The sequence below is a fragment of the Lissotriton vulgaris genome, chromosome 6, assembly GCF_964263255.1.
Source record: "Lissotriton vulgaris chromosome 6, aLisVul1.2, whole genome shotgun sequence".
Lineage (NCBI taxonomy): Eukaryota > Metazoa > Chordata > Amphibia > Caudata > Salamandridae > Lissotriton > Lissotriton vulgaris.
Genome location: NC_141694.1, coordinates 1,009,411,183 through 1,009,483,271, shown reverse-complemented (window position 1 = coordinate 1,009,483,271; position 72,089 = coordinate 1,009,411,183). Strand labels below are relative to the sequence as shown.

Here is a 72,089-nt window from a genome sequence, read left to right as displayed (position 1 = left end):
CATTTGTGTTTGTAATAGAATTAATGTTACTGAGAATTGTTAGGCTATGTGTTAGCTAATTCCTGTGATACTCTCAAGAGAATTCATTTCTTGAACCCTTTCCAACTACACAGCATGGGCCTACGGCCAACTGCTGGAGATATAGGTCGGCTTCAGCTACCTTTTTAAATGTGCCTTGGGAATGCCCTCTCATAGCAAAATATTGGACAGACATATTTAACAATTATAGGGTAAGTCCTGGATGTACCAACAATACCTTCTCCGCTGAGCGGTTTCCTGGGGTATGTGAAGGAAACACCTTCAAATTCTCTGAAACTACATGCTATGTTATTGCTATTTTCCAAATGCTGGGTATTATTATTATTATTATTGAATTTTGTACCGCGCACAGTTACCATGGGGCATCCCAGCGCTTATAGAGACCAAGAGCAGGCTACTAATAGAAAACAGAGAAGCTACAGTTATTCTGGGAACAGATACGTTTTCAGATGTTTCCGGAATCTGAGAAGGTTTGGTTCGGACCGCAGCGAGAATGGGAGGGAGTTCCAGACGAGCGCTGTATGGATAGAAAAACTCCTGCCCCCTGAGCGGGCTCTCCTGATTCTCTTAGTCTGAAGGAAATGTTTATTGTCAGAGCGTAAGGCTCTTGTAGACTTATAGGGGCGAATCATGTCCTTCAGAATAGCTGGTCCTTTCCCCTGTATGCTCTTGTGGGCGATGCACAGGGCCTTAAAGGTAACTCTCTCTTTAACAGGGAGCCAATGGAGTGCTTTTAAAGCAGGCCTGGCTGACTGCCTGGCCGGAACATTCCGCAGCAGCCTTGCTGCTGCGTTCTGCACTTGTTGCAGGATCTTAAACGTTGACTCTGGTGCTCCAAGAAAGAGCGCGTTACTGTAGTCCAGGCGTGAGATGATTAATCCTTGGACTAACAGCTTCCGGGAGAGTTCTGGTAACAGGGGGAGAACCTTACGGGCCGACCGGAGCATTCCATAACAAACGCCCGCGATCTTCTTGGCGTGTGTCCTAAAGGACAAGTCCGGCTCCAGCCAGACCCCCAGGCTCTTGATCTCTTTTTTTGGGTCAGGCGGGGTGCCCATGCAGTTGGGCCAGCTGCTTGGCGAGAGGGCAAAACTTGAATGGCCCAAGATCATCAGCTCAGTTTTTGAGCCATTCAGTTTGAGCGATGACCTGGACATCCAATCAAACACATCTCTCAAGCAAGCATGGAGTGTCTCAGGCTGTTTCTCCAGCTGTGTAAGACTCACCACTAGCTGGGTGTCATCCGCGTAGCTTATGGTCTTAAAGCCAAACGGAGACACCACACCCTCCAGGGGTGCCATATACACGTTAAATAACGTGGGGCTAAGGGATGAGCCCTGTGGCACCCCGCAGTGGAGTGGGAGGGGAGGGGATTTTGCATTTCCTTCCCAAACCTCGAAGGTACGCCCCTCCAAAAAGGAGGCCAACCATTCCAGGGCCACTCCTGTGACACCCGACTCAGCTAGACGTTGTATCAGCACCCCATGGTTGACGGTATCGAAGGCCGCACTGAGGTCCAGGAGGATCACTGCCACTGATCCCCCTGTATCCAAAGTGTTTCTGGCCTCCTCTACCACTACTAGCAGAGCCGTGTCCGTACCATGGCCTGGTCGAAATCCCGTCTGGGAGTCCCTCAACCGGCCATTCTCCTCAAGAAAGTTTGATAACCGATGGTTCGCCAGCCTCTCGGCAATCTTACTCACTCCTGGTAGTAAGGAGATGGGCCTGAAATTGGCCAAGTTCAGCGGGTCCAAGCCCGGCTTCTTCAGAAGCGCTTTGACAACCGCACTTTTCCAGTCAGGCGGCACTGTCCCCTGAGTGAACGAGAGATTGATCAGATCGGTCAGGGGCTCTCCTATCGCCAGGGCGGCCTGCTTAAGGTACCGCATCGGGACAGGGTCCCGAGGTGAGCCACTTTTCATGCTCCCGAGGACCTTCAGTACTTTACCTGTAGATACAGGGCCAAATGACGTCAGTCGATTTTCCGACATGCTGAAGTCCTCAGAAGGGGGCGATGTTCCCAAGACCGAGGGGAGAGAACTAATAATAATGTCGATTTTGTTTTTGAAGTAGGTGGCTAATTCCAGACATTTTTCCTGTGGTCTATCATAGACAGGAGTTGGCTCAGGTGGTTTAAGAAGCTCCTTCATCACTAGGAAAGGTTCCCTGGATGAGGACACAGCATGGTTTACTCTCTCCCCATAGAAGGAGGCCTTAGCAGTACGTATAGCACGTTTGTATATTCTAAGTTCGATGCGATATTTTTCCATGCCATCTATCTCCGGGCACCTTCTCCATAATCTCTCCGCGCGTTTGCAGTTCTGTAGCCGTACACTGGAAGAGATCAAGTGCCCTATCTGCTAAAGCATGGATCCAGGACATTACATATTGTCAAACTCAACTTTTGTTATTCTGGGAACTCATGCCTACAGCGTCTAGACCTAAAGACATCTGAAACCCTATCTTAGAGTGGTTGCGTACAAATCCATGCCACCATATGCTCGAAGTATCACCTGCTGCAGAAGCTATTTATGTAAACCCCCAACTGTATCAAGAAATTGCTGAGATATGAAGCTGCAATAAACAGAATTAGATATGTGGTTAGCTATATTTTGGGTATTGTTGATACGAAGGCTAAGTAGACACTGCTTATAAAATTTAAACATTGTCCCTACCAAATATAATGCTGGACTGTCCTAAGGTTTTGTAACGGTTGAGTTTTGTACAAGCAATTGAATGTTAGGACTACTAAGCCTGAAAGTGTAATCCTGTAACTGCTACGTTTTTGGAAAATGCAAAGAGACAAAATATTTAATTTAAAAAAACCATACACAAAGCAAAAAATCTCCTACGTATCAGTGGCAATTCTTTTGTGTAACCCAACAATTTGACTACTGGCGATATTGGAATGTTACATCCGGTCATCTTGGTCAGTGCATCTAGCACTTCCCTCAGTATTTCTGTTTTGCAGCACAGTGCCACCCTAGATGTAGGAACCCCTCTCCCTCATTCCTGCATCTATCGCATCAGTCATTATCTTGCCATTTATAACTATGTAGTTGTGTGGGGTATAATAAGCCTGGTGTATGAATTTAAAGTGTATAATCCATAAGCGGCTGCTCTCCGTGATAGCCCCTGTCTGCTTACAGCAATATTCCCATTGCTTATCTGTGAGTGTTGTTTCTAGTTCCAGTTCCCAACATTTTCTCGCCTCCTGCTGTTTGTTTGGGCAGTCTAGTGAAGCTGTGTGGTACAGTCTGGACACCACAAGTGCTGCCCCAGTCATTTGAAGGAGAGTGGGCAATGTGTCACATCTAGAGGGTTCATGTGGGAACGCAGGGGTATTTGACGTCATCTCATGTTGCAGTCTAATGTACAGGAAGGTTTCTAATGTTCATGCCATCTTCCCCTCCTAGGAGTGATTGTCTATCCTTGAATAGGCCATCCTGATATACCTCACCAAGGGTACCCATGTTACGTTCTCTAAGCATCTTCCTGCACCAATTTCCTGGGTAACTGGGGCTATTCAATTCAATTCAATATTTTATTAAAGACTAGCAGCCCGTCCCGACGTTGTCCGGGTATGAATTGCTGCCAGCCAGTAGTATATTGTTTTGTAGGATTTCGTTTTGATAGCATTTCTTATCTGTGACAGGCCTGTGAATTGCTCCGATTCACAGTGCACTGCTGATGCACTTAAGAGTGCGCGTTCAGTAGTGTGTGAACTCGAGTTTCCCTACTTTAATTTTCCTTGCAATATTATATAGCGCGAACTCGACAACATGGCATGAGCACAATTTACATTATAGAAGAACACATTCATTTGTGGTAGGCACGCAGAGACAAAGCGATTTGCCTGGAATCACAGGATGTTGAGCTGATGCCGGGATTCGAACTAGGTCCCCAGCTCTAAAGTTCGCAATTCTAGAACTTGTGGCGGGAGGTGTGTCTAAAAAGTGGATGTCGGTGCTGGCCATCAATGAGAGAGACCTGTGCATTTTTCAAATGGGTGGTGAAAAAATATGAGTATGTTGCTGAAGATGTGGGCCGCCGTGCCACCAATGTACTTACCGGGGGAGGGTAAACACCCATTATTCCGCAACTTTCTTTCCGCATACCATCACTCCGCATACTTTCATTACGAAAGTACCATGACTCCGCAATGCCATTATAACGCATGGCATTACATTTTATATGCTTTTACCACGTATACATTTACAACGAAATTCGTTGTAAATGCATGAATGGTAAAAGCATGTTTTTTTAAAAGTTTGGATAAGGTAAGTATGGGTATAGGGGTATATGTTTTGGGGTACTGAGGTATATGTTTTGGGGTGTTTGGGTGTTTTAAGGGTTCAGATATAGTTTTGGGTTATGGGGTACAGGGGTATTTTTAGGGTTAAGGGATAGGTATGGGTTTTGGGGTACAGGGGTATTTTTAGGGTTCAGGGCTAGGTTTGGGTTTTGGGGTGCAGGGGTATTTTAAGGGTTCAGGGCTAGGTTTGGGTTTTGGGGTACGGGGGTATTAAGGTTCAGGGCTAGGTTTGGGTTTTATGGTACAGGGGTATTTTAGGGTTCAGGGGTAGGTTTGGGTTTTGGGGTACAGGGGTATTTTAAGGGTTCAGGGCTTGGTTTAGGTTTTGGGGTACAGGGGTATTTTTAGGGTTCAGGGCTAGGTTTGGGTTTTGGGGTACAGGGGTATTTTAGGGTTCAGGGGTTGGTTCGGGTTTTGGAGTACAAGGTTATTCTTATGGTTCAGGGCTAGGTTTGGGTTTTGGGGTAAGGGGTATTTTTAGGGTTATAGGGTAGGTTTGGGTTTTGGGGTATAGGGGTATTTTAAGGGTTTAGGGCTAGGTTTGGGTTTTGGGGTACAGGGGTATTTTAGGGTTCAGGGGTAGGTTTGGGTTTTGGGGTACAGGGGTATTTTTAGGGTTCAGGGGTAGGTTTGGGTTTTGGGGTACAGGGGTATTTTTAGGGTTCAGGGGTAGGTTTGGGTTTTGAGGTACAGGGGTATTTATAGGGTACCAGGGTATTTTTAGGGTTTAGGGATAGGTTTGGGTTTTGGGGAACAGGGTATACTTATAGGGTTAAGATGGGTTAGTGTTTAAGGGTGTTGGGCTATTTTAAGGAGTAAGGGTGGGTTATGATTATGGGGTCCAGGGGTATTTAAAGGGAGCAGGGTGGACATCCGGAGATGGAATGTACAGAACCTGGGAAGAAAAAACAATGAAATATTGGGCACAACGCTCGCTTTTTTTTCCGTAATCCCCCGCCCACGCCCCCAGCACACGCCCACAGCACACGATATGAGACATGGCATGAAGGGCGGAACGTACCACACGCCCCCAGCGTTTGTCACGCCCACAGCACACGCCCACAGCACAACGCAGAAACGCCCACAAGGGACTACTTTGGTGGCAAGCTTCTTTTACCTTTTAAATGTATATGGTGGGCGTCTGAATAACCTATGTCCCTCTGCTGCAACTGCCCTTTCCAACGCTGTATTGGGTTTTGTGATTGGTGCTGTGGTTCCTGAGATTACCCGCCTCAAAGGTTTGGGCTCCCTCTTTATTATATTAGTATAGATATAGATATAGATTTGGAACTCCTATGAGGTCCACATAAAAATATGTACATATTATTACATAAAAATATTAAAACATAACCAAACTCATTTGATGGACCATCATAAATTATCAAAGGCCTGCTTATCAGGTCTAGAATTCCTTTGGATAACATTAGTCAATATTGTCAATTATCTTAATTGGCAAAATAACTAAGATTTTCAACAATAGTACCATTTAGCCCACAACACGAGAGGCCCAAAGACCTCTACCATAGAAGGTGGCGTATGTTTAGGAACGTATTAAACAATAACAGCTTCATTTAAATATAAAATAATATGCATCACCTTAGTGCTTAAAATTTTATTTTTCAAACATTTGGGCAGCAGCACATAGCCACTTCGGTGGAAAATAACATTTGGGATTAGCAGCAGAAGGATTGACAAAGGATATCCTAGAATGTGTTAAGGGCAGTAAATAGCAGCCAGTTAATATACAAAATAGAGTCCAAAATTCAGCTTCGGCAGAAAGTTCAATTTGGAATTAGCAGCAAGAAAAAAGAAATAACAGGGCACATCCTAACCTGTACAGAAAGCAATTCAGCAGCAAGTTCATGTGTAAAATACAATCCAAAATCCCACTTTGATTGAGTTTTGAAGTTAACAACAAAAGCAAAAGTGGGAGACGACAACAACATATCCCTATTGTGCAAAGAGCAGTAAATAGCAGCCAGTCAATGTGCAAAATACAATCTGACAAAGGAGAAAATATTAATACTGCGTAAGAAGATAACAGACAGTGGGGTTGACAGCCCATTTAAAAGAATATATAAAAGATTTAAAATATATACATAAACTTCTTAAAATAATTGAAAAGTTTTACACACACTGCTTCATTTTTTAGGGCAAAAGAAAAAATCACGGGCTGAAGCTACATTTTTAATACAGTTTCAAATGCTTTATTCGGTATATAAAAAATAACCATATAGCAGACAGAAAAAATAAGTTATACATTATAAAGCTTTGAGAATAGAGTTACCATGCTAAACAAGGGCATGAACTATGCCTCCACAAATAGGGTGAATGTAAACATATTTCGAGTGGGCAAATTTGCAGTATTTCAGTCATGACATCTTGCGGATAATTAAATACATTAGTTTCATAAGACGTTAAAATAATGTCGGAATACACAAGCCCAATTTTAGAGTGTAAAATTAAAATGACACCTATAAATGGTAATAGTACAAATTTCATATTAGATATATAGTTTCTAGTTCTGAAAATGCTGTTAAAATAATAATATATAATGGTTATACAGATTTCATCTTAAAAATACAATATTAAAACCTGTACAGACAACAGTATACAAATTTGTTAAAATTACAGAGAGATCGTATTATTCTGAATCATATGATGATCGATTTCCTACTGGAAATACATTTTAAAATGTAGGTAGCTACTTAGAAACATATATCCGTACTATTCAGTTCGAACATTAACCGCAGGGCATCTGTAGTAGTTCTTTTGTTATATTTTAAAAACATGGGCTTTAAATATAATTTCCTTAAGAAAACATAACATTTGCAGAAGAGCATAAAGTGGCAGCAACTCTGTTTAGATGTCCCATCGCATGGGCAGGGCAAAACACTGTTCCTTCCAGTATGGGGAAAAGATACAAGATGGTGCACAGTGAGGAGGAGCCTAGCGACGAACGAAGATGGCCGCATAAGCTCTCGGCTCCGTCGACCTCCGCCTGTTGCTTGAAGATCCTGACATATATCCTGCTTTCGCGCCTCACCCCGTGCGGGGTAATCTTTGCTGACACTGGCGGTGTGGTCCCGAGAACTTTCCCACCCGGATTGGCGGAGTTGTGCCGTGTGAAAGATCTTGTCCCAGAGTTGCCTGTAAGCCGGGACCTCGATTACTGACCCAGCCGGGTTACTGAGCAGCAGCGGCGGTTGGGTGCCCCAGACGTGGTCCGGTTGATTAACCTGGAGGGTTTCCCATCCCTATATTGGTGAGGTGCCTGCGGTCCTGTACACACTGCGGAGGTGTGCGTATCCTGAAGGTGGCTGAGAGGTCGGGGGTCCCCTTCCCGGCGGCTGGGCCCCTTGCCGGGCTGGTGCCCCCGCCCGAGAGGCCCCGTCACAGTTTGGAAGTGAGCCTCCAATCCCCGCCTGCCCGACCCGCACTTCGGTCCCCGGGGTAATCGGGTGCCCCGAAGTGCAGTCAAATGTCTGGAGTTGACCGTGTGGAGGCGGTGCGAGGTAATGAAGAGCCGTCTTTGAGGACCGTGATGGCCGCCTTTAGGGAGCTGCGATCCTTCATGGCCTCTACCCTCCAGAAGACGATCGCGGATGTCACCGAAACTGCCCGATCGTGCGAGGACCCTGACCTGCCTGGTGCCCTTGAGCTGGCTGTTATGTCTACGCTATTCCCGGTACTTACCAAACGAGACTCCCTTCATGTCGAAACCTCGCAATTATCGCCTGGAACACTATGTACTAGTGGACCTGTTGTCTCAGAGAGACGCCCGCCATTATTGGCGCATCCGTCCACTGACGTGTTTGTAGTCTTCTCTTCTCCTGAGCCTACGGCTAATACGACCCGGTGGATGCTGCAAACATCACTCGATTGTTTTGACTTTGCCCTGAGTTTGAGATCGACATGGTCGTACTTTGGCTGGAAGACGGCAAGTGTCATGGCGGCGGCGGATCATGACAGACTGAGGTGCTTGATCGGACTCCTTATGCAGGTCCACAGACTGGTGGGAACTTTGATTTTTCCTGGATATGTTCTGGTGCAGTTGGCTGTACTCATTGTGAACATTCGGAGGGGTCAAGGGTGAGACTGCTGTAGATCTCGACTTTGGGGGTGTGTGAAGTTCGGGGGATCCGCCATTTTGTTGCTTACGGGCGGTGGGGCGGTGTCGGATGCCTTCCCTGGGTTTTATTTTCAATAACCTGCTTATATATTGCTAGACTTAGGACTGGGACTGTGCGCCGCAGGGGGGTAAGGGGACCGAGGGCAAATGTGATTTTTCTCCTCCTCCGTCTTTTTTCCTTCTCTTATTTCTTCCTTTTTCTATCTTTATATATTTCCCTTTTCTCGCTATATTTCGGGTTTTTGGATGCTGGGCGATAGGCACGCTGCTAGGGGGGTAGACCGTAGCCACTTGCAGGGGTGCAGGGTGGGGGGGGGGATGGGGTATTATTGTTTTTCCTTTTCTTGTTTCTATGGCTTTTTTTTTTCTTCATTAGTTTAACTGGACTCTCTGTTCTTTTTCCTTCTTTCTGGGTTCTGGGATCAGTGCAGTGCATTACCTGATTTTGAATTCTCGACGTTGACCGCGGGTTTCGCCCATAAATGTTTTTCATTAAGCCTCTCCATGTACGGGCGATGGCCGGGTGTGCTTAGTGTTTGATTGCACGCGTATATTGATGGCCCCCCCCTTAAAGATACCGATAGATGTATGATCTAGATTCCGTGACTGATCCCACCTTCCTTTCTCGTTCTCTGCTCTTTTTGTTATTATATTGTAATTTATTCCTTCTAACGGTAAATATCCTTTTGTAAAATTTAAAATTAACCTCACTCATCCTGTGCAACATTGTGTGTGCTGCAACAGTTCTGGTCTCTAATCCTGCTGCCGTGCCTCCGGGATGTTCGGCTGAATAGCTTTGTGCACCTTGTTTACAAATAAAGGTTTTCAAAAATTTAAAAAAAAAAAAAAGATGGTGCACAGTGCCTAATCTCAGCCGTGTCAATACGAAACGATGGGAACTTCTGGTGACAGTTATAAGGTATTGTTGGAGGCCTTCTTTGGCGTTATATTCTTTATAAAATGCATATGTGCATTGGCTTGCATATCTGGAGGCCCTAGCCTTCTCTGCATTTTCCAGAAACACATCTTTTACCTCTTTTTTTGGAAAAGGGACACCTAGTTCAGGATTAAGAAAAGGGTCAAAGTCAAAAACTGACTTGAACCAAAACCGGATGTGCCTAAACCAGGGGATACGCATGCAGTGTTCCAGTTTTAAGCAATCTTTAATTACAGTTTGGGTGAATTCTGTTTCGGCTTTGGACCATATAGACCTCCATAGGGAAAGTGGACGTAAGGCGGATAAATCTCCAATATAGGGTAAGCCCACTTCCCTATGTATGATCTCAATGGAAGCATTTTAACACAATTTTGTAAAAACATCGGCTGAAGCCAGCAACGACAACTCGAAACCAAGGCTGGACAGGCAAACAAGTTCAAGTTCAAGTTTATTTTATTTGCATAGTTTGTTAAAACCATTGCAACACAGAAATATTTCATTACAGTCCATTTTATGTATATAAAAGCTCCTTAGTTATAAAGGGATAAAAAGTTTCTGTTAGATAACTGTACAATAAAATTCAAATGTTAAAAATCACTTATTCAGGCACATTGTAACCAGGAGTGCATGTCCCGTTATTTCCCCCACAATAATTCATGGGTATGGTACTTTGTTTGTAATTGCACTGATAAATTTAAAAAATTTAAAAGTTAGATTACAGCCAATGATTTGATTTCCGGTAATTTCTTTTGGCATGCTGTCAGAAATTTTACCAAAGCACAGTTTAGTTGAGGGTCACTTGGGGCAAGGCAAGCCAGAACTGCCTGCCTCCTAGTCCTAATTCCACGCTGATTGAATTTTGCTTTCAATATTTGGAGCCGTTCTTGTGAAAGTTGTTTGCAGGAGCATAATAGATGCAGTAGATCTTCCGATGCTGTCCCGCAAAGGCGGCACCTAGGGTCCACCTTCTCCTTCAGCCAGGGTGGAGAGTGCTGAGAGCCTGGTAACAAGCCCAATCTGAACCTCATAAAGCTAATTTTTGTGTGCTTGACATAACCCATGTTGAAATACTTGTGGGCCGTTTGCTGACAGTATGTGTTCAAAGTCATCCAGCCGTGAGACCTTTCGGCGAGTGAAGCTTTGTCCTCCAGCCATGATAGATATTTGACTGATTTCCAGACTAGTTTCTTAACTACGCCAGAGCTGGTGGGAGTTTCCCACAGTTGGTTCAGTCCCAATTCATGTAATCCTTCTTTAAGGTTTCTCGCTGCAGGTGATGAAGTATGTCTGCTTATCTCTTTCCATAACTGTGCGTTAAGCGTCCCTGGAGCAGCTTTACGTATTTTATCCCACGTTATGATGTAAGCCCCATGTCTAGCAAGAGACTGCTTCTGGATGCCAAACTCAAGCCTTATTTGCGAAGGGGAAGTATATTTGGGTAACCCAAATATAATCCTAAAGGTGCTTGTAACTGTGGAGTCCAGTAGTTTGGCATCTCTTCCTCTCTGGGCTTCGCTACCATAAGTTATTGTTGGCAGTAACTTGGCACGAATCACCTCGACAATGGGAAGAATCGACGGGCCGGTTAATTTGGAATTCAAAGATTTTAGGGAGATTGCCAGAGCGATTCCTTTATGCCTAATGCTGTTTCTTTGTGCAAGGAATTGACCTCTTTTGTCGATTTTTACACCCAGGTATTTATATTCCGCTGTGCTCTCTATTCGGGTGTTGCCCCAAAACCATACTGAGGGTTTTTCCCTTTTTTTGCTCACGGTGATGGTTTTTGTTTTGTCAAGATTTATCGTTAGACCGTTTTCTTTTGAGAAGTCTTGTGTGGCATTCAAAAGATGTTGGAGGCCTACTCTTGTTTTACTGATCAAGACTGTATCGTCTGCATATAGGAGACATGGCACTAAGATGTCTCCCAATTTTGGGGCATGCGAGTTGCAGGTGTTTAATATTGGTACAAGGTCAGCTACAAACTGGTTGAAGAGTGTGGGAGCCAGTACGCAGCCTTGTTTAAGCCCTTTGTCCGTTGGAATGCGTCGCGACAAGTGTGTTCCGTCACCCAGCTTGATCTGTACCCAGGTGTTAGTATGCAGGTTTATCAGGAGGTTTAGGAGGGGTTGGGGGAGTCCCCAGTTATGTAATTTGGTCCATAGTCTGTTTCGTTTTACATGATCGAAAGCTGCTTTATAATCTATAAAGCACAAATGCAAGGAGCTCCCAGTCGTTTCCACCTTGTCGAAGAGCGTTGACATCGTTATTATATTTGTGGTCGTCCCCACGTTCTTTGCAAAGCCAGTCTGGTTCAACGGGATGATAGATTTTGCTTCTGCCCAGGTCTGGAGCTCTTCCAGGAGCATTCCGGCAAAAATTTTTGCCTCATTGTCCAGTAATGCGACTAGCCGATAGTTCTGAGGCTCTGACCTATCCCCTGACTTATGAATTGGCGCAATGATGGATCCTCTCCATGATTCCGGCAGGATATTTGTCATCCTGATTTCCCAAAACAGTGGTTCTAGTGCTTCAGCCCAGAATGATGTTTCTTGCTTGTATAGCGCAGGTGGTATGCCTTTTGGGCCTGGGGCCCCTTCCCTCCTTCCCTTACCTATTCGCCTTTTTATGATCGTAATTCGACTGGTTGGTGAGTCAACAGATAAAGTGTCATTTTCAATTTTGCCTTGTATGGTCTGGTTGGTCCCTGCATATGCGGCACTGATTTTAAAACCTTCCGAAGCGCCAGGGTGGTTTTCCCCAATCATTGTGGACTCTGTGTCTTCTTGGAAATGAGACCCTAGATATTTTGTCCAGACTGCCTCCGAGATATTGGAGTTGATTCCCTCATTATTAGGATGAACAAATGTATTTATGGTTCTCCAGAAGTTAGCGCTGTTGTTTTGCTTAATGTCAGCGTGTAATTTGGCCCACAAGGAGTTCTCTTTGTCCCTTTTTGCATCCTTTTTTTGTTTTTTCAACAGAGCCTTTTGCTTTCGCAGTGAATTTAGTGATGTTGTGTCTTGAGAGTTCCACCGTAGCTCTCTCAGAGTGCGATAGATGGCTCTCTTGGTGGCCTTGATTTCTTTCAGTGCCGATTGTGATATCGATTCCGGACCTCTGATTCGTTGTTGGATATTTGGTTTAATTTTCGATGTGTAGGCTGCCATTGTATCTGATCCGGCTCTCAATTCGAAGTGATCCTTTGCAATTCCCGCCATTCTGCAATGTATGGCTGGCCCAAACTTGATCCTCTTGAGATTAATAGTGTCACATGCTCCCTGTGCAGTCCGGCTTTCCTCGAACATGTGGACTGTTGTTCTAAGCTCAAATTCTTGTGGCCGGTGGTCGCTGTCTCCTTTGTCCCCTAAACGAAATAAGATGACTTTATGGAACAACTCAAGGGAGACAAAGGTATAGTCTAGTATAGTGTTTGTTCTATATGAGTAATATGTTGCCACAGGGGGATTATCTCCTCTTGTTCTGCCGTTTAATGCTCTTAAGTGCAAGTGTTCCAATTTCTCCAAATCCAAACGTCCCGCTTTTGTTTGTTTGCTCGAGAGTGGCTCCCCTTGCGCTGGGATATTCCAGATTGTGTTTTGTATGAGCGTGTCGGCATCAGCGGAGGACCCCATTAGATTTAGGTTTAGATCTCCCGTGAGAATGAGCTCCACTGATGGTCCTTCTGAAACGTAAGTTTCTACCAGCTTGCACAATTCTTTTATTAATTTGCCTTTCCGTTTGGGTTGGATATAGGCGTTGATTATTGTGATGTTAAAATCCGTTGCTCGTGTTACGCCTGGAGAGCTTAAATTTACGGCAAGGACTGCAGGTGAAGGAGAGCCTAGGTCTCGGACAATAAAGTTGAGTCCACATGCGACATATATGGACAGGCCACCCTGTAGATGGCCGTGCTTTGCCTCACCTAGTGCTCTTGTGTAGAAGCGCAAAAATCCTTGCAATTGTGGAGGTTCGCTCAACCAAGTCTCTTGTAGAGCCACTATGTCAAAGGCCCTGATGTAATTGATGAAGTCCGCATCCAACAGTTTACTTGCCAGGCCATTCACGTTCCATGAGCATATCCGTAGAGACCCCCTTATATTTGGTCTATTTTTTGTCCCTCTAAGTCGTCAGGCAAACAAGACATGATCCAGGGTCTGAATGCTCAGCTTACAAAAATTGCAAGTTTTTCGATTTTTTAAATTCTGGGACCAGTTTGCTGTTAGGTCATTTAAAGGTAAAAGATTCATACAACATAAAGTGAGCAAACGTCAAGTTCCATGTTCTAAATTCCAGAATAAATATTTTTGTGAAATTCTCGGTGAGTTTGTCCTTGTTATTAGCTTAGATCTCTCTTTAGAAATACAACATTGAATATCTATATCAAGCTAATCTTGCCACTTAAGGTTTTTAAAAGAGATGTAAATTCTAATGGTGGGAAGGTAATCACTAATTCTTCTTGTACACAATTTTTTTTTGTGCCAATGAGAAATCACGATAGAAGGAGAAATGACCTGCCTTAACACCAAAGATTTCATGATACATGAAACCTTTTAATGAATCAGACTCTCTATTTTTTAACTGATATCTCCAGCGTAAAACCATGTATAAACCTTGGATATAGGAGCTTGTCAAGCCAAATTCCAGTCTAATAGCAGCCGCTGGAACTAGCGTGTCAAAATTACATAATTTACATAATATCTGACCTTCGATCCTATCTAAAAAACTCCAGTCTTTAACAGGGATTGATTCAATGGCATAAAGCTGGGTTGGAGAAACGTTTGCTATAAACCATCAAAAGATGTAAAAAATGCCTTCTGCCTTCTGCCAATAGCACTGTAGAAAATATGCAAAGCATTAGCGTGGGGTGCAGCTTTACAGAAGCTATGTTCGATATGAAGTTTGTTCTTCGTACTACCCGCTATTAGTTTCCCTAAATAAAGGTATGAATCTACCACCTTCAGCTTTTCAGGACTTATTTGCCACTTAAAGTTACATGATTTTCTACTTTTGTTATATTTCATTATTAAGAATTTACTTTTAACTGTACAATTCTGTAGTGATAACAGCTTTCTATTCAACCCAATAGGGGTTAGGTCCATTACTACTAAGTCATCTGCATATAAAAGACATGCAAAAGGCCTGCTACTTATCTTTGGTGCATCTCCCTCTGCTTGAGCAAAGCAGTCGGGTAAATCTGCTATATATAAGGAAAATAGAAGCGGTGCTAACTAGCAACCTTGTTTCAAGCCATTTTCTGTAGGGATTACAGCTGATAAATCTTGATTCCCACACATCAATATCTGGCACCAATTTGCAAATAAAGGGCCAGATGTAGGTGGCCGAAAATAGCCATTTACCGATCGGTAACGGCCGAATTCGGCCGTTACCGACCGGTAAATGGCCATTGACATGTAGGGGCCCTTAAATGTTGCATTTTTGGTAATTTTACCGATTCGGTAATTATACCGATTCGGTAATTTTACCGAATCGGTAATTTTACCGAAAATGCAAGAATGAAATGTGGGTAGCCAATTTTCCATTGGCACATGGCTTTCAGAATCAGTATTTTACCATGGAATACAAATCAGGGCGTGGCTAGCAGCCGATGGAGCCGGTCGCAGCCTAGTGAGGCTCCCGACCCTCCGCCCGGGAATCCGACTAATAATCCTGAACTCGACCTGGGGACCCCCCCACAATCGGTGGGGCCCCAGTGGGAAAGGTGAGGCCTGCTCCGGTTCGGGAGGCGAGCCGATCGGACTGATGTAGCGGACCCTGACCGGGGACGAGAGCTCTGTGCCCCGGTGCCCAAGATGGTGGCTACTTAGAGCGCCTCAGCCAGAACGGACTGCCAGCACCCACCCCGGAGCCCTACGGGGGGACGCAGCGACGAGACTACGAGTGGCCGGAGGGTGTACTAAACCGACCTGGGAGCCCCTGACCCCCCGGCGTTGGAGCAGACAGCGCGGTACGCCGCACGGGGCGGCTCTGGCGAGGCTCCGCCCCACCCCCGGAATCAAAATCCACTCCCCGGCTTAGAGGCCTACCTCCATCCAGAGTGCAGGGGAACGGGAAGGCGCCCTTCCGACAGCCCGGGAGGCGGCGCGGTGTGCCGCGGCGGACCCCCCGGCGACCAGTGTGACTCGGGACGGCGGATCCGAGGACCTCGCCAGTCTGAGCCTGCCGAGTGAGACGCGGAGTGAAGACGGCGGGGCCTGGGCTTCGACTGGCCGGAGGCCTGCAGTGAAGGGGGGCCGACCGGATCCCGTGCCCTGCCCCAGGGCCCGGCGGTGAGTCTGTACACGGAGGATGCACAGCGGGCCCTGACCTCAGGAGGACCGGTAAGGGGTCCGGACGCGGAAGCAGCCCTGGCGAGGCTCCACCCCGCCCGGGAGGTGATCACTTTAGGACCCGGCTTTCAGGCCTACGACCCCTGTGGACTCTGCATTGTCCCGGAGCCCGGCTGGGCGGAAGTAACTATTCAGTGAGGGGTCCGGGTGAGTGTTGGGCCCGACCACGGCGCCATCGGACTAGATCAGTGTGGCGAGGGAGCGGGAAGCCGGGACCGGGTGCACCCCCCACGGACCCAAGTGACAATTAATCTATACCCCGGTCTCGGGGACTAGTTGTTTTTTCGGGGGAGGCTGCTCCAGCCCCACCGCACTGCCGCACAGAGAAGATAGGCGAAGTGGAGCTGAGCGAGGGGAGCAGGGACGGCGCCTATAACGCGGGCCCCTGAGCCTGGCGTGACCGGAGTGGTACCAAGACCACGGACGGACCCGAGGGAGACCCGCTCTACCACTGGGCGGTGTGTTGACATCCTGGCATTGGCGCCCATCGCCCCAACACGCGCCGAGGGGCAGCAGGTGACTCCAGCCCACTACCCCCTGAAGGGGAGAGACTGCAGAGGCTGGCCCTCGGTAAAACGAGTGGGGCTTGAGTGATTCCGAGAGAGTGATACCGCACTCAGTGCCCGCCTCGGACCCCGCGCACCAACTTCAAAGGGTCGAGGTACCGCTGGACGTCCGGATTGTGGTAATAGCACCGCGAGGCCAACGGCCTACCTGCCGCCGGAGACCCCGGCAACACCTGATCATCCTTGGGAGCCTGGGACCACACCGAGGGATCAGGATGGGAAAGACTAGGGGAGTCAAGGGGGACGGGAGCCCAGCCACGGAAACGCCCGAAGAGTCGCCGCAATCCTCCACGGACCTGCTGCAGATGCAGGACCGAATACTGGAAGCTATTGCTGCCACGAAGGAGGCACTACATCAAGACATTGTGCAAGTGTCGACGGGACTGGGGCTTCTGCGGGCAGACCACGCGAAGCTAACGGATAGGGTCAAGAGTGCGGAAGACACCCTGAAGGATATCGTACCTGCACATAAATCGATGGATGGTCGACTAACGGAAGCGATGGAGCGGATACAAGCCCTGGAGAGGAGGGCAGACGATGCTGAAAACCGCAGTCGGCGGAACAACGTGCGTCTGGTGGGTCTTCCCGAAAAAAAAGAAGGCACGGACATGGTAGGCTACTTGCACGACTGGCTAAAGACTGTGGTTGCCCCGGAAGGTCTCTCTACCTTTTTCACCCTGGAGCGAGCGCACCGAGTTCCTTCCCGGCCCCCCCAACCGGGCCTACCGCCTCGCCCTCTGGTCATCAAACTGCTCCATTACAAGGACAGGGACTGGCTCTTACAGCGGGCCAGAGACGCAGATCCATTTCAGGTGGACAATAGCAAGGTTACGCTATTCCCGGACTACATGTTTGAGACTCAAAAACTACGTGCCTCCTTCCTCTCTATCAAAAAAGAGCTACGTACAGAGGGGTTACAGTACTCGCTGCTGTTCCCGGCCAAACTCCGAGTGATAGTAGACGAAAAGGCGCTGTTTTTCGCAACATCGGCGGAGGCGTGGACCTGGTGGGACACCTACAAAGCTGGCACGGACGGGGCTCGGTTTAGGGCCGAGGAGGAACGCCAGAACCACAACACCAGGCAATCACGAAGGCTTTGTGGGCGCAAACGTGGGTCCAGAAAACCGACGACCTCTCAAACGGAGGAGGAACGAAGAGCAGCACTGCAGGCGGGGAAGGAGGTGTCAGGGTCGGCGCTGACCCAATCGGCGAGGGAATCAGGCTCGGAAGCCCAGGGCACGGGCTCAGACACTGAATTATCGGAGTTGGGTGGGGCCAGGGGACCGAAGGTCACGCCTCAGACATCAGGGGAAATCATCGAAGGTTGAATGCTGTCCACAGTACCTGAAGAGCATGAAAACAGGCGGCGTAGCCTCCACGAACATTCGAGCAGACCACTGTAGGACTGAAATATCGTGAGTCACATTGGGTATTGCGGGGCGGGGGCATGGGAATGGTGCTTGAAGGGTTTCAGTAGCTAGCACACGTACCACAGGGCCCATAAGGCCTCCGTAGTGTTGACTACGGGATAAAGTAGTCAGTGGGCGCGTTTGCTCACCAGTTTGGATGGGAGCGACTCCTTTGCAGTTGGGTCCTGTTCTGGGGGAGGGGGGACCTGGAGAAGTTGGGGTAGCTCGAGGTGTAGTTCGGGGAGGGGGTGAGGGGGGAAGTTGGGGTTGGGGTTGGGCGGGGATGGGATGGTGTCTGGTGTCTGGGTGCGTACTGTTTCTGATTTGAACCGAACAGAGTGGGACGATGGCTGATATGGGCTCGTTGAAATGTGTGTCCTGGAATGTGCAGGGTCTGACAACAATGACGAGGAGACCCAAATTCCACTCCTATCTAGTCCGCAGAGGAGTGCACATAGAGTTCCTACAAGAAACCCACTTGACCAAAAAAGAAGGTGTGGCGCTACAGCGCAGATGGCGGGGCCACCTGTATTACACCACGTACTCTGCTTTTGCTAGGGGAGTATTAATTTGGGTGAGGGCGGGAGTGCCTTTCCAAGTCACTAGACACACAGTAGACCCAGACGGACGGTTTGTAGCGGTTGAGGGACTACTTAGAGGCCGACACATTGTGTTTAGTAGTGTCTACGCGCCTAATGTAGATCAGACAGCATTTTTTGCGAAGTTATCCAGGGCGCTGGCCACCTACTTCACAGGTCACATGCTGATGGGGGGGGACTTCAACTCAATAGCAGACACAACTTTAGACAGATCACACCCTCCACTACACGCATCCCCTGTGCATAGATTAGCGAAGTACAGAACGGAGTGGCAGGGGAAGTGGGAACTGACAGATAGCTGGCGAGCGCAACATCCTACAGAGCGAGATTATTCATTCTACTCCAGCATACACGACCTCCATGTCCGACTGGACACCTTCCTCTGTTCCCCGGCAATACTCCCGGCAGTGGCCCGGACTGAATACTTAACACGCACGATATCTGACCACAATCCTATTCTCCTCACCCTAGATTGGATGAACACGTTGTCAAAGATCCCGACATGGCGGCTCCGGCCAGACACACTGGACGATCCACCCTTCCGGGAAGGTCTAGAGGATCGGATCGTTAATTACTTCACAGAAAATGAGGGCACTGCTTCGTCCAGGGCTGTGGAATGGGACGCATTTAAAATAGTGGTAAGGGGACACTGCATCGGGAAATATGCAGGAGTGCGCAGGACACTGGTGGAGGACCTAGATCAGGCTGAGCGTAAGCTAAGAGAGGCAGAGCAGGAACGCCCGGGCCACCCTGAGCTACAGGCGAGAGTGAGTGAGGCGCGCGAAGCAGTGGCTGTGGAGGTGGAGCGCCTCCGTAGCTTCGACTACAAAACGTACCTAACGAAGACTCTGGCAGAGGGGGACAAAACTGGACCACTATTAGCTTGGCTGGCGAATCCCAACAGGAGCGCTCTCCCGATTCTGACCCTGAAGGGATGTGGGGGCGATATGCTCCGGACACAGCCAGAAATTCTGGGGTGCTTCCGGTCGTACTACGAGCAATTATACAGGAGCGACTTGGGGGACCAGAGTGAGGCACTAGAGGCATTCCTGAGTGACCTGCGGATGCCGCAACTGGAGCGAGACCAGGCTGATTTACTAGGCGGCCCAGTAGACTTAGCGGAAATAAGAGGGGCTATAAAGCGGATGGCGCATAACAAAACACCGGGGATGGATGGGCTACCTGTCGAATTCTACGGGAAATACTTAGATCAGCTGACCCCGAGGCTACAGGTAATATATAACGAGGCCAGGGAAAAGGGCAGACTTCCTCAGTCTATGCGCGAAGCCATTATGATTCCTTTGCTGAAACCGCGAAGGGACAGCACGGACCCAGCATCCTATAGGCCGTTGTCAATGCTGACAACGGATTACAAAATCTTGAGTACAGTGTTGGCCACCAGACTGCTGCCCCACATGCAAGACCTGATTCATAAGGATCAGTCAGGTTTTATACCCACTATAAATATGACTCACAACATCCGTAGATTGCTTAGACTAGTAAATGACCCGCCGCCGGAAGCGAGGGCCCCCCTGGTATTGGCTGTGGACATTGAAAAGGCCTTCGACACCCTGGAGTGGGAATACCTGAATAGGGTGATGCAGGGCTTTGGCCTGGGAGAGGGGTATATAAAGTGGACGAAGGTACTTTACGCTTCGGCGAAAGCAAGGGTGAGGGTAGGACCTCTAGTGTCGGACCAATACGAGGTGCATCGAGGTACGAGACAGGGATGTGCACTTTCTCCCCTGTTGTTTGCGCTCGCAGTGGAACCTCTGGCAGCGATGGCTAGGAGGGGATTGCATAGCAACGGGTTGGAGGTCGGAGGGGCCCACCACTACATCTCCCTGTACGCAGACAACCTTCTCCTCTTCTTAGAAGATGCTGAGGGAGCTGTGGACGGCGCAAAGAGACTGTTAGAGCGCTTCGGCAAAGTATCGGGGTTGCGAGTTAACTGGACGAAAACCTGCCTCTTCCCGCTGAGGAAGGAGGAGGAGCGCCCCCCGGCCCACCCAGAGCTCAGATGGGAGCCTGCCTGTCTGAGCTACCTAGGAGTATACATATATCATGAGCCCGCAGACCTACTGGAAGGCAATTTGGGTCGCTGTATCCGCGCCTTGAAGAGTAGTATGACCTTCTGGGCTTCCCTGCCCCTTTCAATGACGGGCTGGGTCTCGCTCCTTAAGATGATTGCCCTGCCACGACTCTTATACTTCTTCCGGACCCTCCTTGTATGGATACCTGGAACTATCTTCAGACAGTTGAGATCGTTGATTGTGTCCTTTCTATGGGGAGCGGGCAGACGTAGAATTGCTTTGGCCACGCTGACCCGCCCGAAGGATGAGGGCGGCCTAGCGGTCCCAGACTTCGAGCTCTATTACTTGGCAGCCCAATTGCAGTTCTTTACTCAGGAGGTTGCAAGAGTATACCGCGGCCCGGAGCAGGAAAGGAATAATGGCACCCCCCGTCACATACTAGCATACATTACCATGCAGCAAAAACTGAGGATCGCAGGGCTGTCCCAGGAAGAACGGACGCTGAGATTGTGCTGGAATCGCACGCAAAAGCGAATGGGACCCGGGCATTCGTATGCACCTGAGATCCCGCTGGGTATGGTAACCGCTCTCCCACATGGCGGAGACTGGTCGAGACTAAGTTTGTGGGAAGAAGCTGGGCTACAAGTGGTGGGGGATCTCTACGACGACGGGTTGTTGGCCCCATACCAGACATTGCAGGAAAGTCAAGTCAAGTCAAGTCATAAGATTTGTATAGCGCACTACATACCCAGAGGGTTTCAAGGCGCTTAGGAAGGGGAGGAGGATTATTTGTCAAATATCCACGTTTTAAGCTGCTTTCTGAACGCTAGGTGATTCTGGGTGAGGCGAAGGTGAGCGGGGAGTGAGTTCCATGTTTTGGCAGCCAGGTATGAAAAGGAAAGGTACGACCTTCCGAGGGGAGACTACCTAATGCATGCGGCGGTTGTGAGAGCTATCCAGGCGCACTGGGGGGAGGGACTGATGGAGCCCATGACATCACTAGCGTGTCAATACACTATGATGGCGGCAGGAACAACTAAGGCTGTTACGTGCCTCTACTCCAGAATGCAAACAGATACCCTGCAACCACTCACACCCCTGAAGCAGAAATGGGAAACGGACCTGCAACTGGACATCCCAGATACGACGTGGTCCCAGCTAGTGCGGAGGGCTAGGAAAAGCACCAGGAATGCGCCTTTTCAATTAATACACCTCTATATCATTCACAGGGCCTACCTTACCCCGAGTAAAATAGCAGAGTACTTTGGTGCGGAGGACGCAGCCTGTCCCAGATGTCACCAGTTAGGTGCGGACCTGGTGCACATGCTGAGGGGCTGCCCCCGCTTGCAGGAGTATTGGAGGGGAATAGGTGACACCTTAAATGAGGTGGCGGACAGGGAGTTGCAGTATGACAGCGCAGTTACCCCTATTGCACTGGTTCCCACACACGCGAAAGAATACACTGTCTAGCAAATTCATCGACATGGGCCTAATTATCGCAAAGAGGGAGCTAACCAAAGGCTGGAAGTCGACAGTAGGGCCAACACACCAGAGGTGGCTGAATGAATTCCTGAAGTGGGCGGCGGTGGAGAGCACGATCAGGTACCAACTGGCTCGCCGTACTGCTGACGAGAAAGCACAGGACGCAGCCATGGCATGGGAAATGCTAGTACAGGCATTGAGGGATAGTGTGTTGGATGAGGAGGGGGATGAGGAGGCGGAGGGGCAGGTGGCTCCTATGGAGAGGGTTATGACCCCGGCGCCAGCACCAGGAACACACGAGCAGTAAACATACAAAGATCTGGAGGCCCACAGTATAGGCGTGTATCCTAGCACCAGACACAGTTGCAGACACCGGGGTGGGAGGGGAGGGGGGGGAGGGGGAAAGTCCCGAGATCCAGTAGCGGAATACGTACGAATCTTAGCAAGTGCAAACGGGAATGGGGTGAAAATACAAAAGCAGAGGGCGGAGACACTCATATGTTGAATGCGGCAGATGACCCAGACAAAAGTGTAAACTGAAATTGAATAGCGCCGCCCGACCTCCGGGTTGTGGGCTGAATGGCTGTGTACGGGGACGATAGGAAGCAACAGGGGAATGACTCTAAAGTAAATTGTGACTGACTCTGCAATAAAAATTGTTTAAACAAAAAAATGGAATACAAATCCATGGTAAAATACCGATTCCTGTGTACATGCACATCTGTGCATGTACACATGTGCCATGTGACAGACAGACGTGCCCTTAGGGCATGTCTGTGTGCCACATTGCACACATGCCCGTTTTGGGGGTGCTAGAGGGTGTCAAAGTGACACCCCCTGCACCCTTGACAAATTCGGTATTTACCGATTCGGTAAATACCGAATCGGTATTTGAATTGAATCCTATGGGCTTCAAGGCCCATAGGATTCAATAGCAAATACCGATTCGGTATTTACCGAATCAGTAAATACCGAATTTTTAAGGAATCGGTAAAAAATCCAGATGTTGGTACCTACATCCCATTTACCGATTTTGAAATACCAAATCGGTAAAATTCGGTAATATTCAGTATTTCAAAATCGGTAAATGTGATTTACCTACATCTGGCCCGTAGTGCGATAATTAAGGATAGCAGGGGAGAGGGCAGTCCCATTTTTTGCAATTTTCTCCATAGTAATGGTTGATCTACCTTTTTGAAGTCTGTTGACAAATCTATGAAAGCCATGTATACGTTTGAACTACGAGAAATTGTATATTTCTCCTCAATTAGTTTCAACATGGAGATATAATCTAGGGTGGAATGAATTTTTCTAAAACCTGCTTGTTCAATAGGGAGGACCTTCTTCTCCATCACCCAGTCCGTGAGATGATCGAGGATACAACGTGCAAATATTTTCCCTGCCGCATCCAATAAGGCTATTTGCCGGTAGTTACCTGGATGTGTTCTAGGGCCCTTTTTGTACAAAGCGATTAGAATACTTCCAGACCAAGATGGTGGTGTCTTCCCCTGAGAGTAGCAAAAATTAAATAGTGGAGCTAGATAAGTGGCCCACAGAAGTGGCTCCTTTTAAATTACCGTCACAGGAATTTCATCAGGACCCATTGCTCCTGTTTTGATAACGGGGCAAGATGGCCGCCGTGACTCTGTAGAGAGAAGTCGCACTCTATACTCTCTCCCTTCCTAGGATGATGGAGTATTGGTGACCCCAGGGATGTGGTTTCTGACTGACCGTACTTCCCTGGATACAGCTGATGTACTTATCCCGGTCTGGTTGAGGGGATCGTGGGAATCCCCTGTAATAGTAGTAAAGAGGAAACTGACAGACTGGCTTAGCTGTTGGAGAGGTTTTCTAAACGGCATGAAAGTATTCCCAAAGATGTCCCAAAGATTGAAAGCGGATAAAGATAAACCTGCAGCACCAGGATCGAGTAAATCTTCAGGCGCCGCTATGAGAGAGGGGGCTATCCCAAAGACAGCCCCTGCAAGGAAAGCGTTGGATCTACCGAGCCGTAATATGAAGATTACGCCAGTAAAGCAGCAGGAGAAGAAAGTAGAAGCGGGACCTGAGACCCGATCAGCACTGCACAAATTGGTAAAAGAGAACGCACCAGACGGGAAGCCCCAGCGAGCGCATGCAGCGCATGGAATTGGAAGGGACCAGAAGAGGCAAGCGACTTTACCTGAGTCGTTTACTACGAAGATCCCTCTGGCGATCCCCCGCATAGAGCTCCCCGCAGACACACAGCGGCAGAAGGGACAGCAGCCGACAGTTACCGGCGAGCAGAAAGAGACAAACGCGGAAGCAGACGCCGCAGACCGCGAGGACGCAGGCAGCGGCAGCGAAGCCTCGGTTGCTAGGCAACAGAGAACCAGCGTTGGAGGCGGTATGGAGAACGCGGAGCAGCAAGCAGAAGCTCCAGATGCCGTGAGAGGTGAGCAGACGGAGTCAGCGGCGGGTACAACAGTGGAATACGAACCGGTCAGTAACATTGACAATAGTAATGCCCCTAAACAAACTATAACTATAAATATAAATAACGAGCTAATGCTAGACGCTCTTTTGGCAGTAGAGGCGGAACTGCCTGATAATCGCCTGAAGACTACTGAAGCAAGCTGGGGTAGCACGCAGAGTCTAACGGAGCAGCAGGGGTCACAGCACGGGCTCTGTCTGGTTCAAGACTCAGGGAGAAATAATAAAAGCCTTGACAGAAGCGCGAGGGGAGGCTCACCAGAGTTTTTTTCGGTTAATGAGGGAACAGACTCATCAGAACTAAGTGAGTTGGAAACAGAGGAGGGGGAAAGTGGGTCCGAATCTACTCCCAACTCAGACATTAGCAACTGTCCCAGTGAATTAGGTACAAAAAAGAAAAAGGGTACTTTGGGAGCAAAGACAAGAAGTGGAAGAGGCTCAAGAAGCAGTATGTCTAAGAAATTATCATGGGACTACGCCGCTACTTCAGAAACCTACAAAGAAAGTGAGCAGGAAAGAGGGGAAAAGGAGGGAAAGCAGGATAACCAAAGGGTAACCTTAGAAATGTTGTTTGGAACCCTGAAGCAGATGCAAAAGGAGGCAAGGACTGAGAGCAGAAGGGCGAAAAGAGACACGAAAAAGCTGCAACTATCATTAAGGAAAGTAAGCAGAAAGCAGGAAGAGGTCGAGGAAAGAGTGTTACAAGTGGAAGAGAGGACTAGTAGGGTGGAAGACGAAGTGACTGATTGGCAGACTTTTAAGACGGATCAAGAAAAAGTGGTGGAAGACCTCCAGTGGAAGCTGGAAAGCTTTGAAAATCGTCAAAGAAGGAACAATGTGAGACTTTTGGGGGTGGAAGAGGGAAAAGAGGGACAGGATCCTAGAGGGTATGTGGTTAGGATCTTGGAAGAGGCCTTTCCTAACTCAAAATGGCAATGGGATCTGGAGGTGCAAAGAGCACATAGGGACCCACTGTTCAAGAAGAAACCCCGGGGAGGGCAGGAGAAGGAACTCCCAAGAGCAATGTTGGTCTTTTTGGGTAATTTCCTAGCAAGACAGGAGATAATCGACAAAGCTAGGCCTGATTCAAGAATTACAGTGGATGGTAACACTTTTTTCTCAAGGCCAGATTTTTGCCACGTCACCGTGGAAAGAAGGTGGAAATTAAGACAGATGATTGGTCCTTTCCAGAAACAGGGGGCAGAAGCATACCTTCTGTTTCCATCTAGATTAAAAGTCATCAAGAACGGCTATGTCAAGATGTTTACATCTGAGATAAAAGCAGCAGAGTATCTGGCAGAAGTCACAGAGAGAAATAAAGGGAAGGAGAGGGGTGCAAGAACCAGTACCCTATCACAGTCTCCCCGGAGAACTCCACCAAAAACTCCATAAGGAAGTTAGATGGTAGTGCCATTTGGTTCAGATGGCACTATCAAATGAGTTGTTGAAAGGATGGGAGAGAGTAGCGACACTGCAGAGTTCGGTCGGCTACACATAGGCCAGGATTGGCCTATTTGCCTGTAGCAAGGGGGGGGGGGGCTTCCAAGGGGTGGGGGGCAAGGGGGGGATGGGGGAGGGGGGAGGGGAGGGGAGAGACATACAGGATGGGTATGGGCACAGTAGTGGTGTGGCAAAAGGAGGTAAAAAAGGCTTTATGTCAAAAAAAAAGGCTGTAGGGGCTGAGGCGCACAATAAAAGGGTAACTATTAATCTCGGCTGGTTTAAATGGGAAATGGTAATGTCAAGAATTACTAATGTCCTGTAGAATTGTATCAATTAATATCTGTGGTCTTAATGAGATTAATAAGAGGTTAAAAACAGCGGCACTGTTAAAATCTTTTAAAACAGATTTAGTGTGTATTCAGGAAACACATATAGAGGGGACAAAGGCCTGTTTACTTGACCAATTAGGCTTTAAGGTGTTGGCAAAAACCAATCAGAATACTAAAACAAGAGGAGTGGCGATACTGGGCAGGAAACAGGATATAATAGTTAAAAGAAAGCTGGAGGATAATTGGGGGAGGTGGGCCATAGTTGAACTACTGTTTAGGGGGGAAACTCTTACACTTGTCTCAGTCTATGGCTCTACCGGAGATGATCCAGATATTTTACAATTTCTAGACACTGAACTTGCTCGTTGGCCTGAGCCTATTATACTATGTGGTGACCTGAATATTCATGATTTAGATAGTAGTTTTTTAGACCCTAAAAGGAGGTACGTAGGGAGGAAAAAAAGAACCTATAGGGCTCTAGTAGACTTGGTAAAGAATAACTCTTTAGAGGATCCCTGGGTACATTGTCATCCGAATCTCAACGGGAGTACTTTCTTCTCAGCACCACACCAGATTTTAGTCAGGCTGGATTATTTTTTAATAACAAGAGGGCTAATAGCAGATGCCAGGATAGAAAGAGAACCGAGGATCATTTCAGACCACAGCCCACTTGTATTAGATGTAAATATTGGGCAAAGGAGAAATAAGGAGCCAACACAGTGGACCTTTGATAGAGTACTCTTGCAAGATAGTGAATATAGGGAAAGGATGGTGGCATGGATTAACGAATTCTGGACAATCAATAGAGGTACTTCATCGCCAGGAGTTGTGTGGGATGCTTTTAAAGCTGGTATAAGAGGAGAGACCTTAAGCTATGTTATCCGATTACAAAGAAGAGAAAGGGAGGAACTGGAAAGAAATAATGAAGCACTAAGGGAGGCTGAGGAGGAGCTTATGTTGGCCATACAAGCACATGCGCCAGTGGAGCAGAATCTGTTAAAATTAGTTGCCCTTAAAGCTGTAGCTATGGAAGGGATGGCAAAAAAGACGGTGGAGAAATATTTAGCCAATAAAGAAAAGGCATATGAACTTAGCGAGAGGGTGGGGCATATTCTAGCGGTGCGAGCTAGACAGAGAGACGGGATGGCTGATATTAAGGAGATGAAAAACAGTCGCGGGGATAAAGTTAAAGATACGGAGCAGATTAGGGAGGTTTTTAGGCAATATTATATGGAATTGTATAAGGCAGATGGACATGGAAGTGAGGAGGATATGCAGGCGTACCTGAGGGATATTGAGCCATCTCACCTGGAGGAGTCAGACAGAGTTGAGCTGGAAGAAAAGTTTAAGGTGGAGGAATTTGTAGAAGCACTGAAGGAACTGCCATCTGGAAAGGCTGCTGGCCCAGACCAGATCCCAGTTGAATTTTATAAGGTATTTCAGACTCCTCTGCTAGAGGATATGTTTAAAATAATGGAGCTGGCACAACTGGGTGAAACTGTTCCATGTTCCTGGGGTGGCGCAGACATCATAGTTATTCCTAAGAAAGGTAAACCGCCAGACGTCCCAGGCTCCTACCGGCCCATCACTTTGATGAATGCCGATGCAAAGGTGTTCTCAAAAATAATGGCAAAAAGACTCTCTAAGAAAGTCGAATCCTTAGTTATACCCTCTCAGCACGGATTTATTCCAGGGAGAGGGACAACTCACCACACCAGGCAGGTTATCACGGCATTCGATGCTGCAGATATTCTGGAAGAACCTATGGCAGCAGTGTTCCTCGACGCCGAAAAGGCTTTCGATAGGGTCTCATGGGGATATCTGTGGGAAGTTTTAAGGTGGCATGGCATAGGACCAGGCTTTATAAAGGCTATGCAAACGCTATATATAGCACCTACGGCCAAGATAAGAATTAGTAGAGGTTATACAAATGCAGTTAACATTCAGAGAGGCACAAGACAGGGTTGCCCCTCTTCTCCCTTGCTGTTTGCTTTGTACCTTGACCCTTATATTCGCAAACTGGAGATGAACCAGCAAATATTGCCATTGGTAATAAATGGGCGCAGACTTAAATCTTTAGCTTATGCGGATGACGTCGCTATTTTGACTCCAGAACCAGTAGCCGCCATTAGGGCAATTGAATCGGAAGCTGAGATTTTTGGCCAGTTCTCTGGTTATAAGCTGAATACAACTAAGACACAGATAGTTAAAAACCAGTGGGCAAGATGTAATGATGAAAGAGTGACAAGTACAGCATCCTATTTAGGGGTACAAATGACGGCAGAGATAAGTAAAATTGTGGAGAATAATATGGATCCCTTGATAACTCAAATGAAAAAAGACTTAGATAGAATGAACAATTTGCACCTATCACTAGTTGGCTGTACAAATATTATCAAAATGCTGATTTTACCAAAATTTCTGTATATATTTAGGGCGGTACCATTACTGGTTGAAGCCAGCTGGTTTAATTGTATAGAAGCTATATGCAATAGGTTTATCTGGGCCCAAGGTAAAACCCGGAGAGCATATAGATACATGACTCTTCCGAGAGAAAAAGGGGGGTGGGGGGCACCAGACTTTCGTTTGTATTATATGGCTTGTGTGCTGCAGTATATCCAAGGTCTTATTGGTGGAAGCCCTGACGATGATAGAATCCAGAAAATGTCTACAGATGTGTATGCTGTAACCCTTGGGGTAAATGCAGAGAATTGTTTTTTAAAGTGTATTGATTACAGTTATTTCAAGAGGACCAAGTTTAAAACTGTTAAGGCAGCCGTTACGACATGGAATGCATTTTTGAAAAGGGTAAAACTTGGGAGATATAACAGATATGTTTTATTAACTAACAATAGATCACTACCAAAAGATATTTTTGGAGATCATATTATGGCAGAATGGGCACTGAAGGGGGTTACACAAATTGGAGACCTGTATGCACAAGATGGCTTTATGCAATTTTCAGAGCTGAGAGGGAAATATGGGTTAGATAACAGGGGATTTTTTAAATACCTACAGGTCAGAAGTTTCCTCAATAACAAAGTCGGGGGTCCTGCAGGCTTTAATAAAGTTGGTATATTGGAAAAAATAAAACTGGCAGGAGATTGCACTATTAAAACGCTCTATGCAGCATTGGTGGAAGGTAAGCAGGATGACTTAGATAAATTTAGTAAAAAATGGGAAGACAAATTGGGCATTGATCCAAGATGCTTTTATGATTCACTGAAATTTGGAGCAACGATATTATGCGCTGCCCCGCTGCAATCGCAGCATTATAAAACATTGTACTCTCTGTACTTTACACCAGCAAAGATTGCTAAATGGGGTGGGAATCAAGGAATCAATTGTCCTAGATGTAATGAAGTGGAAGCAGACAGCGTACACATCTTTGCTTCATGCCCACAGTTAAGAACTTTGATTAGGGGAATTGAGGGGTTTTTGGCGAACTCATTGGATATTACGATAACACTTACGCCAGCTTTGGTTATGTTAGGGGTGAGTGACGATGTGCAGACAAATTATCCCGAATATGCTGAATTCCTCTTTGTGGTAATGGCTGTCTATAGACTAACATTAGCCAGGGCATGGCTCGATAAAAACCCTCCGAATATGCAATGCTGGCTGGCAAACACTCTATATGCGTATAATATAGAGGAAAAAATTTTTGCCCGGAAGGGTAGGGGTGGAAGACGGTTGGGGAGAAGAATCTGGGAGCCATTATGCAAATGGAAAGAGGGTCAAAGAAGGAATAACTAGGGGTAGAGGGAAGTACTAGTCTTTAGTTTTGAAGTTAAATGTTTGTTTTGGGCTTCTAACAGCATTGATCTCAGTTTATGTTTTCTTTTATTTTTCTTTTAGAAGATTGATATCTTGGTGTACTTTGTGTTTGGCCATAAGTCTACTGTATTTTGATAATCAAGACTTGTTGTATCGGAAATGCTCATAATTATTTGTTGTAATAAAGAAAATTACAAAATAAAAAAAAAAAAAAAAAAAAAAAAAAAAAAAAGGACCCATTGCTCCTGAGGATCTCATTTTTTAATAGATCCAGCCACTTCATTAATTGAATGTACATAATTGGATTCAGAGGTTTTAATCAGATCGGGTGCCGCAGTGATTGAACTGATGGAATAAAAATTCGCAGACTACAGTTCTAACAAATTAAATTTCCATTTCTCTTCTTTAATTGGAATAGGGAGAGATTTCACTCCTGTGCCACAGCAGTCAGCGATTATTTCCCAATACCTTTTGGAATTATTTTTTGAGGTCGCCTCTTTTAGCTTCATCCATACACCATCGTCCTTTATTTGTCTTAGGGAGCGTTTTTTCCTCTGTCTTTTCCTCTTTAGTAGGTTTATTAAATTACTTTGTTCGCATGAAAAATACAGGAACTGGACCCTCACTAATTTATTTATTTCCCAATTTATAGTAAGCAATGGGTTAAAATGTGATCTTTGTTTAACCCCTTCGCTGCTAGGCCTTTTCCCCTCCTGTGCTGAGCCCTTTTTTGGCAATTTGGGGTAGTGCGCGCTTAGGCCCCTGTAACTTTTTGACCACATTAGGTATCCACGCCAAATTTGCGTCCTTTTCTTCCAACATCATGTGGATTCCAAAGGAGCCCAGGGTTTCTGGATTCCCTTGGAGGGGTCCCAGAAAGTAACCAAAATATAGTGATTTTTTGGTTTTTTTCAGAAAAATGGGAAAAACGGGCTGCAAATGAAAGCCTCTGGGTTTTTCCCTAAAAAAGTTATCAAAAAAGGGTTTGTGGGGCTGAAATCTCCATTTTCATAGCTTTCAGGGAATGACAGTCTTTTGTCAGAGAACCGACATTTTTCACACAGTATTGGCATTTTTCTGTGACATAGCCTATTTTTGCTATTTTTAGAGCTTTCCACCTCCTTCCAGTTAATGGTAGAAAAGAGTTTGAAAGCAATAATGGATCCTGGAATGCTGTACATTTTCGAAAAGTACACAAAATTTTGAATTCTGAAAGGGGTCATTTGTCTAAATCCATGAAGGTTTCTTTATAGAAACTAACAGTTAAATATCGAAAAAATTGAAAATTTGTTAAAAAAAAACAGCCTTTTGTCTCAACGTTTTCACCTATAACTTTTTCTAATTTTGAGAGCTCTTGGAAATCAATATACCGTTACATCCGTTAGACCTTCCTGGTTGTGGGGATATATAGGACTTGTAGTGTCACCAAGAACCCGACGAACCCAGATCCAAAAACTGAGCAGCAACTTGCAATGGTATTTTTTCATTTACCGGGTATAGAGCACTTTGTTTTGGAAAATGTATACATGAAAAAATCTGTATGAAAGACACCTATGTATTTCTGAATTGGGTACAAATTATAGAGTTCAGAAACAGTATATAATTGCTAATTTTCAAAATTGGGAATACTCATACTAGCATGAGAATTATTGGTCATTTTTCAAAGATATTTTTTTTTAAACACAATGTGTTTCATTGAAAGGGAGAAATGCATGAAAGCTCAATGGGTAATAACAGTTAATTTACAAATCTGAATTACCCCAATTCTCCCGATAAAAATGGTACCTCACTTGTGTGGGTTGGCCTTGTGCCTGCGGCAGGAAACGGCGCAAAATGCAACGTGCTCACACCTAAATTTTGCAGTTACAAATTGACCCTTTTTTGGCAAAGTGCCTACCTGTAGTTTTGGCAACCTAGCTCTGCCGGCACCTAGGGAAACCTTGCAAACCTATACATTTTAGAAAAGTAGACACCCAGGAGAATTCAGGATGGGGTGACTCGACTGCCTACCCGCAGGTTTTGTTACCCAGAATCCCTTGCAAAGCTAAGAATTTGACAAAAGAAACACATTTTCCTCACATTTCTGTGGAGGAAAGTTCTGGAATCTGCGTTGATCAACAAATTTCCAGCCACCCAGTGTTTCCCAAGGTCTCCCCCAAAAAATGGTACCTCACTTGCGTATGTAGGCATAGTGGCTGTGACACGAATCAGCGCAAAACGCAACATGGTCGCACCTCAATTTCCCAGTGAAATCTTGCGCTCTTTGGACAAAGAGACTACCTTTAGTTTTTGCGCCCTAGCTCTACCAGCATCTAAGGAAACCTAGCAAACCTACACATTTTTGAAAAGTAGACACCCAGGGGAAATCAGAAAGGGGTGACTCCTCTGCCTACCCCCAGGTTTTGTTACCCAGAATCCCTTGCAAAGCTAAGATTTTGACCAAAAAAACACATTTTCCTGACATTTCTGTGGTGGAAAGTTCTGGAATTTGCGTGGATCAACAAATTTTCACCCACCCAGCCTTCCCCATGTCTCACGGAAAAAATGGTACCTCACTTGCGTGGGTAGGCATAGTGGCTGCGACATGAAACAGCGCAAAACGCAACATGGTTGCACCGCAATTTTCCAGTGAAATTTTGAGCTTTTTGGACAAAAAGACTACCTTTAGTTTTGGTGCCCTAGCTCTGCCAGCACCTAGGGAAACCTAGCAAACCTACACATTTTTGAAAAGTAGACACCCAGGGGAATTCAGGAAGGGGTGACTCCTCTGTCTACCCCCAGTTTTTGTTACCCAGAATCCCTTGCAAAGCTAAGATTTTGACAAAAAAAACACATTTTCCTGACATTTCTGTGGTGGAAAGTTCTGGAATCTGTGTGGATCAACAAATTTCCACCCACACAGCGTTCCTCCATGTCTCCCGGAAAAAATGGTACCTCACTTGCGTGGGTAGGCATAGTGGCTGTGACATGAAACAGCGCAAAGCGCAACATGGTCGCACCTCAATTTTCCAGTGAAATTTTGAGCTTTTTGGACAAAAAGACTACCTTTAGTTTTTGCGCCCTAGCTCTGCCATCACCTAGGGAAACCTAGCAACCCTACACATTTGTGAAAAGTAGACACCCAGGGGAATTCAGGAAGGGGTGACTCCTCTGCCTACCCCCAGGTTTTGTTACCCAGAATCCCTTGCAAAGCTAAGATTTTGTCAAACAAACCACATTTTCCTGACATTTCTGTGGTGGAAAGTTCTGGAATCTGCGTGGATCAACAAATTTCCACCCACCCAGCGTTCCCCCATGTCTCCCGGAAAAAATGGTACCTCACTTGCGTGGGTAGGCATAGTGGCTGCGACATGAAACAGCGCAAAACGCAACATGGTCGCACCTCAATTTTCCAGTGAAATTTTGAGCTTTTTGGACAAAAAGACTACCTTTAGTTTTTGCGCCCCCTAGCTCTGCCAGCACCTAGGGAAACCTAGCAAACCTACACATTTTTGAAAAGTAGACACCCAGGGGAATTTAGGATGGGGTGACTCCTCTGCCTACCCCCAGGTTTTGTTACCCAGAATCCCTTGCAAAGCTAAGATTTTGTCAAAAAAAACACATTTTCCTGACATTTCTGTGGTGGAAAGTTCTGGAATCTCCGTGGATCAACAAATTTCCACCGACCCAGTGTTCCCCCATGTCTCCTGGAAACAATGGTACCTCACTTGCGTGGGTAGGCATAGTGGGTGCGACAGGAAACAGCGCAAAACGCAACATGGTCGCACCTCAATTTTCCTGTGAAATTTTGAGCTTTTTGGACAAAAAGACTACCTTTAGTTTTTGCGCCCTGGCTCTGCCAGCACCTAGGGAAACCTAGCAAACCTATACATTTTTGAAAAGTAGACACCCAGGGGAATTCAGGATGGGGTGACTCCTCTGCCTACCCCCAGGTTTTGTTACCCAGAATCCCTTGCAAAGCTAAGATTTTGTAAAAAAAAACACATTTTCCTGACATTTCTGTGGTGGAAAGTTCTGGAATCTGCGTGGATCAACAAATTTCCACCCACCCAGCGTTCCCCCATGTCTCCCGGAAAAAATGGTTCCTCACTTGCGTGGGTAGGCATAGTGGCTGCAACAGGAAACGGTTCAAATCGTACGGTGGTGAATTTACAATAACCAATAGCAACATTACCTTTTTTTTGGGGGGGGGGGACTGAGTTTTTGGACCCGGGCTCGGCGGGCATCTTTGGAAAGTACCAAACCCAAACAGTTCTGAAAACTAGACACCCGGGGGAGTCCAGGGAGGTATGGCATGCGTGGGTCCCCCAATGTTTTCCTACCCAGAAATCCCTGCAAACCATAAATTTAGGTTAAAAAAACAGTTTTCCAAACATTTTTGCGTGGGATCTCCGTGTCGGCACAAATGTCCTACCACCCAGCGTTTCCCTTGTTCTCCCGAGTAAAATGATACCTCACTTGTGTGGGTGGGCCCAAAGCCTGTGTCTAAGGCAGTGGGGCTTAATTTGTAAAACTTAAATACTACTTTTTCAAAAGTCATTTTCGGACTGTTCTGCTTTGGGGCACCCACACAAGTGAGGTATCCTTTTACTCGGGAGAACAAGGTGAACGCTGGGTGGTAGGACATTTTTGCCGACACGGAGATCCCACGCAAAAAAGTTTGGAAAAGTGATATTTTTACCTAATTTTAAGGTTTGCAAGGAGTTCTGGGTAGGAAAAAATTGGGGGACCTACGCATGCCATACCTCCCTGGACTCCCCCAGGTGTCTAGTTTTCAGAACTGTTTGGGTTTGGTACTTTCCAAAGAATACCACCGAGCCCCGGGCCAAAAACTCAGGTGCCCCGCCCCCCCAAAATCAAGGTTGTTTTGCAATTGGCTATTGTAAATGCACCACCGTACGATTTGAACCGTTTCCTGTTGCAGCCACTATGCCTACCCACGCAAGTGAGGTACCATTTTTTCCGGGAGACATGGGGGAACGCTGGGAGGGAGGAACTTTGGGTAAGCCCAGTGATGCCACGCTTTCCAACACAAACATTGATGAAAAAATTGATTTTTTTAACTAATATTGAGGTTTGCAGGGGATTCTGGGTAAAGGAACGTTGGAGGATCCACACAAGCCATAGCTCCTTGAAAGCACCTAGGTGTCTACAATTCAAAAATGTATGGTTTTGATAGGTTTCCCTAGTAGCCCATCAATTCCAGACACATACACACATACTGGTTGGATTTGGCACGAGGGCAAGTGATGGTTCAGTATATATAAGAACATTAACAAGAGATTTCCCAAAAATGAAATGCACTTTCAATTACATGGACAAAGAAACTGAACCAATGACTTGCAGCTCGTGAGCTGTAAAGCCAGCGTCAAGGCACCAACCGCTTTACAGGCCATTCACACTCCTTTCATACCTGAAACAAAGAAAAACAATCACACCACCAGGCACAAAAGGAACACATCACAACATTTACCAAAAAAAAACACAGAGCACCCTTACTGAAAAATATTTAAAAAAAAAAAAAACACAGCAAACAAGTCCTCAAACACACACACTGGTTGGATTTAGCACGAGGGTGAGTGAAGGTTCAGCATATACAATTCTATTAGCAAGCAAATTCACAAATAATGAAATGCACTGCTAATAATTGAGAGAACGAGAAACTGAACCATTGACTCACAGCTCGTGAGCTGTAAAGCCACGACAAGGCACCAACCTCTTTACAGGCCATTCACACACCTTTCATACATCTGACACAAACAAAACATTCACACCGCCAGCCGCAGGCCCTTCACATCAAAACACTCACACCAACAGACAGCGCCATTCAAGGGCCCATCACATTCACACGCCCACATTCCAGACACAGCAAATACGCAAATTGATGGACTGGGTGGAGTGGCACTCAGCTAGCACTGTGTGTAGTGACCATCAGAAAGTAAATACTCACACACCGCCAGCCAAGCGCAAGTCCACCAACACCACCAACCAAGCACTTGTCCACACACACCGCCAGCCAAGCACCTACCCTTGCACACAAACACCAAAGCACCATCCATTCACACCGGCAGCCGAGCACCAATCCTTGCACACAACCAGCAAAACACCATCCACTCACACCGCCAGTCAAGCACCTAACCATGCACTCCGCCAGCCAAGCAAAAATTCACGCACCCCCCAAGCACAACTCCAATCCATGCACTATGCCAGCCAAGCACCAGTTCACGCACACCACCAGCCAAGCGCCATCCACTCACACCACCAGCCAAGCACCTAACCATGCACTCCGCCAGCCAAGCAAAAATCAACGCACCCCCCAACACAACTCCAATCCATGCACTATGCCAGCCAAGCACCAGAACACGCACACCACCAGCCAAGCGCCATCCACTCACACCACCAGCCAAGCACCTAACCATGCACTCCGCCAGCCAAGCAAGAATCCACTCACCCCCCCAGCACAACTCCAATCCATGCACTATGCCAGCCAAGCACCAGACTACGCACACCACCAGCCAAACGCCAGTCCACGCACACCGACAATCCAAGCACAATGCTGCACACAGCACCATCGAAATTTAGACTTTTTTTAAGATATACCACAAATCAAATGAAGAAACTTACAAATCTGCTAACACAAATTCAAAAACTAAATGCTGTGCACTAATGCACACCTTGAAGCAGACTAAAAAATATTACAGAATACAGACCAGACAGTACACTTACAAGCTCAATGAAACTCCCAAAACTTATTTTGTGTGTGGTACGATTTAAAACAAGCTGGCACACACAATCTAGGTTTTGAAGGACAGTCAGGGCAGTACAAACGAGACTCCCTCCGCACTTCTCTTCGCCAACAGACTCTACATCTTTTAGTGGCATTGTCTTTTGCAGTTGTGGGAGGAATGTATTCTGGAAAGTGGCGATTTTCAGTCTAGCCACTTCCTCCACCACTCCAAATCTTGGGACACTTGCCTGTTCCATTAGTACAAGGCTGCCTATTATAGTCTCCTGAAACTTAACAAAAGGCATCTTTAACTCAGGACAAGATTTCTGGAACACAACGAAAGCATTAAAGGATGCCAAGTGGAAAAGATGAATAGCCAACTTCTTGTACCAAATGTAAGACTTTCGAAGAGCAGCATAAGGTTCCAACCTCTGATCTACTCTGTCAACACCACCCATGTACTTATTGTACTGTAAAATGCACACAGGTTTACGCACTTCAGCACGCTCACCCCGAACAGGCAGAGCTTCAGTGCTTTCATCATGGATTGTAGTCAGCATGTACACATCTCTCCTGTCTGAAAACTTCACAGCTAGAAGATTCCCACATCGCAATGCAGTAGACTGTCCCCGCACAAGCCTTTTGCAAACAAGTTCTATTGGGAAACCTTTCCGGTTACTGCGCATCGTGCCACAAGCAACAGTGCCCACTTTGGCCAATTCCTTGAACAAACGCACACTAGTGTAGAAGTTATCTACATATAAATGGTGGCCTTTGTTAAATAATCGTCTACCTAGTTCCCACACAATTTTCTCAGTCATTCCAAAAGTGGACGGACAAGCAGAAGTGTTAATGCTGGAATCCTTACCGGTGTACACCCTGAAATTATAAACATATCCAGTCTCACTGTCACAAAGCATATACAGTTTGATTCCATAGCGTGCCCTCTTACTAGGAATATACTGCCTAAAAACCAAGCGGCCCTTGAACAATACCAAAGACTCATCCACAGCTATTTGTTTTCCAGGAGCAAAGATCTCAGAAAAACGATCAACAAAGTGATCAAGGACAGGCCGAATCTTAAAAAGACGGTCACAATCAGGGTGATCGCGTGGCAACGCTAAATCATTATCAACAAAATGCAACATGCGAAGAAGAAGCATATACCGATCACGAGTCATAACTGCTGGAAATATAGATGTTGCCATCAAGGGACTAGTGGACCAATAAGAAGACATTGATGGCTTCCTTAGCAAGCCCGTCAAAAAAATTAATCCCAAAAACTTCTTCATCTCTTCAACATATCTGGGAGACCAATGGGTAGCTCTAGAATGGGGCTTAAGGCTGGCACTGTGGTCCCTCAAATACTGCTCTGCATACAAATTAGTTTGCTCCACAATCACTTGCAAAAACTCATCGTCAAAAAACAACTGAAAAAATTGAATTGGCAGAAAATTGTCAGTATTCACTCTACACCCTGGAACACCAGTGAAGTCTGGCAATTCCGGCTGCACCATGCCAGGGGCAACCCAGACATCATCACTAACATCGGAAGAAGAAGCCACCCTAGCCTGCAGCCCAGATGCCTCTTGCTGCACTACATCAACGGGAACACTTGCATCCCCAGCTGCCTCTTGCATCTCAACATCAACAGAAGAACTCGCCTCCCCAGATGCCACTTGCTGCTCAACAACAACAGAAAGACTAGCAGCACCAGATGCCTCATACTGCTCTACAACAGGAAGACTAGCAGCACCAGATAACCCTTGGCGAACCACAGCAATGTGAAGCCTTTTGGGCACACCCTTTACCACACTTGCCTCTTCCCGACGAGAAAAACAGGGAAACCTTGAGGACCTAGGCTGCCGCTCAGATGGCTCTTGCCTCTCTACCGGCACATCAATGTCCCTCTCTACCACAGGCACTTCATCAGCACTAGAAGAATCATCATCCGATGATGATGATACCATGCGAAGAGAAAACTCACTGCCTGAATCTTCTGCAAATTCCTCATGCTCCGAATCGGAGTCAGTGTCTGGGCCATGCTCAGAGGAAGTCTCAAAAAGCAAACTAACAACGTGCTGAGCAGTCATTCTGCGAGCAGCCATTATCCTTACTATGCAAGAAGACTACACACACAAGTGAACAACAAGCTACACTGTGCAAAGTACGAAGTAAACAAGGTAGAGTCTTCACACAAAGATCAATACACTTTAAAAACAATTCAAATCTAACCAAATATAAGAACACTCACCAGCACCTACTCTGCTGAAACACAGCAAAAAGAAAGGAAATCCCACTAGAAAGAAAAAAAAGTATAGATTAGACAAAGTACACATCAAGCAGCAATACAAAAAAAAAGTTAACAATCAAGAACCACAAAGCCACACAAACAGCGATAACTAGACTTTTCATAAAAACACATTCATCTAGGGAAAGTAGTACAAAAAACATTTACTTACCAAGCACATGCAACTACACAAGCTGCAAAACCAGCAGTAACTGAACCACAACCTACACCAATACAAACAGCAAAAGCCTGGATCAAAAACAAAGAGGAAATAAAAAAATTAATACTACATTTCACAAACAACATAACAAATGAACAAACAACACACACATTTACCCACAAAATCACATCCACACAGATGGGCCATCAAAAAGGGCAAAACGGACAAAAGTACGGGTTGATTTGCCCACCGGGGGGGGGCAGAAAATCTAAGTTAAAAATCCAACCCACCAGGAAGCAACCCTTGCAAAAAGGGGTCACTTCCTACAATCTAAAATAAAATCCCTGGTGCTAGTGGGGGCATTTCCACCGCACAAACGCAATGCTGTGCGCAACTGTGAGGCTGGAAAGAGACATCAGGAGAGAGGAAAATCACTTGCCTCTCCCCTGATGCCTCTTTGCGGCCCCACACCCCCCAAGACTCTCAAAAATAAATTAACACCTCCAGGCGCAGGAAGCAAATGGCTTCCCGACCGCCTGGGAATCCCTGAAGATGTTGACGCGTGCTGTGCGCGCTGACGTCATCAGGGATTCTCATGGGGAGGGGGGTAACAGAATTACTGTGGATAACTGTGATGCTGGACAGAGGCACTTGCATCCTTCACTTTCACAAGCTAAATCCAAAAACAGTTCCTATCACCAGGAGCTTCTTTCACCCCATCTGCTGCTCTCATCAGTCTGTGACCATTCATACACATAAGAGGCATGTGAACACGCACAGAAGACCCCCGTTTGGCCCCGCCCACCAACTAGCGGAGTGCACCATCTTTCCTAAATTTACCCACTATGAAGGGCAGCTCACTCAAGGAACCTGTGCACACATCGGTGCGATGGCATAGTAACACACACGGTCACTGGAGACAAAGCAAGCGCTCGAGTTGCAGCACAAATTCAGGAAAACATTCATCAGCCCAAAAACATGTGTGACCTTCCCACTATGGTGGACAGCTCACACAAGGGATCCCTGCGCACATCTGTGTGATTGCATAGTAACGCACACATGGACACTGGAGACAAAGATGGCGCTCGAGTTGCAGCACAAATTCAGGAAAATATTCATCAGCCCAAAAACATTTGTGACCTTCCCACTATGATGGACAGCTCACACAAGGGAAACCTGCGCACATCTGTGTGATTGCATTGTAACGCACACATGGACACTGGAGACAAAGATGGCGCTCTAGTTGCAGCACAAATTCAGAAACACATTCATCAGCCCAAAAACATTTGTGACCTTTCCACTATGATGGACAGATCACACAAGGGACCCCTGCGCACATCTGTGCGATTGCATAGTAACGCACACATGGTCACTGGAGACAAAAATGGTGCTCGAGTTGCAGCACAAACTCAGGAAAACAATCATCAGCCCAAAAACATTTGTGAATTTCCCACTATGATGGACAGCTCACTCAAGGGACCCCTTCGCACATCGCAGCGATGGCATAGTAACACACACATGGTCACTGGAGACAAAGCATGTGTTCAAATTGCAGCACAAATACAAATAAACAGTCATCAGCCCAAAAACACTAGTGAGCTTTGCCTAGGCAGGACAGGTGTGTTATTTAGCCACTTCAGATAAACACATAAGTATAACTAATGAAGGACAGAGGCACTTGCATCCTTCATTAAAATGAGCACTGTAATTGTGATTTAAAAATGACCCCCATCAGCATTTTTCCAACAAAAAACGGCCATTTCCAAACATTAAATGATCGTAAAGACTTTAAAAATAATGTTCCCCCAAAAAGGGGAGCGACCCTTCCCCAAGGGGCCGCTCCCCGAACAACGAAATTGAACACAAAAAAAAAAATGAAATACCTAGCATTCCAGCTGCACGATCGCACGATCGTGCAGCAGGAATGCTCTAAAGTGGCATCGAGGGAAAGGAAAAGCCTTTCCTTTCCCTCGATGCAAGTTTCAGCACAATCCCCCCCCGCCCCAGCCGCAAAACGAACCTGTTTATCAAACGACGCGCAGGAAGCAAATGGCTTCCCTGCGCGTCGGTAAACAAAAGGAACCTCCGGTGACGTCAGCGCGCCTCGCGCGCTGACGTCATTGATGACGCGGGCGGGGAGGGCGGGGGGAGGCAGGGGAAGGTCTTCCCCTGCCATCCCCGCAGAAACGAACAAAATCGGGCAGATTCGGGGGGAGCGCTGGCGCTTCCCCCGAGGGTGGGGCTCATGACGAGTTGGGCTCGTCATCAGCGTGCGAGCGCCCTACTCCATGACGAGCCCAGCTCGTCATCAGCCCCGAAGGGGTTAACTGGAGCATGCGATAATTTACAGGATTAAGCCAGGGAACCTATATTATGGGAAAAGGCTTCAAGTAAATCTAATTGGGCAGGATCGCACTCAACCGTTATTAAGTGCTGCTGATCTCTTATCAGAGCCGTTAAGTACGCTTTTAATTTAGCGGTCGCTTGAGTATTCCAGTGAATTCTACCATTTGTTGCATTGACCCCCACTGTGCTGCCTTTGAAGTTCCAGGGGCCTACCTTAGAACAAAATAATTCAAATTTGGGGCAAATCAACATATGGTCACTAAAAACATTTCCCAGAACTTCCATGTTAATGAGTTTACAAAAGAAATCTGCAGAAACAATTAAATAATCTATAATAGATCTCCCTGTTGGCGCCTTATGAGTATAATTTGCTGGAATATCCTTTTCTAACCTCCCAATAGCAATTATGAGATCTAAACTTCTCAAACCTTCGAGTAATAAGACTCCTCTTTTTCTCTGTCCTGCTTTTATTCGGAAATTGGGGATATTTGGGGCTTTGTTTTTTTTGGTATTAGAGAATACCCTTATACTATGAGATGAAACTTTCAAGTTAAAATCTCCAACTAATAAAAGGCACCTGCAGTCTTCACTTTCCAAGGTAGAAGTTTAATAGATGATAAGAGTAAGAAGTGTGGGGAGGTAAATATGCATTTACGATTAGCGTGGAAACCGCATTTTCCTGGCCATTCTTGTGATCTAGCTGAATCGCCTGAAGTAGGTTAGAGGCATGAAAAAATTCTTTATACGACCAACTAAGGCTTGTACTTAACATAATACCTCCTTTAGTATGACCTCTATTCACAGGAAGCGCAGGCTGGCTCAGCACTATATAATCTTCAGTGGACCAGTTCTTTGTGATCCAAGTCTCTTGTAGACATATTATATCAGCATTCTGCTCTTTCAAGAATAAGAGTTTATTTTTATTAGTGCTTAAGCCTGCTGCATTCCAAGATATAATATTAATATCCTTGCTAGAAAGAGTTCCCACATTTTAGGCCTAAGGGTCTATTTGTATTAAGAGCACCTGCTACCCAACTCCATTTCTTATCTTCCTCCTCTGCAGAAAGCCCATGCTGAGTATTTTTCTCTGTGAGAAGCGAAACCGTCCTACCCTCTTTACCAAGGGAGACCTGCAATATGCTCTCTCTCTCCGAGAAAGGTTTTCCCCTTGTGGTGGTTTCTAGAACGATGTTAGACAGTTATTTTGGACCACTTTTTTTTAATGTTAGCTCCTCTTCTGGTTTTAGAACATCAATGCCAAAACAAGGTAATTTATCACTGTGTGCCATTATCAAGTGGGAGATAGCTTTGGATGGAAATGTAACTCTTGCACCCCTAAGGTTATTATATTTTTGAACCTCAACCAGAGCGATGTCATTGCTTTCGTTCATTTGAAGGCCTGGAATTTCAGCAAAGCAACCCAACAAAAAGGTCCTATTCATATATGAATTGTGTTAAAAAATAAACGAAAAATCCAGGATATTAGGGGCAAGATGTGAATTATTGACTAGGCTGGTTACCTCAGAAATATTTTCATAAGGATTATAAATGACATTATTACCAATCCAAAAAGCAAATACAGAAGTATTAGGGTTCAGGATGCTCTGAGCAGTAGGGGGAACATTTATATCTAATATCACTGCATCTTGGGTAGATTTAATTGTTGCACTTGAGTTCAGAAGAGAGGAACAAGGACCTGCTAGATTGAATTCTGTCCATCTTCCTTCTTCAAAACATTAGACTCCAGGTGTGATGATATATTGTGGATAAGGTTAGGGTTGAAGCGTAACCGTTTTGTCCTTTTTTAGGTCTCGGCCTAGCATAGGCTGCGCTTGCGCAGTCTCGCTTGCAAGATCTCATGTCTTAGAGTAGGGATGCTTGAACCCACCCCTCTTATCCATTGGCTGGCTGCCTAAACGGCGGCCAGCCATTGGAGTCAAGGGTTCTGTGACGTCATTTTTGGTAGCTAAGCCCCGTCCGTTTCGGATTGAGGGGCGTGTTTTTTTCGTTTCTTTCTCTCCTCGAAAAACACGCCCCCCAGTCTGCAAAGGACGAAGCTTAGCTTCCAAAAATGACGTTGCCTCCTCTCCCCCCACCGGTTCTGCATTAATAATGAAACAGTGTCTGCTCTTTCCAGCTCTCTCCGTCCGCATCTTCGTCTCCCTGACCCTCAATGGCTTCGGCGGGCTGTGCATGACCTTCACGTCACTCACCGTAAGTGCAAACTCTCTTACTCGTTACTCAGCCTGTGTGAAGTGTTTACTGACAGAATGACTCTGATCGGAGCGGACAATGTCACAGCAGTGTGTTAAATGCAGAGACAAGGCTCACTGGAGCCTTCCAGCTCTCGAGCACAGGGGAAATTGCCGTGGGATTTAAGGAGGCAAGTACAGCTCCTTCCAAGCGCCTCTCAAGGGCAGAGGACACCGAGCCAGGCAGTACAATGCAGTGCGCATGCGGGAAAGACACTCGGGCGCTCCTAAGATGCACTTCAGCAAGGGGGGAAGCTCATGGATTCTGGTATAGTGCCATAACTTTCACCTCTCTGTTCTCCGCGTTTTTGACCAGAAATCCTGGTGAGTGAATCTCGGAGTAAAGCTGGGCTTCAGTCGCCACAATGAGTGTCGCTAGCAGTGCGGGGGAGCCCCTTGAAGAGACAGCAAAGGAGCCCGCTGATGTAGCGGCCTTTTACCTATCAGGTGAGAGCGGCGCACCCGAAATTCCGTATAGTCACTCACAAATGGAAGCTGCAGCGCGACCTAGGTCATTGTGTGTGATTTACTGTCTTTGTTACCCATTTAGTTTAACTGCAAGTTGTGCTGCTTTGGGGTAGGGCAGTTGGCACAGACGGAGTCCCGCTTGTTACCCAGATGTGTTTATTTTCTAGTCTCACCCTTGGTGTTGCTGTCAGCAGTTTGCAAAGACAGGGGGTTCCAGTGGTCTGCGAGGCGACGTGCACATTTTTTGATTGCAATGGGCGTTCCCTTTTGCTTACTGTGGTCCCTGGTAATGGTCTCGGCCACTCACGAGTGCAATGGATCAATCGTCCACCCAGCATAGGTTCTTGGTGTGGCAGTGAAATCTCAAGGAACCAAAAAACGAGAAGCGTATACAATCTCTGTGCACCGTAGGAATTATGTCAGGGTGATACCAAGAAACGTTTTTTTGTGTGACTGTAGTTACAATTGCGCCTTGTATATCCATTCACCCACTCTCCGCTTTTGTTACACGGATTCATCATACTTTGACACAGCGCCTGATGTGGGTGTTTTTTGCAGCGTGTAGATGGAGAGGGCTATTTCAATCCGCCCCGTTATTTGTGATTATCTGTGGACACATTGTTGCAAATAATCAGCCTGCTTGTCACACTAGAATCGAGAGGCGTTAGTTTATTAACTAGCCTTGCGCTGACCCACAAAGTTGGCGCAAAGCTATATCTTCCTGGTGTGCTAACTTTTACTAACTTATTTACAGACTGACTCTTTATAATTGTAGTGTTTCTTAACGATTGCCTGTGTATCGTTAGTAGTGGTAGCGCATAACTATTTGATAACTATTGCCACGGTACTGGAGAGTCAGGCCTGTGGGATCATGTTATGTTCAGAACCCAGATCCTTAACACCAATCTGTTTTTACGTCCTTTCCTATTCCTATGGCCAAACGCTGTGCTCGTTCTTGCCTCTGTTCCCTGCTTGTGATCGCTGTTTTTTTCTTGCCTCTGTTCCCTGCTTGTGATCGTTGTTTTTTCTTGCCTCTGTTCCCTGCTTGTGATCGTTGTTTTTTCTTGCCTCTGTTCCCTGCTTGTGAGCATTTTTTCTGGCATCTGTTCCCTGGTTGTAATCACTTTTCTTGCCTCTGTTGCCTGGGGCGCTACTGGGCAGAGATGGGCGTGTGGCTGACCTAGACTGAGGGATGTCTGTGTGTGTGTCTGTGTGTGTGTGTGTTGGGCTCTGTGTGTGTGTGTTGGACTCTGTGTGTGTGTGTTGGGCTCTATGTGTGTGTGTTGGGCTCTGTGTGTGTGTGTTGGGCTCTGTGTGTGTGTGTGTTGGGCTCTGTGTGTGTGTGTGTTGGGCTCTGTGTGTGTGTGTTGCGTTCTGTGTGTGTGGGTTGGGTTCTGTGTGTGTGTGTGTGTGTGTGTGCGCGCGCGTGTGTGTGCTTCCGTGAGTGTGGACGTGCGCATCCACAAGACCAGAATAGCCGCGCGTGCCCCGGTCTGTCTCCCTTGAGAGGCATCTCGGTGACAATAGGACCTAAAAAGGGAGTACGAGGGACTTAATCCAAGGCACCCTAATCCCACTAATATGTCACACAAAAAGCCATATTAGTCCGAAAATATTGTAAATTCGGCCTTCTTGTATTGATTACAGGGTGGAAGGTTTTAAAAAAGTTTTTTCCCACCATGTAGTCACTTCTATGGGGCAGCATTTTCCATTACTTTGTTCTACTAGGGCTTTTTATGTGATGCTTACCTTCATGCCTCTAGGTGGAAATAAGTCAACAATTTCTCCACATTGTTGCAAAGGAATGTGGAATTTTTGAGTCTGGGCACAGGCTGGCTCTGAGTGCTGCGTGGTGGTCAGATAGTCTGTGGCGTAGAACTACTTCCTTGAGGTCATTGTCATGTAAATGATTCAATACTTGTTGAATTGAATTCATGCTTGTAGAGATCCTCACTTCAGGTCTCTCTGGGTGGGGGGAATGTGAATTAACTTCATTTTACTATACATTAGATTTAGAAACCGTCAGTATATGAGAGTGGGAAAAAGCGGGAATTACTAAAACATAGATACAATGGGAATACCATAGCAGAACCAGTCAAGATGAAGCCTGTGTGTCGTTAAAGTTGTGTCTCTTTGTATTTGTAGCTAGGATTTTATTGTGGGAGAGGCAATACGTGGAAGAGGCAAGCTCATGTCCAGACAAAGCTAAGATTATCTTTAAAGGTGCCAGACCCTTACTGCCCAAGTTACCAAACATTCTGTGCAGCTGTGTGTCAACTACAGTCCACTAATATTTGAATTTGTATTCAGAATTTCAGAATCCTGTTTCGCAAAATCTGGATTTGCTGATATTTCAGAGTGCACATTGCGTTTAGTACTTGATTAAATCCTCTGAAATGTGTGATTTTCACAAACATGTAGACAGGAAATTGTCACCCTTGGAATGACTTTATGTGTAATCCTATAAAGAGTAGGAGAAACTATGTTTCGAGATATATACATTTCAAGGGAGTGTACGTTAATAGGGTTCCCTCCTGGAAAATGTTTCCAAACAGATTAAAAAGTGAAAGTTATACATGCTAAATGCAATAGGTCTCGCATTTGTTAAAGTTAGAGCGGTTGCTGTTGAAAATGTTTTTTACCTATGTTTTTCGATTTGCAGGGGAGTTCTTATACTTACATAGCACTATTGCCAAAGGTATAAAAAAGCTAAAGTAAAAAAACATTGTCATTTTCAACACCAACAGCCATAACTTAACAAATGCGAGACCTATTTCATTGCAAATGCTTGTTTAAGTTTGGTGGTTCAGAAAACTCCTTAAAAATACATACATATAAACATACATGCAGGGGCTTTCAGTTAATTCTCGTCATCAGTTAGTTTGTTGTACAGTCATTCACACTTTGTTTCCACGCACGAAAGCATGGGACAACGGGTCCCAACGGGACATTTGATCCGCTTGCTCTGCCTACTACGAGTGACTGCATTTTTCCTCCACATGTGCAACTAATCAAAAAATAACGCACTAATATAATTTCACAAATACATTTTGGTTCAATGTACTTAAAATCCACTTCAGTCAGTCATCTTCTGCTCTGCCCCACATTTCTTGTCAATACTTCCTTGGGTTCATGGCTGTCCCTGCCCAGACAGCTTGTTTTGACACATCCCCTCGGGCAGGTCCTCAAATGTGCTTACAAACCCGTCATAACATATTTCACATAAAGATAAAGGTGGTGCTAAAATAAAGGAGTAGCTTTTATGAAAACATTGTTTTCTGCAATATTGTTCCTTAATTGCTGAACATTCATATTACCACGTCTGCGTTATTACATTTGATGAGCAGCTGGCAAGCATATATTTGGAGCTGTGGTCAAGGGCTGAAAGCAGCAGTGACATGGAGGAAGGACTACATATTTCAGCCCTTCTTCTTAGAGACTTGGGGGCAGATTTATGAAGGGCTTGCACCACGTTTACGCCACCGTTGCGTGACGCAACGGCGCGGAAACGTGGCGCATCCCTGCGCCCTATTTACAACGTGACGCATCTATGAGATGCGTCACGTTGTACAGCACTGCGCCATGAGGAGGCGTTCCTGCGCAGGGGGGGCGTTCCTGCGCAGGAACGCCTCTTGAAAGTGGCTGAGTGAAATCTATGAGATTTCACTCAGTCACTTTCAGGGCAATGCTGCGTCAAAACCCTGCGCCTGCTTGAAGCAGGCGTAAGGCTTGAGGCAGCATTGAAAGAATAGGCCCCCCCAGAGCATTGCTGGAGCTGCGTCGCGCTTGCTACGCAACTCCAGCAATGCGCCACATTTCCGGCACAGATGCGTGACGCATCTGTGCCGTTTTTGCCCCATGGTGCGCCGCATCATAAATGCGGCGCACCATGGGTGGCGTAGCTGTGGCGCACTGTGGCGCATGTTAACTGGCGCATCCCTCGGGATGCGCCAGTTAACATAAATCTGCCCCATGAATGGCAGCCAGTCTAGTAGGGAAGAGTTTCACTTTGCAGACTACAAATTAGTTTCAAGTTCAAGTTTTCAAGTTTTAGTTAATTTGATTTAGTTCTCTTGCGAGAAGAACAAATTTTTAGCAATAAAATTACAATTTTGGTTTTAAAATTATCTATCTAATACAATTTTAAAAATGATTTAAAAAAGTTATACACTTTGATACACACAAATTCATTGGGTGGAGCATTGCAAAGGGTAATCAAATTATGATCAAAATTTATATTACATTTGATTTTGATCGGTTTTATGTATCTGTTCCTGGCAGCTACAATAAACGGATTTGGACAGGCAAAGAGAACATGTTCCAGATCTTGCACCCCACCTTTGCATAAGTCACAGAGGTTAGACCCTCCTCCTTTTGGCAACCATTTGATTGTGTATGATTTCAGGGGTAGTATACCAAATTGTATTAGAATAATACTTCGCCGGACTCCATGATTTAGATTAAAAAATATATATTGTTGTGTTTTTTTGAAGACGATTGTATCCGCGTACTGTTTGTACCTTTGAGAGGGCAGAGCAATATTGCTTGTCGAGGGTCATGCTTAACCTGGGGGTAAGATGCTTCAGGCATAGTTTCAGTTGGGCTGGTGACCAAGATTTTAGCATATCCAAAGTGACAGAAGATAATTTGAAAGCTCTGCATAAGTTTTTAAAAAACACATACTTCGGAGAGTCTGGGTCAAGTGTTTCAGTTTTTAACAGAGCTCGTAAAGTTCCTTGATCAGCATGGACCAGGTTATATGCCCATCTAATTATATTTGTGATCCCTCTGGAAAAAGAGACTACAAATTAGCTTACGCACGCAATGGCGAACAGGCATCCCTCCGTGCTCAGCTCACATCATGGTGTCACCCAATATCCAACAACACTACATTCCTCCTTTACCAGGAGATACAAAACATTTCAAACATTAAACAACAAACAATCAAAAATTACACTACTACTTTACTATAGTCCAGATCGTAGTGTACATCGCACATCAGTCTTTACTTGGTGCCGTGGAAAGGATATAACCACTCATGAATGCAGCACCGCTATCAGTCCGAGGTTAGCCACACACAAAGTCATTATACTTTTGAGATGGCTTGGGGTTGTGCCGCAGCAGCAGATACCGAATTCGGTCACCCCTGCCCGATGAGTCCGGTGAGGTTCTTCCTGGGCTCGCGTTGCTGGCAGCTCTAGGGTTCCTGCTGAGCGCCCCCTGGGGCGTGCCCACTGTGTTCAGAGAGGGGCCTGGTGACAGAGTGGAGAACCGTTGCTCTGATTGTGCGGCCTGCTCCTGGTCCTAACTGTTGTCATCTTCGCTGTCAGGTGGGCTACCTATCGCTGAGTTTTCCTGCAGGTCAGCCAACATGGGGACAGCGGTGGGCCTCCAAGGGACTTTCTTGAATTGGGATACATTTCGTGTGACACACTTGTGGCCTCTCTTGGCTGTCATTTTTGTGCCTTTGATGTCTATGACAACTCATGGATTAAGTTTGAAGGGTAGTCTGAACTACCCTCCTGGGTGATTGTCCCTCACCAGCGTGTGATCACCTAACTTGATGGGCCTCTCTGCAGCCTGTCGTTTTTGGGAGGCATACTCATTGGTGAGGATTCTACGGAAGTCCAACTGATTTGGAGGGTTAGAACTTCCTCCTATGCAGGGCGATGGGGAATGGTATGCACTACTGATTTGCCAAAACACAGTTTGCTTGGGGAGACACCTGTCGTGGAGTGGGGTGTGAGTCTGTAGTCCTGTAGGAATTGGTACAAGACATGTTCAGTGCTGATACCCTCAGCCACCTCAATTTGGATCACTTTGGTGAGGTTTCTCATCAGATGCTCCACCTCCCAGCTGGCTTGGGGCCACCAAGGGGTGTTGCAGTAGTCCTTAATGTTGTGAGAGCTAAAGTAATCGGTTAGCTCGGAGACTTTGAAGGGAGGCCCATTGTCTGTTCAGATTTCTAAGAACAGACCATGAGTGGCCATGAGCTTCTCCAGTTTCGGGATTTCTTCTGAGGCGGAGGTCGTCACCACGATTTTTACTTCGGGATAGCAGGAATAGTTATCCACTACGACTAGCATGTGTTGACCACCAGAAAGGCTGCCAAAATCTGCACTTACTCTCTGCCTCTGGGCACCAGGGCTGGCTTTGGTGATGACAAGCGCAGGGTGGTTTTCTGGGCTTGTAGCAAGGCAGGCCGGACAGTTTTGCACGACTTCTTCTACCTCTGGTCCAGGCCCAGGAACCAGACCGTGCTACCGAACCGGTTCTTAGACTTCACAATGCCTTGGTGCGCACTGTGTGCTAGGAGCGCTGCTTTCTGTCTAAGATTTTCTGTCAATATGAGTCGTTGACCTCTCAACAGACACCCGTCGCTGGTGACCGACACCTTGTGGCAGACGTGATATAATGCCTTGAGGATTGACTGGGCTGCATCTGTGCAGAAGGATGTCTGGTTTTGAATCGGGGCACCCATCACTGGTGGCGACTGCCTTGATAGCGATTTGTAAGCCGTCATCACGTTGGGTAGCTTCCACCACTTTCCCCAGAGACATCAGGGGTGGTTTGGAGCGCTCCACAATCATCTGCACAGATTCTTCGGATTCTGTGGCTTCAGTCGCCTCAGGGAAAGTGGCTGCTCGAGCATGCCTGGAAAATAAATCAGCTGGGTTCCTGGTGCCAGGTCGGTATTCCACAGTTAACTGAAACTCTTGCAGCTGCAAGATCCACTTTTCAATCCTCGGAGGAGGCTGTGAGAAGGACCCTCGGAAGAGCGGGATTAGTGGCTTCTGGTCCGTGATGATGGAGAAGGGATGACCATACTGGTAGATGTAGAAGTGCCTGCAGCACCCATAAGATGGCAATCGGTTTACGCTCTGTTTGAGAATAATGCTGCGCCATGGGCATGAGTGTGCGGCTGGTGTATGCCATTGGGGCCTATTCTCTGCATTCTTGCGGTTAAGCCAGCACCACTCCTAGGCCCGTGGGACAAGCATTTACCACTAGATTTGATTCTCTCTAGGGGTTGAAGTACACCAGAGTGGTATCAGTGGATAGGGTGGCCTTGGTCTGTGGGAACACTTCTTCCTGCTCTGGTCCCCACATCCAAAGGCTGGATGACTTGGAGAGGTGCCTGAGCGGGCCGGTGATGTCTGATAGGTTTTTCATGAAGTGTCCACAGTACGTCACCATGCCCAGGAAACTGTGGACACCTGACACTGATGAAGGGAACAGAGCCTCCTGGATGTCTTTTAGTTTGTTGGGTTCGGGACTAAAGCCTTTGTCCAAGAAACAGTATCCAAAGAAGCTGATGTCCTTACGTAGGAAGTCACATTTCTCAGGGTGTAGCGTGAGCCCTCGTTCTTTGAGCTGTGTGAAGGTGGCATGGAGGCGAGTCATATGTTCTTCAAGCGTGAGTGAGAGAACGAAAATATCGTCACTCACATTGGGCACTCCAATAGGCCATGGAGGACATTCTTCATGATGTCCTGGAAAACTTTGGCTACGCTGAAGTACCTCCAGAGGCCTGTATGTGTCAAGAAAGTGGTAATTGGACAGGAGTTCCAGTGCTGAGGGATTTGGTGGTTGCCCGACCTGAGGTCAATTTTTCAGAACCATTTGGAGCCCAACAGCTCAATTATGTTAATCTATGATTGGTGTAAGATGATGTTCCCGCTTCATCACTAGGTTTGGGTTCCTCATGTCTACACAGATGCAGACTGCGTCTAGCTGCTTGGACTTCTTTGCCACAATGGGGAATTACCTACGGTATGGGGCCTCTGATCCGTTCAACGATACCTTCCCTCTCAAGGAGCTTTTGTTCGGCCTCCAACTTGTGCCGCAGGTGGAAGGCAATCCTTCAATTCCTGAGGGCCACAGGAGTGATTGGCTCATCAATGTGCAGTTGAATGGCCAGATCTAACAGGCAGCCGATTCTGTCATTCAAAGGTGCGAAATCCTGAAGTAGCCAGTCCAGATCGTGCACATGCACACCAAAGGCGTATTGTATGAGGTTGAGATCCTGGGCCGTATGGTAACTAAGGGCCATATGTATAAAGCTCCCCCTTTGCGATTCTCAATTTGCGATTTTTGGCGAATCGCGATTTGAGAATCGCAACACGGTATGTATGTAAAAAAATCGCAAAAAAATAGCGATTCTGTAAAAATCGCTATTTTCATTGCGACCCCCCCCCCCCAAAATAGTGATTCCTGAACGTAAAAAAATCGCAATTTTGCGAATTTCGCAAATCTGAGAATCGGAAACTCAGGGGCAGCTTGATGACATCACAATCAAGAAGTGTGACTACCCATGCTGCACCTGAGTTTCTGAAACACAGTCAGAGAGAAGGAGTGGTGGAGAGGGAACACTGCAGTGGTGAAAACAATGGAAGACACTGGAGACATGGCCAGCCAGGACACACAGCAGCAGCAGCAGGGGGAAACTCAGAGGAAAAGGAAACAAAAATTATCTGAAGCTGAGTTGGAGGTCCTCATACAAGAAATGGTGATAAGCCATGAGCACCTATTTGGGACGAAATCACTCCGGGTGACTGAGACATGCAAGCGGCGTATATGGTCAGAAATCCAGCGCAAATTGTATGCTGTTGGTGTCACACATAGGAGTGTGGAAGATTTTAGAAAGCGCTGGTATGATATGCACCAGCTCTCCAAGGACAAGGTGGCTGCCAGATTGGAGCAGGCCAGGAAGACTGGTGGCGGGAGCTCCACTGCCACTGACTCCACACCTCTAGAGGAACTGGTGGAGGGGACCCTGCTTCCGGAAAGTGTAATGGGCGTTGCCGACCTTGGCAGCTTCGACCCCCCGGTACCTGGACAAGGTAAGAAGCATGCCATCACATCCCTGACACCCCCCAACTACCCCCACACACCCAGCAGCGACGCAGGGGCAGGACAAAACTAGATGTCCAGTACAGGTACACAAGCACACACAGCAATGCATTATGGGAGATGTAGACACATGCACATTATAGTGGTGCATTTACACCCAGCCAGTCCCCAATAGCATCTGCACAACAGGAAAGGCAAATACAAGCCACATGTAATCAGAAACAGTGATATTTAGTAATTGACAAGTGCAAGTCAGTACAGTAAATAAATGTGTGCTTTTATGTCCACAGCACCATCTGGAACACAGGCCACAGGCAGTGGAAGACAGGACGATTCCCCTAACAGACAAGCAGCAGGGCAAGAGGAGGAAACAGAGGAGGAGGACAGCCCAGCAAACCCTCCAAAGCGCCGCATGAGAAATGTAGTGACACCACTGCCCCCATTGGAGGACGAGGGCCAGGACACCGATGGAGATGTCCAACCTGTCCCAACACAGCCAGAGCCCCAACACAGTGCACGTGCTGATGAGACAACAGTTCCAACCAGGCACAGGTCTCGTCCATCCAGCAGTGCTACAGACCCAGGAGATGACACAGTGTTTGGAGGACTGGAGATGCACATGTTGCAAGCACAGCGCCTGCAGGCCAAAAATATAAAATCATTACAGAGCGAAGTCAGGGTAGGCTTCAGGGGCATGATGGATGCCCTGGAGGCACTCTGTGCGGAACTTAAGGCCGACCGTACTGCTAGGCGCAGGGAGATGCAGCGCCTAGATCTGTACACACGGGTGGTGAACCGCCTGTCCTCTGCTACCAATGTACTATCAAGGCGCAGCATCTGCATGCAGCACGAGGTGGCACACAACAGCCAGGATGTTGCAAGGGCCCTGGTCCAAATAACATCTGCTGTAGATGAGCTGCGGGCAGTTCACACTACTGGGCCAGGAGTCCTAACTCCCACAGATGAGGATGCACAATCAGGAAGGAGCAGCATCACCCCCCGCCCACCATGGATAGGCGCCATAGTGGCCTTACCAGTAGGCATAGTGGGCCAAGTGAGGAGGGCACTGTGCAACCCCAAACAGGGGCTTCCTCCTGACAGCGCCACATTTAAGGTGCACTAAATGGGACCACTGGATGGGTGCAGCTACCCAATTTACATGGACACTTGCTCCTGATTGAACAATTGCACTATGACAGTAACATGTGCTGGACATTGGGACATACATTGTGTGGCACTCAGGCTGTGTGCCGTCATTCATCCTGAAGTTAAGGAAATAAAACACAGTCTCACAAATGATCTCTAGCATTGTGTCATATTTTCTTACCTAGAAATAGTTGTGTGTTAGCTCATCTCGCCTCTGGCGCCCAGCAGCTGCACCAACTACACCAGCTGGCATCATTCCGGGAGCTGGCCCCTCCACATCTGATGAATCCGATTCACTGAGCTCCACCAGTGTGCATTTCCTGGTGGCGATGTTGTGCAGCATGGCACGTGCTACCACTATCTTGCAACAGGGCTGGGGGCTGTATTGTAGGGCCCCTCCACTCTTATGTAGGCATCTGAATCTGCTATTGAGTATCCCGAATGTCCACTCAATGGTGCCTCTGGTTGCTATGTGGGCACTGTTGTACCGCAGCTCCCCAGCGTTGGCTGGATTCAGGTAGGTCATCAGTATGAACTCACGGACCGCATACACACTGTCACCTGTGGGATGGGAGGAATATGGTTAAACACTGTCCTGCACATGCTATCCTTAACTAGTGTGGCCTCTGTACAAATACATTTACCTAGTAGATATCCCTCACCAAACTCCCCACTTATGACTCGACTGTTTATCCCACTGTGACGGAAGATGAATGCGCTGTGCATGCTTCCTCGGTATTTAGCGACAATGTCCGTGATGATGTGTTTGGCATAACACACCACCTGTATGTTCAGGACATGGTAGGATTTGCGATTCCTGAACACATACTCATTCGGGAAGGGGGGGGCAGGGGGGGGTAATAGAACATGTGTCCCATCTATGCATCCAATGACGTGGGGAAATTGGGCTATTTGATAGAAGTCCTGCTTGGTCTGGTCTAGTGCCTGTGGGGTGCTTGGGAAGTGAATGTGGTGATGCAGCCTCTGTACCATAGCATCAAGGAACACGTGGAAAAAGCGTGAAGTGCACTCTGTGACACCCCTCCTACTGAGGCTTTCACCCCCTGGAAGCTACCTGATGCCAAGAGGTGCAGTGAGCACAGGACCTGGATGTGGGTGGGGATGCAGTGTGTCCTGCATGTGTGGTGTTCAAGAAAGGGTTTGAGCTCCTCAATTAAATCAAGGATGCTCTCTTCATCCAGCCTGTAGTGTGTATGGATGTCCTCCTCGGGCCGCTGGAACATGGTAATGCGAGCACGGAATATCCTCTCCTGGCGTCTCCTCCTCTGTGCAGCAGCTCTGAGTCGCAGCCTCCTGGCTATCACGTACAGCCCAGCCATTGTGGAAAAAGTCTGTTGCATTGTGGAACTCCTTAAATAGTTTGCACCTGGTTACCACCTGCTCCTACTTGGTGTTAATTGCGATTCTCTAAATTGCGAATTTCGTGAATTCGCTAGTTGCGATTTTTCCATACATTGCATAGCGATTTCTTATTTTGCGATATCCCGTTTGCGAATTTCGCAAACTGAGTAAATCGCAAAATAAGTAATCACTAGGGAATTCTCAGAATTCTGGTTCTCGCAATGTAAGAAATCGCTATTTTTACGATTTCTCATTTTGCGATGCGATTGTGCATCATACATCGGAAATAGTGAATTTTTTTATCGCAAACGCTGTTTTTTGAGATTCACAGCGTTTGCAACTAAAAATTAGCTTGATACATATGGCCCCAAGAAGAAATCCTGACCCTTCCTGTGATACATAAACTTTCGCTCTCTGGCGGGTGGAGTCATGAAACTGGTCTGCTTGGAATACGCCTTGAAGCTGCAGCAGTGAATGGTTGCCAAAGGCGTAACCTTGCACATTGGTGTTCCGGAGCACCAGTGGGTTAGGAAGGTAAGTGTCCACGGCCATGAGATTGATTGCGGCAACGGTATCTATGAGAGCAGAGACTGTGTGGTCCTGCACTTCCAATTTGGCACATGAAGGTTGTCTGGTGAGTGGGTATCCAGCGTCCTCACTACGTGGACAACAGCCACACCTTCTTCATCCATGTTTCCGTCTGTCAGACTTTGGAGAAGGGGTTTGGCTTGCCACACGCTCTGCAGGTTTTACCACTGGCGGGGCAGGTTCCAGAGTGAGAGTAGGCCCTGTCGTCCTTGCTTGGTGGATTCAGGTTTACTTGTTTGCACCTCTTTCTGGATGGCATTAACAGGCTCTTCTTTTTTAGGGGTAGTCAAGTTAGGGTCCATGTGGGCCGCCCTAGCTTTGGAAAGTTCCTCAAAGCACTCTAAAATCTGGTTGTCTCTCATGGACATATTGGGCTCCTTTAGGATACGTTCACGAAGTCTGGAGGAGGCACACGCTTGAATGAATTGGGCCCAGACTTCATCGTCCTCGTCTAGAAGGGTGCATGGGCTGGCAAGCTCTCCTAGCCGCCCATAGAAAATGTCCTCCGGTTGCTGCCAAGCCTGGCGCAAAAGAAACCTTTCGTAGTCTGGGTTAGCGCAAGGTTTTTTAGTGCGCTGTGATTGTATCCTTCAGGGTGGAGTAGTTTCATGGGGGACCAGCCTCAACAAGGGACTGAGACGCTGTAGTGCTGGCTGTTGGGTAGGTACTGCACAGGCTTCGCTTTCTGGTGTTTTCAAGGGTGTCTCAAGTAGTACAGTGGGCAAGATGGGCATGCACAACTGCAAGGCTCGCTGAAGGGAGGGGGTGGGCTGAACCACTGACCTTTTTTGCTTTTGATGCCCCACTAATGTGTGGCGGCTCCACTTGGGGTCTGAGGGCTCCGAAGCACTGACTTTTTTTTTGATGCCCCACTGACTTGTGGGGGTTTCTTTTGGGGAAGAGAGCTTTAACGTGTCAGGGAAAGGCAGGGGGGCCACCATGCTGACACGATGATGAGGCACTCTCCCGAACAGGACTCTCACAAATGCAGAAGAGAGGATGAAGGAGCCCCGCCGCTCGAGCTCTGCTTCAGATGGGCCGCCACATGCGGCCAGTAGCAGTGACGGCTGAAGAGTCACTGTCAGCCTCCCTCTGTGAGCACCAGAAGCCGCATGGAGTACAGGTGGTTTCACTGAGCCCAGGGAGAGACTGCAGGAAGCAGGGTGTGCAAGGGAGAACACAAGCAGGGAACGTGGGCCCCCTTGTAGCTGGTGTAGTGTGGTGAGGTGTGTAGGAAAGTAGGATCTGCTTCTTATGGTAACCCCCACTTTTTGCTTGATGTTGCACTGTTTTTAAGTAGTCTAACTGGGATCCTGCTAATCAGGACCCCAGTCTATCTGCTTTCTCCTTTAAATTGTTACACATGTACTTTGGTACACTCCAGATTGGATACTGGGGTACCCTTATAAGTTCCTAGTATATAGTACCCATGTACCCAGGGCATAGGTACCCCAGAGGCCTCCCATGGTCTGAAGCATGAATTATGCCACCCATGAGACGCCATGCAAAATGGAACTACATGTCTAATACTGCAACCTGTGTAGGATGGTGCTTGCACCACTTACTTTAGACATAGGTTCACTATATCTATAGGTCACTATACTTCAAACTTATAAGTCACCCCTATAGCAGGCCTTATCAATCCTGAAGGCAGGGTGCTGGGTTTTTAGTGAGAGGGTGCCACTGCATGAGCAGGGCCTCTCTGCAGCCTTCGGAGACCATTCTTCGAGTTGTCTGTGACTCAGCCCGACATATAGGTAGAGGTGCAGTATAATCTTGCGATAAATGCTAGCTCGAAAACGGCTGCATAGTAACATATCGTGTTTGATATCAAACACCTCAGAAACAAACCTCCACACCGGTAACCGGTGTGAGAGGTATTATTCCACCCTTCTGAAGCAAGCTTCGTGGGGTCACTGGTCTATCCGGTGCCAGCATTCTCGATCCGGAAAGCACAAAATGGATGCTGCTGACCAGAGACACATTTCTTTTTTTTTTTTTTAATTTTTGAAAACCTTTATTTGTGTAGATGGTTGCATACAAATACGGGCCTACAACCCAGAGGCCGGCCACAGAACAAACTGGAAAGCACCAATGTCAATACAAAGTACGGAGTGGTTACGCAATACTACACAATGCTGCGAGTCCATAATGCTAACTGAGCGGAACCCCCCGGCACAGGATCACAGAAGGTTAATTTTATTTTAAAGAATAAAGGATCGGTTGTATAGTAAGCGTCCTGGTGCACATGGCGGGGAACAAAGCCAACCACATTATAATAGGGAATCCATAGATCTGCGATCAGAATAGTCCAAAGCGTTCAAGCCATAGATGCCCTTGCAATTCTTCTTCGGTCAGTGTCCACCCGCAATCTCATGTGCCCAAAGACAAGCAGAACATCACTCTCATGATAATCAAATTATCAGGGAGACAGGTAAAGTTGCAATCATTACACAGCCCAACCCGGAGAGTAAAAGAAAACGAAAATATGAGAAAAAAAGGAAAAGGGGACTCCACGTTACTGTACCCGCCCCACGGCGATAATGGCGATCAATAATCCAGACAGCAAACATTCTTAGGGGCGGGGTGGCTAAGTCAGGATAAGCAGAACCTGAGAGTACCATATTATATAGGAATACCCAAACCTCCCCCCCAGGCACTCACCCCGCGGGAATCACGCACAGTCATGGAGACCCAAGAAAAGGACACAAAAGAGCCATAGAAACAAGTAACTATCTAATAGACCCCAATCCACCCGCCCCACCCTGCACCCCTGCAGGAGGCTATGGCCTACCCCTCCCAGCAGCGTGCCTGTCGCCCTAAACATGAACATGAAATATAGAATGAGATAATATAGGGAAAAGGAAAGAAAACAGATAAAAAGGGAAAAAGGAAAGCCAGGGGGGAGGATACCATTTAACAAGGCGCACGGCCCCCACCCCCCACCCATACAAACAATTAGTGCAGCCCAAAACGAAACTGGCATGTTTTCAGGTAGCCATACATAGTAAGGATTCGACAAATTATCACAATTTGGGGCAGTCCATAACTCCGTGCAACGAACAGCAGTCCTCCGGATTAAAAACCGGGCTCACCCCAGTCCTTTCTTAGCTATCGCTACGATGTATGTCGGAATAGCGGGCATAACACAAAGCGGAGAGAAAAGGCCGTGGAGCAGCCGCTGAACGGCCAATGGGAGCAACCCATGAGAGCTCCTCCGCCAATGGCAATGCAAAAGTTGTTTACGGCAGTCATGTACATCAGTGTCAATGATCCCCAGCAAATCTTCCCGCAGGCGAATCAAGACATCGCTACCCCCACCAAAATGCGGGAAACAAACAGCAACCACCTCGGGCCCATCCGCATCTCTGAGGGACGGCCCGGGAGCAATGGCGGTTACCACATTGTCTTGCACACAAGAATCCCGGGCCAAGGTCACTTGCCAAATCTTCAGCGCTCGTAGGACGTCGCCAATCGTGGGTTCACGCTCCCCAATGCAGGCCCCAGCACAGTACAGAGGTACAGCATCGACATCCCGGGGCGTTCCACAGCACACGGCATCAGCCGCCATTTTGAGACTACAGTGCCGTCTTTTCGGAACCAACTCCTGGGGCGGGCTCACAAGCAGGGCCCCCGCGGGATCCCCCTCAAGCATCCAAACAGCAATCTCGATGCAGAAATGAGGGCCACCAAAAGAGGGGGACCCGCCGGTGCCACCGCTCCGCTGGAGCCACTCTCCGCCACCGAGCGATGAAATTCGGAATGGCCGGGCAAGGCAACAAGGGGGGAAGCCACCAACACGGCGTCCCCCACACACAACTTGCCGCACCTCACCTCTGGACCACCGGACGGCAGTCCCAGGCGCGTTCAGTTGCCTCCGGCTTATTCGCACAACGGCCTCCTCCGGCCGGCCTCCATCCTCCACCCGAGACCGCCACCGACACAGTCTCGCCAGCTACTCGCTGAAGGCAAGGCCCCGGTCTCCACTCCACGGAGGCTGCACTTCCTGGGAGGACGCCGCTGCGGATCCACTGAACGCCGGAGCCACCAAGACGGGTGGTAAGTATCAGCAGACCTTCATCTATAAAATGTTATCGTTTTTGGGCAGGATGGGCGGCAGGATAGATGAGTTTGGGCAGGGAGGCCGGCGGAGCCGAGCTACCGTGCGGCCATCACGATGTCGAGCTTGGCTCCTCCCCCCAAGAGACACATTTCTGCTCTCCTGCTGCTGAGCCAATCTCGAGCAGAGGAAGGCAGCACAATAGGCCTCCTGTCACAGGGAGGTGTGACCACCTCCCAGGCAGGGTTTAGTGTATAGGCGCTGGGTGGGTGCACTGAGAGTGCCTGAAAGTTTGCACTGTGGGCACATTTGGTGTCCCTGTCCTTTGTACAGCTCAAACCAGTTCTGGGAACCGCTGGGTCCTGCTCTGGCATGAAACTGGACAAAGGACATGGGTGTAACCACCCTTCTGTCCTGACCCTCCCCTAGGAGGGTCCCCCAAATCTGCCCAACCCTTTCCCGTGTGTACAAAAGGGCTTACCTGGCTATAAGACTTTAGATTTTACATGGACAAGATTCTACAAGAAGAAACCACTGACCTTCGACCGTCTGGACACTCTGGACTTAGACTGGGCCCACCTTCATCCCCCTCTCTGTCCAAAGCTCTGTCTGTGCCCTTGCTCCATACAGGCTCCGTGCAGGACCTGTGATGCACTAAGGACAACTGAAGAATCTCCCTTGGAGTGAAGGAGTCACTCCCCTGCACTAGCAGGCACCTCAATGCAACTGACCGGTTTGCTGCTCCTGCGGACTTTGAAACATTCAGCAACACAGGAGGTGGGTTACGAAGGTACCTGAGGTTGATCAGCCCTCTCAGCAAGTTTGAGGCCTGTATCTCTCGTGGGAACTGCATAATCCGAACCCCTGTGCACCACATCCATTTACAGTTGCATATGCTTGTTGTCAAATCCTGAGCTTGTGCATTGGCCTCTGTGTATTCCTAACCCTGAGCAGTATTTGCACCAAAGAACTCCGGCCTCCTCACACTGAGTGCTCCGTGGACTGGTACTTTGCAATCTTGTTCGAGGTCCCCTCGCGACTCCTGGTCATTCGGCCTGTGGGTCCTCTTGAGGGTCATCTTGATTTCTGTTGGGCTTCCCTGGTTGCTCCAGACGTGCCCTGACTCCCCATTGCTTGGTGAGTCCCCAGGACCTTGCTGGCCCACACCCTAACCTGCTTGACCTTTCTGCATGGGTTGCTTTTGTCAAGGCTTGTTGGTGCTCCAGCCGGTCACCGACCCCTCAGCACTCGACATCCTTCATGGGACAGCCCGCATCTGGCTCCTGATCATCGTCGACGTCTCCTGGTCCTCATGGCTGCAGAGTCAAGCATCCCTCTTTTGCACCTCAAGCACCCAAAATCGATGGGCATTCGTTTATCGAGCCCCGGGTCACTCTGAAGTGACCCAAACTCTGCCCCCTCTGGTCTCAGGTACTTTAATTCCAGAATCCAGGTTTTAATTCCACCTGACCCTTTTCACCTTCACGGAAACAGTACTTCTTCACAACCCTCCATTGAGAATGATGTCCGTTTCCAACACCATCCCAGAGCTATGCACCCGGCTCCTCTGGGATAGGTAACTCAGGTACTACGCTATTCACGGGAGGGGTGGCTCTTCAACCTCTTAAGTTCCAAAGGGTTTCCTCAAAGTTCTCCTAGAAGGGTCATTAAACTGTGAAATTGCAACCCCGACTTCCTCATAGAATTGTACGGAGCCCGCAGTCATGTTAGCACTTCACCCGTCCTCCACGGGGTCCCTATCTACTCACCTTGGGTGGTTCCTTGGGGTGGCGATTCTGTGTCCTCTAGACCTTGTCTTGACCGGAGTCGTGGTTGTTATACCACTATTTTAGTATATGGTTTGGTCTCCCCCTGGAGCCCACTGTGTATTGTGCTACTTACAACTATTCTATTGATCTCATATTGAGTGCTTTGTGTTCTATCCTCGTGTAGAGTATACTAGAGAGTGTTATATTAATAACTACATATTTTTATATAACTACTGTGTGGTTCTCCTTTCATTTAATCAATATAGGAGGTGATGTTCTGGTAAAACAAGCTGCTTCACATTCCTTCAAGATTAAGCCCGAAGGCTGCTCTCCACAGCTACTTTGACCTCATACATCATAAGGGTCGTTTGGCCTGGTGCAAGGTGCCCACCTTAATTAGAGGACATCATATACCAGGCCAACTTCTCACAAGGTAGGCCCGGGAATCCCAAAAGATTACGCACACAGGTTATGCTTGGGTGGTAGTTTCAATCTAAACCACGCCTGACTCCCCGCGCTATTTATTGCTTTGTTGCTGTACGCCAGACATCACCACTGCCCTTACATGCACGGGGGGGACATCATGGTGTTGCTCAACATCAGTCAACACTACAAACACCTTGGAATCTCAGTCCTTCCTCTTTCTTTGTGAAACCAAACAGCTGCAACCATGTACAAAGGAATGGTCTCTAAAGTGATCCAACTTGATCCACTAACCAACCTTGACACATGAAACTTTAACTTCCGGGAAAACCAGTAACCTCCGTTCCATCCCGCAACTCTAGCAGTTTTAATCAGCTGAACCAAGCTATTTTGTAAGCCTGTTTGGAATATGTGCCTGTGAAAAAGAAAGTACAGTTGTAACATCCCACCTCCAGCAGGAAAAACCATTCAGTGGGTGAGTTAATATAAAACATTGACATATCGATAATATTCACAGTATACATATCACAATGCTTGCTGGTGGGACAATCCTCGCCTACTTAATAGAATTGAAAATTCTTTATACGACAGCTAGAAATAATTTTTCTTCCATGGCAGGACTGGAGGTGTGGGAAAGTAGGATCTTTTGTGCATAGATACCCCTACTTTTTGGCTGGTGTCAGTGTGTTTCGACTTTAGTTCACTGGGGTCCTGCTAACCAGGACCACAGTGACAGTGCTCTCTACTCTACATTTACTGGTAAGTACTTGGTATACCCCACAATTGGCATACTGGGGTACCATTATAAGTCCCTAGTATATGGTACTGATGTACCGATGGCAGTGGTACACCAGGGGTCTCCTATGGGCAGCAGCATGTATTGAGCCACCCATAGGAACCCATGCAAACTGTGTATGCAAAGCTGCTATGCAGTCTGCGTGACAGGGGGCATGCACCTTTCACTTCAGAGATAAGATTTCCCTTATATTCTGGTTACTGCACTTAAAAACTATACGTCACCCCTAAGGCAGGCCCTTTAGTCCAAGGGTAGAGTGCATAGTTGTAAGTGTGTGGGTAGCCCTACATGAGCTTGCAGAGGTGCCCATACAAACCTCAAACTCCCTTTTCTGGACTTCATAAGTGCGGGACAGCCATTATAAGGTAGTAGTGGACACTGGCAAGTAAATGTAAATGTAAATGTAAATGTGCTGGACTTGTAAAGCGCGCAGCTGCCCGTAAGCGTCCCGGCGCTTGCTTAGGGAACCCGTCCTGGTATTCCCCTGTGAGAAACCCCGGCAGGGTGTCCACAAGGTGAAAGCCAGGCATCCCGCCGCGAGGGGCCGTAGTAGAGAAGCCTAACTACACAATGGCTGCCCCGAACCTGGTCATGTTTGGTATCAACCATGTTGGAATCATGCAACTATACTGAATCCAGTGTGAGTTGCATGATACCATGTACTGGGGGGATCCTTAGAGGTCCCCCCAACGCCTACCTGTGTAGCCTTCATGGGTCTGACTGCCAGCCCGTGCTGCTACCGACCCTAGGCAGTGTCCTGCCTCCCTGCTGATGAACTTCACTCGGGCAGGGGGAGTTGGAAAAATGATTTCTGGTGAATGAGAGGTGTGACCACCTCTCTTTTAGAATTAGGTAGGGTGGGGGTCCTTCTGAGCCCCACCTGACTGCATTGAAGGGATCATTTTGTGCCCTCCTTGCATACGCCCGTTTTACCCAGTTCAGGAGCCCATGACTCCCACTCTAGCGCAAAACTAACAAAGGGCAGTGGAGTGACCACCTGTGAGAAGTTGACCTGGTATATGATGTCCACTATTCTAGTGGGCCCCCTGTATCAGTCCAAACAACTCTTATGGTAATGGTTGTAAAGTCAATCTTATAGACCAGCTATCCTAGTGGTAGCATGGACAAAGCAGTCTTATGCTGAAACTTCAGAGAGCATGTGAAGCCAGCTGTTTTACCAATAACAATCCCTTGAATATCAAATGAAAGGACACCACACAATGTATAAATCAAATATATATATATATATATATATATATATATTTATTACTAACACAACCCCTCTGCACTCTTTATGAGGTCAGAGTTCGAGATACGTTACAAATTACTCATTAAGCATACTATAGGTTGCACAAATACAATTCTGCCCTAGGGGCCTCACGAACGATATACTAAGTAAGTGGTATAAGAACCACTTCAGGAAAAGTGAATAGGCCTAAGGCCTAGGGAATCGCTGGGGCTACACTGAACAACCAAGGGATTGGAAGTAGGAGGCCCACGGGAGGCGTGTGCAGTGTCTAAACACATACGTGAGTTACCATAGAGTTAGAATGGTAACGTAAAAGTTACAAAGTAGTAGATTTCGGCCACTTCCGGATGGACTACGGGAAAACCCTGTTAAACTAGGACACTTGGATAGTTAATACCCACAGGAGCACCGGAGTACTCGAGTTACCTCACCCAGGGAAGCTGGGAGCATAGGTGTTCTTTCGTGTCTGGTTTTGTCGCTGTTTCCAAGGAAGAGCTGCAAGAAAGTGCTGCAGGCGACCAGAAGAAAAGTGTCCGGGTGAATACAAGGGTGGATCGGAGTTGAGAAGAACCTGAAAGCAGAGGGGACAGAGACTGGGTCACTAGCCAGTGACCAGAAAGGAAACAGGAAGGAACTAGGCGATGTCGAGATGCAATCAGGTGAAGAGGTGAAGCTTGTCTCTGCAGCCACATGGACCAGGAGGTGTCGACGATGACCAGGCACTGGATACGAGCTGTCCCACGAAGAATCTAGGTGACTGCGGTGTCGGTATCTGGATTGGACCCAACAAGCCTTGGTAACCGCAACCCACGCAGGAAGTGAAAATGGGCTTCTGTTCAGAACAGCAAGGTCTGGGGCGCTTCTCCTTCACAGGGAAGCTGGAGCAACACTGGAGCAACCAGGCAAGCATTGTAGATTTGAAGGTTCATCTTCGTAGGGCTCACTAGCCAACGGGCTAGCAACCAGGAAAACGCGTCAAGCTGAAATGCAGGAGCGGGCCCCACGCGGCACTCGTGGAGTGTGGAGGGCAGAGCTTCGGTGCAAATGCTGCTCGGTCTGGGGCTTCTCAACCCCAATGCACAACTTCGAGGGTACCTCAGAAGCTGCACAGGTAGCAAAAAGCAGGTAGTCCAGGGTGTCCGGTCCCACGTCTCTCCTGTCCGCCACGGGTCTCAGCTTTGCTGTGGATGTGGATCGGAGTCGGAGAAGTCTGGAAGTCCAGTTCCTGAGTCGCTAAGTCTTCGGGTTCCGGCGGGAGCATCGACAAAGCAAACCGGCAAGTTACTGGTGGTGCCTGTTTGCACTGGATGGTCACTCCTTGATCACAAGGGAGATGTCTTCAGTCTTCCAGTAGATATGGAACGTCGAAGGTCCAAGAGTCTTGTTTCAGAGTTTCTTTCCAGGATAATCTAATGTCTCTAGACACAGCTCCTATCTTTATACTAAACTAAGGGGCTGGATTACTTGCTAAGTCCCTCCTATGGGTGGAACCTGGGAAGGGGGTGGTTACACCCCTTTCCCTTTGTCCAGTTTCGCGCCAGAGCTGGGGCTGGAGTGCCCCAGCAACTGGTTTGAACCGGGCTATGCATGAAGCACCTTGTGTGCCCCAGGCAGTGTCTGGAAAAGCATATTTCCATTGAACCCACCCTGCCCCAATCCACTACAGGCTGTCTGGGGAGGTGCTAGCACCTCCCTCGACAGGAAACCTATTGTCTAGGCCTCCCTTGCCGGAGTTTCATCCAGCTGCAAGAGGTCAGACTCGTGTCTGTGGCAGCAGCATCCATTTTGTGATGCTGAGGCTCTGTTTAACTTTAACCGGGTAAAGCAGTAACTACATGTCTTCTCCCTCTAGAAGGGTGGAATGCTACCCCCTCCGCCAGGACTGGCGGGGGGGGGGGGTAGTATACACAACATGTTTTGATAACGCCAAACCAAAGTAAGCATTAGCCACGAGGATTATAATGCACTTAAGAGTATATTGTATGGCTATATCATAGAACAGCTATAAGGACATGGTTCCGAAAGATGTAGACAGGCTCAGCACCATCTCACATAACACCAAGCATTCCGCCTTCAGGATTGTCGAGGCCTGCCATAGGAGTGACTTATAGGTATATATGTGTCTATATATAAGGGTAGATATAGGAATACTATATCTAAAGAAAGGGGTGATTACACCACCTTGCCCAAGCTGAGTGATCAGCCTGTGGTGTCAGTTTGGATGGCCAGCCAGGGGTGGCATAATTCATGCTGCAGCCACTGGTAGGCCTTGGATGCACCTATGCCCTGGGTACCTATGGTACACTATACAAGGGCTCACAAAGGTGACCCAATCCCCAATTAGGTATGTACCTAATGTACATGGAGTCCATTTTACAGAGAGAGCAGATAGCTTGGGGCACTGAATAGCAGGATCCCAGGCCAACTAAGTCAAAAACTAGCTAAACACTAGGCAAAAAGTTGGGGTAACCATATAGTCAGATATCCACCGTCCTATACAACCCCCCCAAACAAAAGGAGATAAGGCTATCCTTAACCAGGTAAGCCTATATTGCCTAAGTGGCCATATAAGGAAGTACCTGCACTAGCATGGTTACCCCCTATCTCATGGTCCACTAAGCAATCCCTCACCCTAAGGGTATCATAGGGTCTTCGCCATAGGGAATCTCTACCTGTGGTGTGTTTTGGCAAAGTAAAAGGCTGGTGTTGAGATGGAGTACTGAAGTGAGGCTCCTCTAATGTAGGGCTCAGCTTACTCCAATCACTTTCCACCATGTATGCCTTTCTTTCCATGACTGAGTTGCACTGTGCTCTCAGGGTCAACCTCTGGCTACCTACAGCTGGAGGCTGGGTCCCTCTTGTTGGACCACTAGGAGGAACAGGTCAGGTTTGGGGCCATTGGGTCCCAGGTTTGGCTGTGCCCAACAGAGTCCCTCTGGGGGAGGTTCCTACCTAAGGGGAAGGGAGATCCCTCAAAGGTTTTGGGAATTTTCACCTGCCTAGGGCTGCTAGCTTTGGTGCCCCTAATCTGTAATCTGCCGATGGGGGGGGGGTTCCTTTGTACAGGGGGTCCTTTGGGGTCCACTGGCCTCCCTGACCTCTGCAGCCCTGGGCTGACTGAGGCAGGGTAGAGAGTGGCAGGTCACCTGCTGCAGACTAGGTCCCACCTTGGAAGGATCCACTGACATCAGGGTCTCTGCCAGGCTAGGCCTGACTACCTCTGAGGCAGTTTTTTCACAAGGGGTAGGGTCAGTTCCCTGAGGAGGCTGACCCTCACCTAATGTCTGGTGGGAGGGAGACTTTTCTTCCTCCCCAATACTCTCTGTCTGAGTGGAGTGATCCATAGTTTTAGGCTTCACAACACAAAAATCATCACAGCCCTGCCAACCTTTTCAGGGAAGAAGTCTGCTTGAGCTGCGGCTGCGACCATCACAGCTCTACTAACATTTTCAGGAAGGCCTACCATTTTGGAATGGGTTTCTCTTTCTACCTCAGCCCAGGCTGAGATCTCTAGATCATTTCCCAGTAGACAATCTACATCAAGTTTGTAGACACTGCCTCTCTCTTTGGGCCAGTGACACCTCCCCAGCTGAGATTTACAACTGCCATGGGATGATCTTTCTGCACTCCATCAATATTGATCACCTGGTATGTGAACCCAGGTAAAAGTTGTCCTGAGGGGACTAGTCTCTCAGTCACCATAGTGATGCTAGCCCCTGTGTCTCTGTAGGCTTCAACTTTCTGACCATTGATGAGGGGCTCCTGTCTGTACTTGCCCAAGGTATTGGGACAAGCAGTGACGTTTAGAAAACCCCATGCCATCCCCACAGGCTAGAGTTTCTGTTTTAGGGGACCTGGTTAGGCCAGAGTCCACCCGAGTTCCCCAAGTATACCCAGCCACAGTTTTGGGGGTACTCACACCACCTGGGGGATTACTACTAGTAGTAACAGGAGGTCTTGGAGTATTACTTGGAGGACTATTTTCCTTATTGTTGGCTTATGTGCAACTGCTGTCAGTTTTCCAATGGCCAGACATGGCAATACGGTTTCTTGATATTAGAGGAAGGAGTTTGGGACCCACCCCCCTCATTGGAGTTTTGGGGCCCTGTAGTGGATTTCTCTTTAGATTTATCCCCACCTGTCTCTTGAGGCTTGGCAGAATCTTTCTTCTGGTCACCACCCTGATTTTTAGGCCTGATCCTGAGTCTGACCCATTTGTCTGCCTTCTTACCCAATTCTTGGGGAGAGGTCAGATCAGAGTCCACCAGGTGCTGGTGTAGAAGCTGGTTTTGACGATTACTAAGGATCTGCTCCCTCATAATCAACTTATACAATCCTGTATAGTCATGTACGTTGCTGCCCAATAACCAGCCCTCCAGAGCCTTAGTAGCACAATCTACAAAATCAGTCCTGAGTCTGTGTCTTCTGGGTATCCCTGAACAGCAACCTATACTGCTCAGTGGTTAAGCCAAACCCATCTATTGGAGCACTCTTCAGGACTGTGTAGTTATCAGCATCCTCATCACTAACTGTGAGGAGCTTATCTCTGCCTTTATCTGAAAAGGAGAGCCATAGTATAGCGGCCCACTGACTCTGGGGGACCTGTTGTACTTTACACGCCCTCTCCAAAGCAGTTATCCACTTGTGGATGTCATCCCCACTCTTGTAGGGAGGGACAATCTTACTTGGGTTTCTATGGTCATATGACCCTTCCCTACTTCTAGGGGTACTGCTGCCACCAGTGGGTTCTAACCCACTTAACTGTTGCTCTCTTGCAAAAGCCAGGGTCTCTTTAGCAAGGGCCATTTCTTGCCTCTTGATCCTAAGATTGACTTCTCTCATCCTAGCTTGATGTTCTCTCTTCTCAGGAGAAGTCATTATCCTGAGAGCAGAGGCATCTGACCCTATTGAGTCACCAGAGTGGGGAGATTCCCTGGAAAGGGATCTCCTCCTTCTGTGCTCAGAGTTAAGTCTGCTTGGGGGCCTGGCTGGGGCTATGCCTCCTCCAGCCCCATGTAGGCTTAGGTTGATCTGGTTAAGTTCTACTACTTGAATCTGATCAGTGTCATCATCATCATCATCCCCTAGATTTTCATCAGGGGAATCTTCTGTTGAGGGAAGGCCCTCCCCTGTACCGCCTGAAGGACCTGGGTTAGATGCTTTATTAGCATCATACTCCTCTAGTATTTCTATCAGAGGCTTGAGGGTAGGGTTTGAGCCTTGGCTCAACTTTGTAGTTCTGCATAAGCGTCTCAGCTCATGGAAGGTAAATGTATCATATCTAGAAGGTACCCTGGGAGGGTCAACTTCTACTGGGAGAGATCCACTAGGTTCTGCTCTCAGAGACATGTTCTATGGAGGTGTGTTGTGTGCACCTACCTACTCTAAGTGTTATCTACTAAACCTCTCTAGGAGTTGTAGTCAGGGTGTGCTAGGCCCTTTGCTCTACAACAACTAAGTTCAGTAGAACTTAAGTATTTAAGACTTGATTTATATGTACCTCTAGGTACCTTAATGTGATCTTTCAAATGATATCTTAAGATTATATGGTAAAACAAACAGCAAGCTCTTATCCCAACCGCTGCACACCAATGTGAGAAGTTGGCCTGGTATATGATGTCCACTATTCTAGTGGGCAACCTGTATCAGTCCAAACAACCCTTATGGTGATGGTTGTAAAGTCAACCTTATAGACCAGCTATCCTAGTGGTAGCATGGGCAAAGCAGTCTTAGGCTAAAACTTCAGAGAGCATCTGAAGCCAGCTGTTTTACCAATAATAATCCCTTGAATATCAAATGAAAGGACACCAAACAAGGTATATATCAAATATATATGTATTTATTACTAACACAACCCCTCTGCACTCTTTATGAGGTCAGAGTTCAAGATACGTTACAAGTTACTCAATAAGCATACTATAAGTTGCACAATTACAATTCTGCCCTTGGGGCCTCATGAACCATATACTAAGTAAGTGGTGTAAGAACCACTTCAGGAAAGGTGAATAGGCCTAGGGCCTAGGGAATCGCTGGGGCTACACTGAACAACCAAGGGATTGGAAGTAGGAGGCCCACGGGAGGCGTGTGCAGTGTCTAAACATACATGCGAGTTACCATAGAGTTAGAATGAGAACGTAAAAGTTACAAAGGAGTAGATTTCGGACACTTCCGGATGGACTACGAGAGAACCCTGTTAAACTAGGACACTTGGATAGTTAATACCCATGGGAGCACCGGAGTACTCAAGTTACCTCACCCAGGGAAGCCGGGTGCACAGGTGTTCTTTCGTGTCGGGCTTCGTCGCTGTTTCCTATGGAGAGCTGCAAGAAAGTGCTGCAGGCGACCAGAAGAAAAGTGTCCGGGTGGATCCAAGGGTGGATCGGAGTTGAGAAGAACCTGAAAGCAGAGGGGACAGAGTCTGGGTCACTAGTCAGTGACCAGGAAGGAACCAGGCAATGGTGAGATGCAATCAGGTAAAGAGGTGAAGCTTGTCTCTGTAGCCACGTGAACCAGGAGGCGTCGACGACGATGACCAGGCGCTGGATACGAGCTGTCCCACGAAGGATCTAGGTGACTGCGGTGTCGGTATCCGGATTGGACCCAACAAGCCTTGGTAACTGCAACCCATCCATGTTTGTAGTAGTTACATCCAAACATATTCCTGTCTTATACCCGAATGGGCCATTTTTTATAGGACTGAAACATGTTGGCACTAGGGTCATAGGACCATTATCTCCTGGTGACCCACCTATATTTTTTTTAATTTTAATATCCCCCACGGTTCCACTAATAAAGCAATGCCTAGAACCGCCGATAGAGGTTTAATCTTTATACCGCCTGGCCTATTCTCTTTAGTGCTCCCTGAAATATGGTCGAGCCCACCCTGACCTTTAGGAGTCAGGGTGAACCCGATGATGAAGCATGAAACTACTAGAGTGTGTGAGGGTTATTTAACAAAAAGAAACTGCTTTCCTTCCCGCATTTGAACAGTTGACACCCAGGGTATTTGTCTTTCTTTCCTATGTGCTTTAATCTGAGTAGGGTACTTCTGTGGACATTGCACTTGACTTGGGAGGACGTATCCCTACTAGGAACCCCTCTCTTCCCTTCCAGGTCTATAGGAGTTCCTTCCAGTAGCTATGGTTTATGATTACTTGAGGGCTCCCCAGAGGGAAGGTCCTAAGACTCATTCCAACAACAAATTCTGGAACCGATTGTTCAAAGACTCTTCTGCAGGTGGACACTGGATCGTGCTGTTCTTCAAGCCAGGACTTACGATGCTCCCAGGAGGAAGAATCCTGTTGCATCTTCGTACCTGTGCTTCTCCAAAGATCTACAACTCTGTGGCCATTCTTCCTCTGAGTCACCAAGGACTCAGCCTGCATCCTAGCCTGAAGGAATCGCCCTTGAATAGAAGAAGTTACTTCCCTCCATCTTCAGGCAGCTCGATGTCCGGTTTGCTGATTGTGTTGTCCCATGGACATCGCGCAGCTCTGCAACACAGGTAGTGGTTTGTTGGTTCTCTTGAGGCCTGATCAGTCTTTCCTGCAAGTTGGGAGACTCTAATTCCTCTCCAGCCAATGTAGACCGCCTTCCTGTGCATTGCATCTGTTTGGATTACCAAGGCTCGTTGGCCCCTTCCACCGAAGATCTTCAAGCTCCTAGTACCCCCTGCCCCCAGCACTGCACAGCTCCAAGCACTTCGTCCTGCCTGCATCCT

General features: G+C 47.3%; 1 long non-coding RNA gene across 1 annotated transcript; it reads right to left on the bottom strand.

Annotated features, from left to right (window-relative positions):
* Nucleotides 1–30,560: 30,560 nt before the first annotated feature.
* LOC147708348 (uncharacterized) lies at nucleotides 30,561–40,920 on the bottom strand. The gene is made up of 4 exons (XR_015296499.1): nucleotides 38,885–40,920; nucleotides 38,355–38,818; nucleotides 33,842–34,337; nucleotides 30,561–31,924 (listed from the first exon to the last, which is right to left on the bottom strand). It is a non-coding gene; the product is annotated as an uncharacterized LOC147708348 (long non-coding RNA).
* Between the last annotated feature and the right edge of the window lie 31,169 nt (nucleotides 40,921–72,089).